Below are 72,089 nucleotides of genomic sequence, written 5' to 3' on the forward strand. Positions count from 1 at the left end.
AAAATTTTGTATAATAAATATTAAATTTTGTAGTGTAAATTGACTTAAAAATATTTAAATATTAAAAAAAATTATTATTTTAATATTTTTATGGATTTATTTTTTAAAACCCAATAAAACTTAATTTTATATTAAATTAATTTAGAAACCAATAGAAAATCAAAATATCTAAACATTTAGAGATTATAATCTTTTTTTTCATTTAGGATGAGATTTAGAAAACTTGAAAGGGCATGGCACCTCCCCATTCCATGTGTAGTGCCACGTGTAAAAAATACTTATATATTAATAATATATATTAAAATTTTGTATAATAAATATTAATTTTTTATTATAAATTAATTTTAAAACATCTAAATAAAAAAAATACAAATTATTATTCTAATATTTAAAATACACAAATTATTATTCTAATATTTAAAATACAAATTATTATTCTAATGTTTTTAGAGATTTATTTTTCAAAACCCCGTAAAACTTAATTTTAGATAAATTAATTTAAAAATCATTGAAAAATCAAAATATCTCAGATTAGAATCTTTCTTTTTCATAGACGATGATGAGTTTTAAATTTTTTTAAAGGACAACACATTGTTTAGCTAATTCCATGAGGGTGTCAAGTGTAAATTTTTATTGTAGTTGTCTATAATGCGACTTTTTGGAAGCCTTTCCTGTGGGTTTTTTCGGTCAAAATCGGGTAGCAATTTATTGGAATCACAAGTTTGATAGCTAGTTTCTGCACAATCAAAGCATCCCAAGGGTTTTTCAGGGTGATGAATCCAAATATGCAGTTAAAAAACCATTTTAACTACAACAAATCAAGATTTAACCTCAATTTCTTCCGCCGGATTCCAGAATCTCCAAAAAATCGCATTATAAACAACTCCATTTTTATTAAGAGACAGTAAAACGAATATACATAAATTTTATTGGTCAAATATGTCCAACCAAACCTATCATAAAAACACTTTCTATATAAATATTTCAACCTATTTAAAAAAATAAAAATTTATATTTCAACCTATTTAAAAAAATAAAAATAAAAACCGGTAACCATAAAAATCTATATCCAAAATTTATTTATTTAGACTGAGTAAAGATAATTTCGAATAATTATAAAATAAAAACATCAAAACACTCGGAATTTTGAATAACTAAGAGATGAAAACATCAAAATACTTGAGATTGAACTTGGGTTGATGGAAAGAAACACTCACTCATTTATAGAGTTGTCTTTAGTGAAATTTTCTGGGAAGGTTTTCTTGTGGGTTTTTTAATCTAATTTTTTTAAAATTCGGTAGGAATTTATTGAAATCATAAGGTTGAACCCTGCACATTCGAAGTGTCTCAACGTTTTTTCACTCTGTTGGATCCATATATGTAATAAAAAACCCAGTTTAAATAACACAAATCTAAGATTTCACCTCAAAATTTTCAGCCAATCTAACACTGAGAAATCCAAAAAATCACCCCAAAAACAACTCCCTACTTTATAAGTAACTTCAATACATCTGACAGAAATGTCACAGAACCATGGAGACGAAGTCCAAACTTCAATACATCTGACAGAAATGTCACAGAACCATGGAGACGAAGTCCAAAAAATCACACTGAGTAACTTCAATAAATCTGACAGAACCATGAAGACGAAGACACGCCATATATATTAGGGTAGATTAATTTACACTCGATATCGTCGTTTAAAAAAAGAATAAGTTAAAGAGATCCGGTAACCGCCTAGTCAAGTGGGCCTCTTTACAACCCAAATCCCAACTATTTTCCTCCTTTAGCCCGATTCACATGGCCACCTCACTACGTATATGCAACTACACCGGACTGCACATTCTCTCCTGCCGACTGATGCTATACAGATCAGCAGTCCAGTTAGAATCCAGATCTGTTATATTCTGACTTGATTTTGTCCATTTATGCTAAGAGATGAAAGTTTCAAGCAGGTGGTTTACTTCTATGCAATACATTCTTGATTTCTGAGGCCTGTGAGACCATGGGGTGCAGAGGACTCATAGCATTCCTATTGAAGATTTTGAATATTTTTCAAACATTTGTGGGAGTAGCAATGATCCTTTGTTCAGTTTGGATGCTAAACCAATGGAATTCTCATGACCATTCACTACATCCTAACTACACACAGACTCTATGGACATTTACTGCTACATTTTCATCTGATTTCCTCATTCATGATCTTCCAGCCCCATGGTGAGTAACTCCACTGATTTCAGCTTTGTGAGTTCTATTGATTACTTGTCAAGAACTGTTGGTATCATGTTTGGTATTTATTGATGTACATGGATTTTACTTAATGGTATTGTTTCTCTCGAATGAATGGCAGGTTCATCTATACATTCCTAGGAATTGGCATCATTGTGTCTGTGGTTTCTTGCTTTGGCCACATTGCTGCAGAGACTACTAATGGATGCTGTCTATGCTTGGTATCCTGTGATGAATAGTTTCTCTTTATTTAGATTTGAAAACCAAGACTAGCCCTCTAATTATCATGAAAACAACCAGTGATTGAGAACCCAGTTCTATAAATTGTAAGTGTACGTGTGGTAATAGCTCTATGTCGTATGTACTGCCGTGGAAGAGATGCGAATCCCTAGTGTTTTTTTCTTGGAGGGGAGGGGGGTAGAGAGGGGGATCAATTTCGATTTATTTTTAGTTGATTGCAGTCAGTTCAAAAAGGCACCCAAGGCTTGAGAATTCTACAGTAACTGCTCATGAATGTTATGGTTTTGAATCTTGATTACCTAGGGTACTCTCTGCATCATCCTCCCCAAAAGATCCAACAATGTTTACCCAAGACATTTTCAAAATCACCTTCTCCAAAAGAATCTAACAAAGGCACTAGAAAAGGTTTTGGGGAAGGGTGACTAGTAAAAATCTACCTTTGTGTGCCTTGAATAAAAGGCAGGTCATACCTGTACCTTGAATTACCTGTACCTTGAATTACCAAAACAGCTAATAACATCAATTAAACCAATGTCAGGTGCTAGCGCTGAAGTTGAGATAGGAAGCAACCTATAATCAGTGAATTCTGCAGATATCACTCTAATGGGCTTGCATCAGATGATTATTTCATATTCAGTTGTGTTTGAAACACAGAAATTATTTTTTGATCAAAATTTTATATAGGTCTCTGAAAATGAGAGGAATATAAAGAAATTTGCTTATTACTGTTGGGTATCAACATCGAAAATATATATTATAATTGCACTGCAATGACTATGAAAACATACAAAGGATCAAATGGTGCATAAATAATGTGAATCTGAGTTATAAAGAATTTGGAGGTCAACTGTGGCTTTCCAGTTTGGTGAAAGGAGGTAACTAATATAGTCCCCACCAGGGTTCAAAGCTTACTAAGTGATATGCTAGGGTTTGTGCTTATACTTGTGGATGTGCATAGGCACATGCAATTGTGATTGAGGACAGGTGCAAGATTTGAGTGACTTGGGTGGAACAGAAACTTCCCACTCATGGCTGCTTAGCCAAAGGCAGTCAAATCGAAAGGTGCTAATCTTTTCCTATAACTCTAAATCTGATCATTCCCTATAATTCTAATTCTGAGCGTGTTAGCTTCATCATGCTAAGAAGATGCTATCTAAAAAATAATAGTAAAATTAGAGAAGTTGGACAACGTGGAAATCGATCTCAAAGTATAGAAATGTCCATGTGTAAGTCATAGTAATAATTTTAACCTCAAGGGTTACACAACACGTCTAGAAAAATCTATGATTACAACTTACCTGTCTATGCTGTTGAAATGTTCTATATGGCTTATTTGAGTAATACCGAAATAATCTGTGCAGGGTTTTACAACATTGTTGTTCTTGTATTGGCACAGGGATTTTGCATCAGGTCCATGTTGTTTTAACGGTAATTAAGTAGAGATTTTAACCAATCAATTCAGCGTTGTGTATACTTCTAATGGCCCAAAAATTAATTATTTGCAAGAAATAACTTAGCATGTTCAACGATAAAGCAGTCATAGCACCACAGAGATGGAAGACACTGACAAACATATCCCCGAGGACATGCACACCAAAGCTCCTTTCCAGCTTAGCAAAGCTTTAGGCTATATTGTGCTTAAGTTGATATATTTGGGCGCACATAAAATGTGTTTAGAAAATAGTGCAAGTTATAATTAAATCTAAGAAATTACATGCTTCATTATTCTTTAACCTCTAGCCTCTTCCTTGTTTACCTTTTAGTCTATATATCAAATAACTGTTTGTTAGCCATATAGCCAGAACTAGTTCAGTGCGACTTCTGAAATATTTCTTTATTGCAAACATTTTCTGTCTCTTGGTATAAAATACTATCCATCCGTAAATCCTTAACAAATTTAATCAGTACACAACTCTTGTAACTTTTCTTATATTAATTGAAGCAGCTATGGTGGGAGACATATTCTTAAATCACCACTGGGAAAAGGTGGGTTATTTTTGACAATTTGCATTATTTTGAAGGACGTGATCCATAAGATTCTCAAGCTAAATCTCACTGGTACTTTTGTGGAACAGGACTTTCCAGAGGACCCTACTGGAGAGTTTGAAACTATTAAAGCGTTCATTAAAGACAACATGGACACTTGCAAATGGGTTGGCCTAGGAATAGTAGTTATACAGGTAAGAAACTTCCCAGAGGCATTTGCTATGCTGATGATTTTGCAGTACACCAAAATATGTGGTGCATAGGCTTAAGGCAAATGACTGTTTTAGTCCAAAAACGATGTGTTTTATTAAAACATTTCAAATATGATCTTAAATCTCCTTAAATTAATTTCCACCGATTTTAGGACCAATGATTTTGACATTTATAACTTGATAATTTTTTCCATTGCACAATGATTCAGGATGCTTTTGATAATTGGGGATCCTTCTTTCCTTGGCAAAAACCCAGTTCAAATTTTTGTGCTTCACTAATGTTTATGAAAAGTGAAGAAAGATTAGGCTTTTCTTTTCAAGGTGATGAGACCGATGTTCTCTTTTCTTGGCTAAATACATTGATGGCTTTAGGCTTCGATTGTTCATGCAAATAATACTAGCTCATCTACAAAAAAATTCCTTCTCTGGCCAAGTTGGTTAAAGGTCCCTGGCTACTTGGTGTTGTGTCATGAGTTCATGAGCTCTCTCTCTCCCTCGCTCACACAACACACATGATTATACACCAAACTGGATAGTCATTATCAAAAAATGTTTAAATACTTTTGGGGTCTCTGACTTGAGGTTGTCTCTAAAGTGGTGGAATTCCCTACGTATGCTACTTTATTTGAGAGTCGAGACTATTGGGCATTACTGCAGTCTAGAAGAATGCATGTTTACTGTGATGATCTTAGGTCAGTTCTGTGCAAGGAAGAGAATTATTCTGATATTATTTAAGTAATTATACTAGAAAAAATAACACTGCAATTAGGCTTTCCTCTATAGATAGAAGACTCACAAACTTCCAATTTTAGGTATTGATCAGATGACATCCAGTGCATTATTCCTCTCGATGTGTCAGCTGTTAAGATTTTAAGCATATTTTATCTTCAATATACCAACTTCAAGAGTGGTTTTATATTATTTGAAGAATGGAGACGGCTAATATGTACCTGGACTCTGAACTTTCATTTGTTATACATTAATATTGAACCCGGTAGAGGTAAGCTAAAACATAGTCTATTTTCCAGAGAGTACATTTCATGCATCTGGACTTTATTTGATTTTCAGGATTATCAACTTGAAGTATCGGTCTTTGTAAAGGACTATTATTTTGGTAGCAAATTTGCATTTATTGCAAAAAATAAATCTTTATGTCAAAATGTCATGAACAGTAATGTTATAGAGCAGGAAAAACAAAATGACTCTGAAATTATCCTCGGGAAATGGAAATCCATCCAATCCAGTTAAAAGGCTTGTCATGCCCATGGAGCCTTGGCTCATTGGTGAGGTCAACAGAATATGAATCAAGCCACCAGGGTTCTGTACTTGCTTCAGTTTTCCCACCCAAATGGCATCTCTCAAAGAGGGATGAGGCCAGGTGCAAGTCCCGTTCTATTTTTGCATAATAGTTAAACCTTCAGATCTGGCACCTTAGCTGAAGGAAGTCCTTGTTATGCAGTGTGGCCCTCAACCTCAGTTTTTGTTTTGCAAAGCAATTCCAGAAAGGAAACATGCCATATTCTGCTGGAAGTCAAGACTCAAAAGAACCACCAAAACTACTTGGATGACTAGGAAGCCAATTAAGGGTCTGTCAGCCCAAGTGGAGGGCATTGTAGAAGCTATTAGGTTGGCCCTGTACAAGACATGATCTAATGGAGAAGATCTAGTTGGATAGAAAGCTAAAACATGTTCCCAAAGAGCCCAACGAAAAAATAAAAAACAGACAACTAGATGATAATGAAAACTTTGAGGTAGCTTATTTACATACAATTGCTGCTCTGTCACTTTCGAATAATACTGGTGCATTTCTTGTTGATTATTGCTCTTTCTGGAGGTTGAGTTTTGTCATTATGGGCCAAGTTGCCAAGTGTTGTTTTTTTGGACTAATTCTTGGGCTAGAAGTATGACGGACTCTTTCTAAGAGTGAAATTATCATTTTTATAGAAAATTAATCATAATAAAACAATAATTAAACTTCATTTATTTCTAAAGAAGATGATTTGGCTAGGAGCTTAGCTGTCACTAGAAGGAAACTCCAAGATTTGTTGAAACTGTCATCTCCATAGGAAGTTCATCAGTCAATTTTTTTAGATTATGAGTATACCTTTTTCTTTCTCCATGGAAAAAAAGATCATAATTTCATTAATAAAAATAAAAATATATTCTTCATATGCTGAGTAGCATGTCAAAATTCCTTCATCAGGATCTCCAAATTCATAAAACAGAGTAATCCCACTGGAATTAGCCCTCCCAAAAAGTCATAACAGAATACAGTCCCAAAAGTCATCACCATACAGTCCTCAGTAAATATCCCTACAGATCCGAAATTATCACCCAAACAGTCCCAAAGACAGTCTAATAGCAGCTCATCCATCAAAGGATCTCATAAGGGAGCACAATATTCATTTCATACAATAACCATCATATACCCATTAAAGGGATCGAGAAAATATTTACAATAGATCCCAGAAAAGTATGACTCCTCACGATAGAAATCATAGAATGGAAGAATGATCATAATTTGAGGATTGTCCATCCTCAATCTTCCAGATGTGCCAGTGACCTGCATCCAATGGAAAACCAGGCTTCGAAAGCCTATCTGCCAGTTCATTCCTTTTCCTGAAGACATGATGAAAAGAAATTTGGTTAAAAACAGCTGCAAATGATTGGATCTACTCCAAAATGGGCCTTAAACAGAGGTTTTCTAGAGAGAAGAGCCCCTCGCATCCAATTAATAGCCACCAAAGAATCCCCAAATATTTGAAATTTTGGAAAATCTTTTTCAATGGCAAGCAAAACAGTTAACTTCAGAGCTATCAGTTCTGCATAATTATTAGTTCCTCTGCCTAACCCAGTTTTAAACTTCAACACATGAGTGTCCCTCAAGTACTAAATTCCACCTGCCTCAGTAATCTGAGGATCACCTTGAGCATCACCATCAAAAAAAGCCCAAGAACCCGATCTATCCACCTCTTGCTCTACAATTTGTCTTGGAGGCTTGGGGATTTATTGTTTGCTTAAAAAATCTGAGAATATTTAGACCTTGGAAGGCCCACTAGATGGATGGTATAGTCTCATCCTCAAATAAGCTGGCATTCCTCGTGAGTCAAATTCCCCATGCAATAATTATTGGCAAAGCCCTCAAGTTTTTGAGATTTGAATTTTCACACCAAGATCTCAAACAATGCTCCAATGAAGGACCCTCCCATACAACTTTAAGCCTAGTAAGGCTCTCCACCTCTTTCCAAACTTGCATAGAGTAAGGGCATAGTAAAAGAAAATGGTAAATAGTCTCCTCATCCTCTTTTCAAAGCGAGCGCCTGCTAGGACCACATCTACATCTCTTCTGCAAATTATCCAAGTGAGAACCTTATTCCCAAGTGCCAACCACGTGAAAATTCTAGACTTGAGAGGGCATTTGAATTTCCATAATGGTTTTACCACCATACCTGATTTCCAAACTTGTCACCTTCACATGGAACCTTTTAGCCAAGCTTTGGAGTATAGTAACGTCCTGCTAGATTCTTTGGCCATAATAGTTCATCCTTTATATCTTTAATTCGAGCATGACTAGACCTTAAGGAAGCAATGTAACCTTCCCATGCTTAAGCCTCCTTTTCAAATAAACCTATATTTTCTACTGATTTCCACTTTTGACTCCGTATTGAGGGAGATCATAATCTTCCACTTGACTAAGATTAAAATAGCCCTTCTCATGCAAAGTGTTAACTGATATTCCATTAAGTCTAAAATTTTCACCACTACCTACCTGTGGATCTTCGCCTAATCTGAATCTACTCTTCTCACCCACCTTTCAAACAAGTCATCTCCCAATCACTAGAAAAATCAGTATCACTGCCTTCCATATAATGGGTGCATTATGAAATGATTTTATAGGATTCTTAAGCTAGACTTCATGACTGTCAACTGCCACATATTTTTGTATAAGCACCTGTCTCCAAAAACCTTGTCCTGTGATCAATGTCCATCCATATTTTACAGCTAAAGCTTTTGTAAATTTCTGCAATTTTACCAATGCAATACCTTGCTTTTCCTTATCACCAGACCATAGAAAACTGAAACTAATCCTCCCTATTCTGTCAAGTGCTCCTTTCAGAATGAAGACTAAGGACATCCAATATACTGAGATGGATTCTAAGACACACTTGGCTGAGACAAGCCTTCCCCTTCTTAATAACCATTTATTACACCATAGAGAAAAGTGTTTTCTCTACCTACCACAAGCCAATCCTGGTCTCTCTTAACAAGTCAACAGTGATTATCATCACACCCTTTGTAATTTTTATCGCAACTCAATGATATTTGTGATTTTCATCACACATGTCAGAGACTTGCAGGATGGTACATGATGGACACAAGGGAATTATTAATGGTGCACATAATTTCCTCAACAGCTCCCTTATGAAATTGTTGACCATTACCACCGGTGGGTATGAGGTGTCTAGAGGAGAGTTTCTCTTGCACACTTATTTCTTTGTTGTCCCCACAGCAGATCAAAATTATCAGTGGGTTATTACTGATTTATCTTGGGTTGATCTTAGAGTGCCCTACATTACATGCTATATCTCAGTGTCATGGTTTCATTCTTGCTGTACTTTCTTGTCACTTGGATAGAATGCTCCACTTATGCAGGTGTTTCTAGGCGATTCTGGCCCTCCCAATGGCTAGTTTAGGTTGATTTGACTTGATTAGAGGCCTACTATTTGAGCACCCTTGCTTATGAGAATGTTTTTGAGTCCCGACACTTGGAGTTATTTTTGATGCCATGGAGCACCATCCTTAGTGGGCAACTCCTCGTGGGCACACATGTGGAGGCATTTCATAAATTATGATATTTTACTATTTGAGTGATGTGGCTGTCCACTTTCTCAATGGAGTTATTAAAGCATTTTGATGACTTTTCATGTGGATTGATGCCATTATCTAGTTGGTCTACTCACCTTTCCTTTGACCTAGTTGTTTGCACATTTAGGAGGTATGTTAGACCTTGAAAACTGAGCCATTGAGGTTGTTGAGGAGACACCCTAGCTTTAGGGGACTATTTTTAGCATATGGTGAACCTTTATGAGACTCCACCTTATATCTTAGTGGTCCAACCATCAATTAAGACTTTCATGCACATGTATTGATGGGACATCTCATCTAGAGGAGCCACACATGCCACTTGGGGGCTTCCACTATACATATGTTGAGGTTGGTTAGTTGATCGATTCCCTTTGAGAGACTTGAGGAAGGATGTTGAAGCTAATTGACATGGTCCACCACCTATCTTGAGGAGACATCCTTGCTCCATGGACTCATATTATTAGAGATTGACACGTAGCAGAGCCACCATTTGTCCATGACTCCATTATATTTTATGCATTGTTTGACTTGGCACTTGAGTTAATTAAGAGATATTAGTCCTCAATGCATTTCTAGGATAGATCTAGAGTCTTTACCTTGGATATTATAATTTTATTGGAAGAGGTTTTGAGCTCTTCATCTATGTAAGATGAGTTCCTCCTATTGTAACGATTGTTGATGGCTTGAGAAGACACTTATGTAATTGGTTTTGGGCTTGTATTGAACAGTTATTACGGTAATATGATTGGTGAATTCTTTTATCAATGTGTGACTATCCATCTTCCATTTATTCTTGATTTATATGTGTTGGAATTAAATCTGCTGCAATAAAGTTCTCAAGTAAAGCAGTTCACTGTTGGGAAAGGAGGCTTAAAATAAGGTTATGCCAATTTATCTTCTTGCTGTTTTCACTTTCAGATTTAAAGTATTGTGGTTTGTCATTCATTGAAGGTTCCATAATATCTTTAAAAGTGAAACGAAATCACTCTTTATTGGCCTAGCATGTGTATGAATAGTGCACCTGTAGAGGACCTACATTGGCATTATTTTCAGCCATTAAAAATATGCTGGCATAGTGATTTTCTGCATGCTATTGCAACAGTCCTTGTTTCCATATATCATCCACTTTCATCCTTTATAGTGACCCCATTGACCCAATATGCCCTATCAGATTGTTGGAACTAGTCTTACCTAATCAAACACTTTATGATCAACCTAAAAAATCATATAAAAATATCTTTTGCTAAGACATCTCTTCATATCACACTGAGCCCTATTTTTTTAGTCTTAGTGATCCTAATCCTAGCGATACCCTCCTTTTACAGGAGAAGAGCCAATATTAAGAGAGAAGGTTTTGTGTACAAGATTATCTGGCAACTCCAAATAAATAAGTTGTGACAAATAAGTACTCTACAAGGGGTTCTTCACAAGATATTCTTCGCCCTATCTCAAAAACAAAAAGATATTATAGAAGACAAATGAACCTGCAATCCTGTGAATCAAAAAGCACAACCAACTTAGGGTGTAATTTTGTTGAAGATCTTACATACCTTTTCTAGAGTGATTTAGGGCATTCTAACCTTCAAATCAATATGGCCACACCGAGCCCCAAGCCTTGGTTGGATGAGAATTGCAAACCCTTGAATTTCTCAAACATTGCAAGATCCCCTCTTGACTTGCCAAAAAGAGTGATAGATAGGTTGCCCACATTTGAAGGAAATAATATGCTAGAGATCATTGGAATGCTTTCATGACCATGATAAAGAAATCCAAGGTTGGAGATTTAGATGTGCTTATGAAACTATTTTCTTTATCATTAGAAGTGGATGCCCTAGATTAGTTCATAAGCATGTCAAACAATTGTATCAGCACAAAAGATCAATTGGAAAGCACTTTCATAGAAAGATGGGAGGAAAAAAAGGACAATGGGTGCTTATTTCCTTCCTTGAGTGGTGCTAAAAGGAACGAGAATGAAAATGTGGAAGAGTTCAACAAAAGATTCAATCAAATGATGCAAAAATCGCATGCTGATATCAGGCATCCTCCGACAACTATTATGATATACAACTTGGATGTTTTCGATGGGAACTTCGGTTTCCTTTTGAGAGAAAATGAGCCAAATAATCTAAAATAATCTCAAGAGATGGTTCTCAATGTTGAAAATAATTGAATAGCCTTAGGAAAAGGGGACCTGCATGTGTTAGTAAGAGCAAGTTCCACGAGAAGTAAGCCAAAAGAAAGGGTTGTGAACATAGCTGATCCTACACCAGATCCTATTACTATAATAATTGAGGGATTGAAGGAATTGTAAGCATCATTTACAAATATTCAGTCTTTTCTATCTAGGATGCAAAATAGTATGGTTCAAATGGAGAGAATATCACAGATTCAAATTAAACCAAAATAAAATTTGAAAGGTATAGGGGTCCAAATGAACCAAGTTCTTGCGCCCATAAATGTTGCAAATATGGTAATCAAGAGGACCATCTATGGCATCAATGTTGCCAATATTTTCATGATGAAGCTTAATCTCTAGAATATCAAGCATGTTCTGCGTAGGGCATTGTCTGGTTGTAAATATCACAACAATCCTCCAATTCAAATTTTGTTGATAATGATCTATTTATTTATATGTCTAAAGGGAAGATGTTCAATGTGTCAAATCAATATTTCCAATAGATTAAGCAAGCCACTGTGGATTTAAATAATATTACGAAGATGTTTGGACCAAAGGCCACTTGCAAGGATATTTTGGATAAGGGTTGGCAGATGTATAAATGCAAAATGCTAGGTACAAAACATGGTAATAGCATAAACCCACGAGTATTTAAAAGGACTCAGGGCCAAGAAAATATAAATCCTACATTTAGCGCTGCCAAGTATTCTCCTTCTCAGACGATACATCAACGTTTAGAGATTGATCTAAATATTGATGTATCAAGTGAGTTGGCTAAAGTAAAGGTTTTGGTTTCTCTTCTTGAGTTAATAAAGGTACCAACATAGCAAGAAAATGTTAAAATATTTTGGGACTTGAAGATGCAAGGGATGTAAATGAGGATTTCCCCATGGTGCTTCAGTCAATGAATCAAGGGAGGAAGAATGGAAAACACAACCCTTTCTTCATCACCTTGATGATTATTGACTTGTTGTTGCATAGTTAGATTTAGGAGCCTTTACAAATTTCATGTCATCCAAAACTGATGAATCAGTTGGTCCTTAAGACCACCTGCCCTTACAAGAATATATGTGCAATGTATTCAAGGGAAATCAAGTTGCATGGTCTAATCATCACGTTATTCGTAATGTTGCAAACATCAGCATCGGGATAAAATCAGCAAGGGTTTGGAAATCCAAAAAATCGTACAAATTGAGAAAATATCGATAAAATCGGCAAACATTGTCTAGGCCAAAAAATTGCAATTTTGTGATTTTATTGTGATAAAAGTGGGATGTTTGAAACACTAGTTATTAGCAGCTTACTCAAAACATATTTGTTTTAATGGATGTAGTCATTATAAATGTTTTAAATGCATGGGGAATGTTACCATCAAGATGTGCACTGCTAGTTTGGGAGGTAGTATATAGATAGATTTGTGATACACCACCATCCCAACATGTGAAGGTACCTTTGTCACATAATATAGAGAACATCCAAGGAGGTATCATGTAGAAGATCTAGATGAGCCCATGGATGAGTTGATCTACACTATTGACAAGTTTGGGAATTATGCTATTATGGTCAATTTCAAGTATAGAAGATCTTACTTAATCAAAAGAAATATGAATGCATGTGGAAGATACACTTTGATGGTTCTCACGCTAGGATGGGCTCAATAGCTGGGATGGTATTTACATTTTCGCAGAGTGAGTCCACATTCTTTTTATAGAGGTTGGAATTTGATTGCACGAATAACAATGCCAGATATGAAGTGTTGTCGCTCATATTGTACAAGCATGGTGAGACAACGACTCAGGGTGGGGGATGTCACTCTGATCCTTGCCCTCTCCATTCTAGCTGTCTCCTAGCAACAGACTATGGGGGGTAGTCCCTATGGAATGTGAAAATGCAAGACTCATTGGCAACCAACAAATCCGGGAGACACAACTGAATGGCCTAGCCAATTGGTTGATATAGCAATTTTTTAAAGATTAGATTATATTATTATGTGAGACAAGTGCCTTATGGAGTTAATTACTTGCTTTATGTCAATTATATACCAAATGATCGGATGAACAGTTGCTTCTTGGAGATGCTTCACTATCCTAAATGAGATACAAGCCCTACAAGCCCTACTAACTAGGTGAGATGCAAAATCTTGGTTTATTTTAGTTAGATGCCTACTCTAAATGTATCATTCCTCTTAGCTATTTTGAAGCTTGTCTCTAGAGTAGGTTGTGAGAGAAAATCCAAGGGGAAGAAGGCTAGGGCCGGTTAATGATACCTACCCTTAGGTTCTAACTACCTGATGCCTCCAGCGCTGTAGAGACTATGGCTCTGATGACTACAAGGTCACTGTGTTAACCACTAAAGAGGTGCTAGGCTCCTCAAGCTAGATGAGAAAGGTGGGCCTATGTCTCTATCGACTAAGCTTAAGCTTGGAAGTAAACTGATTAATGCAAAGTATTAATCCTAGTATGCAAGTGTATGAGGTGAGTGAGTGCTATTAAGGTGAGATTACTTAATCACTTAAGTATTTAATTATAATGATCTTTCAATTATGAAATACTTAAAAAATAAACAACCTCAACCACAAGAGAAAGTGCTCAATATTCAACGATGCCAAAAAATGTAACAAGTGATATTATGTAATGTCCCGAATGAAAAGAACTTGGAACAAACTCTTCAAATCAAATTATCTAGCACTTAACAGGAAATTGCCATGGAAACCCAAACACCAGAAATTTGACTAAAACCATAAACTCACAAATTGCATAAAATCTCATTAAAAATTACAACACGAGGAAAATGAGAAATGCAATAACCAAAATCCAGCTTTATTATATATAGATAGATGCCAATACAATAGCCGGAAATGACTCTCCGGTCTCCAAATTGAAACAGAAAAACAATCACTACACCTGTGGATTCTGAATGAATCCACCAAGGGGAGATGGGTGCTCGCCCAATCTCTCTAAATCACCCGAGGGTTTCTGTCTTGGGGCTACCAATGGAGTAGAGAACCACATTCTCAACCTCTCATACAAGAAACAATATCAACTCCAAGATGTCCTCCAATGGCCTCCTCCTCTTTTTTAAATCTGATGGAACCCTCTAGAATCTTCTATTTTATTATTATTTTAATCATGGAGCACTTTCCCTCTTTTATTTTAATTTAAATATTCTTTTTAATGTGGGAAGAGGGTAAATTGGCCACCATGTCTCCTCAAGTCACTGAAACTCCCATCCAAAAGACCCATCATCTAGATCTTCTCGTTCCGGTTCCAACGAGCTATTACACTGAGGTGTTCCATCAATTAATCTCCCCGGAATGCCACCTCGAGCATGATTAATTAAGCTATGTCCAATAATAATGCTGATTTTTGAAAGTTGTCGGAATGTAATGGAACGAAAGACACGTTGTGTTGATGATGGAATATGTTAATCGAATGCCATCAAATCCCATAAAAACTCCTCAAAACTCCATTGGGACCCTTGATGACATAAACTTGCTCCAATGACCTGGCCATCCCCTGTCCTAGAAATCCACCCTGGCTGTAGGATGAAGAAGAATAAAAATGGGGACATGACATATTAATGGACAATTGCTTAAAAGACAAGATCAATGCTACTTTGATACAATTAGCAACTTCAAGATTATAGTCAATGAATAATCAATATGCCTATATACACAATTAGATTTTCTCATCACACCTATGATTAAACTCGATTATGAGATCCACAAGAAATATCCAATTTCCCAATGAGAAATGTATCTAAATAACAATGAGAGCACAATGTTACTTAGAACAATAAGGGACTTATCAATCAATTAGAGCGCTTATGGGAGATAATGCAAGAGTGAAAATAGATGCCAATGGTGTAAAACAAAACTATAGATCAGTCAATAAACATGAGATTGCAGTAGTAGAAAAATGACCCAATCACACAATTAAATGCTTATCCAAGTTTCATAAAATGTAAGGAACATAAACCAAGTGAAATTAGATAAGCTTCAACACTTTTAGCACTGCTGCAAAATTTTATATCAGACCTTAGACTAATGCTACAACTCTTAGAAATGATGAACTATGCCCAAGAATATAAGCCCAATGAACACAAGTGACAGTATAAATGCAAAGTATGATTGTTAATGAGTTATTATGTCATTGTTATGAGCTTAATCATTGTTTTAGCTCAAATGTAGATGGTTGTAGCATATGGATCAGATCTGAAAACTCATTAAACAACTCACAAAATCCACTTGCATGCAATCAATATGATCCAAGATTTAATTTTTAGTGACTTAAGAGTATTCTTTCAATGACTTGTATGATTAATTAGTGATTAGGCTTAGATTTAGAGTGTTTTAGTACTGTTAATTTTAGATAACAATCGTATGTTCTATGCTTAAGAGAAATTTCACTTCAATTTTCTTATTAGCCCAATATCAATATCCAGTTTAGCAATCACATCAACATGATAGTAAAATGAAGATAGAACATAAACCATAACAATAGAAGACAGACCAAGACAAGAGTACACAAGATATGGCACCAGCCAGGGACAAACCCTAATGTGGGTAAACCCTTGATCAATTCTTCTTATAATTCTTCAAAAGTTCAGCAAAGAGAGAGAGTACAATATACAATTTTCACTTGCCCAATCAAAGTGAAGTCTGACCAGTCAAACAGCAGTAATAGAAAGCCCTAACCAGAAAGTTAACGCTGGTCAACAGGGTAGATTTTTGACCTCCAAAACAGCTTAGTCAAACTCGGTCAACTCACCCTCCAACAACTAGTCAAATCAGCTCAAAAACAGTCTGAAAAAGTCTAGTCAAATCTGGTCAACGAAAGTCAATGCTGCAGCGAACCCTTCTACAGTCAACGCTGGTCAAACAACCTCGGTTTTTGTTAAGTTATGGTATGTTCTATGCTTGGATCAATTTACTTCAATTTCTTCTTATTAGCCCAATGTCAATTCATAGTTTAGCAATCACATTAACATAAAGTAAAATGCTAATAGAACATAAATAAATCGACAGAAGACAAGCCAAGACAAGAGACACCAGATGTGGCAGCTAGCTAGGGACAAACCCCAATGTGGGGAAACCTTTTGATCAATTCTTCTATATTCTTCAATAATTCAATAGAGAGAGAGAGATAGTACAATATCACAAATCTATGATTTTATATCAGCAACCAGCAAAGTCAAAGCTAGTGAAACAGCTCCAATTTGATCTCTAGTCAACCTTGAAGAACTCGGTCTTCAACAACAAACATCAGCAGCCCAAAATAGTCCTCGGTCAATGGGAAAAACAACAGTCAACAAATCAACAACATGCGGTCAGCCCTAACCAGTCAACGCAACACCCAAACAGCAATGCAAAGGTCAACGCATTCCCAATAGCCCCGCACCTTGGTCAACGCAGCCAAAAAAGTCAACGTTGCTCAGAAAGTCAATGTTGCCCTAAACAAAAATTTTGTCCTCCTTCTTGCACGTGTGAGAGAGACTGCTCCTACGTTGGCCCAATAAGATTAGGAGAGAGAAGATGTGTGTTGAGATGATGTGAAATAATGCCACAAGGTATCTTCCTTTTATATGAATCGTTGAGGTTAAGCTGGGGGTGTGCCACACACTTTATCTTGCTGGCCGACCTTGACAAATTGTCAAGTATTTACAAATAAATTCATATCTCCATAAATACATGTTGGAATCAGATGATCTTTAGATCAATCCTACACCTCTCGACGAGAGGAATCCAAGAAAAATATCAGCTGCCATAAATAAGATGACCCACATGGAGTTTGGCCCTAGTTGCCAATTTTAACACTCCCTCTCAACTAGGGAGAACTCCATCTGCCAATCCATCTGTCCGTCAGTACTATCTCTGCCATCAAATGCACTGCCCTACACTGCTCGGCTTTGCTCTACTGAACTATGAAGAAGAAGAAATGATCGAGGATGTATCATACCATCCTCTACTGACCCGAAGTCAGTCCTAGATAAAAGAGAGTGCTCAATAGCGCTCTTACTGACCCGAAGTCAGTTCCAGAGAGTGTGTCATACCACTCTTACTGATCCTAGATCAGTTCCAAGAGAGAGTGAGCTATATCACTCTTATTGACCCGAAGTCAGTTCCAATTGATCCCAAATCAATGTCGGTCATCCTAGCATAGGGAGTACAGTAGATGCACTATGTGTCCATCGGTACTACTATGGTCCCTATCCTCATTTCCTTACTCATTGGCCAAATGAGAGGTACTTCCCATGAGTCCTAGACTGCATGGGTAGGATGCCTCGGCAGGAGAAGGATGAACCACTCATCCTGCCTACAAGTCGCCACGGTGTATCACAGGGGAAGGCTAAACCATTCTACTTGTACACAACACACCACTAGGGGAGGGTGAGTCGCTCCTCGCTCCAAGAAGTACCCCAAGCCCCCCCGAGCTCCTAGAGCTCAATGCATGCATCATACAGGACCCTCATAAGAGGGTCTCTCAACGACTCCTAATCGTTCTTGGAAATTCAAGAATTTGACCTTTCCCAGGGGCTTCGTCAGAATGTTGGCGACCTGCTCATCTGTACAGATATGATGGAGCCTTATTGCTCCTCGTTGTACCATATCCCAGATAAAGTGGTACTTGATATCGATATGCTTGGAGCGATCATGAAATATGGGATTCTCGGATAAACGATTCCCACTCTGGTTGTCGCAAAGGATCATGGTAGTATCCAATGTATGTCCAAACAGCTCACTAAAGATCTTCTTCAATCATACAGCCTCACAAGAGGCCATACTCGCAGCAATGTACTCTGCCTCAGCGGTGCTCAAAGCCACTGACTTTTGCTTCCTGCTCATCCAGGATATCAAGGCAGAACCCAAAGAGAAACAGCACCTGGAAGTGCTCTTGCGATCCTCCACACTGCCTGCCCAGTCAACATCGGTATATGCATGTGGGCAGTGTATCTCAACCCATGAGTGATTGTGCCCCGAAGATATCTCAGAAGATTCTTGGCACCAATGCAATGTGCGTGATGAGGCTCAACCATATATTGGCTCAATGTGTTGACTACAAAACATATATCCGGACGGGAGTTCACCAAGAACATCAATGCTCCTATGAGTTGACGATACTCAGTAGCATTTCCCAAAGCAGGTCCGGCAGCACTACCGCATAACTTCTTGAAGTTAAGCTCCATCGAGGTAGTCACGGGCTTGCAGTCCACCATACCGAATCTCTCCAATATCTTCACCACATATTTTCCTTGAGATAGGAAAATCTCTCCTGGCTTCTACCAGACCTCCAGCCCTAGGAAATAGTGCATCAGTCCTAGGTCCTTCATCTCAAATTCGAAAGCCAACTCCCTCTTACATTTGTGAATGAGAGGGTCTACACCTGTCAGAAAGAGGTCGTCAACATACAGTACCAATATGAGAGGCTTATCATCCTCAACCTTAAAGTAAAGGGCTGGATGGGCTTCACTCCTAGTGAATCCCAACTTCTTCAAGTAGCTATCGATCCTCTCATACCAAGCTCGGGGTGCTTGCTTCAGCCCATAGAGGGCTTTCTTCAACCTGCATACGTGAGATTCCCAATTATGAATCTCAAACCCCTCGGGTTGTTCCACATAGACTTCCTCTTTAATCGAACCATGCAAGAACGTGGTCTTGACATCCATCTGATGTAGGTTCCATCCTTGCAGCGCAGCAAGGGCTATGATCGAGCGGATGGTGGCGTATCAGGCAACAGGTGCAAATATCTCGTCATAATCTATACCTTCCTTTTGAGAGAATCCATGAGTGACAAAGCGAGCCTTATACTTTTCAACACTCCCATCAGCTGCATGCTTTATTTTGTAAAGCCACTTCGAGGTGACAATTATTTTGTCCTGGGGTCTAGGGACCACATCCCAGACATCGTTCTTCATGATGGACTCATATTCTTCATTCATAGCATCCTTCCACACTTGATGCTTCATGACTTCTTTGAACGATGAAGGCTCATTTTGAATAATGGTGCTCATAATGGTCAAGTATCCCTGAAACCTGGTCGTCTTCTTACTTTCATGGAAAGTCCCTCTAGGTGCAATATGTCCTTCGGTATCATCAAGTGTCCCCCTAAGCCATGAGGGCCTCTTCCTAGAAGAGGAAGGATCTTGCAGAGGAGGATCAATAGGATCCATAGGTTCTTCCACATCGAGCATCGTCTCATCTTCCTTCTCATCCGGCTTCCTGATGTTAGCTTCTTTATCTTTTCTCAGAATAGGAAGATTGTCAACCTTGCTAAGAGCGATATCTTCGTCAAAGGTGACATCATGACTTATCTCGACTTCCCTTTGACCAACCACATAGATTCTATAGCCATTAGAAGTTTCGCTATAGCCTGCTATCACTCTGATATTTCTTTCGAAGTTAATGAAGGAAGAAAAGTCAAAGGTAACCACAAACCACTTTTGGAGATCAGGACCTAGCCTTCCTGATGCTCAGAGAGGGCTCTCTCTTTATAATTTAACTTTGTTTTAGTTAAGATGATTTTAGGCTAGTTATTGTTTGCACTTGGGTTTTGGTTTGAATTTGGGTGGTGGGATCACTTTACTTAGATGAACAGAGGTTTGCTTTTACCATTGGGCTATGGAGTCGAATGTCAGACAAACAAGACTGGATTCAGTTCTAAAAACAGTGTCTACAGGGCAAGATAGATGAGTTACTATAGATCTCAAAGGCTAAATGGTGAAATGGTTTCAAATTGGATCCAGGGAGAAATTAAGGGTTCCCTAGGCCGGACTCTGGAAGGAATGAAAGAAGTCAACCGGGATGAGAGAGCAATTAAGGGTTCTCAAATTCGGGTATCAGAGGAAATCATGTAAATGACTAACTATGCAAAACAGAGTGTACTTAAACAAATTCTGAGTGATATCTCCAGTTAATTCATTCAAATTTAGAACACATTTAAGATTATAAAACACAGAAGAAGGTAACAAAATCAAACAAAGAAGATACTTCACTACAAATGGACCATCTCATGAATCCTGTAGCGAAATGCTTTTATTACTTGCTCTAGTCTGTTGACTTGAAAATGGTACAACCACCCTTAGGTTTAAGATCAAAATAACTCTACAAATGTAAAATAATCCACCATAATACTTCAAATTATGAAGTATTTATACAAAGGGAATTACAAAATATCTCAAATTGCATTGAGAACTAATCTAGGAAAAAGAAATATCTTCATGCAAGAAGATAGAGACAACTATTGAACTACTGTTTGTTGTCCCTTTTATTTAGGTTCTGCTAGCTTTGCTCTTTGATCCTTTGCCCTTTAAGTTGGCTGGTTGTTTGGTCTTCACGTTGGATTTTCTGTTTTACTTTAACCTTTCATCTGATACTCTTTCATCTAATACACTTTAACCTTGCTGACCTGGCAATATCCTTTTACTTTGCTGTTTCACTTTTTACTGTACATTTATATTTTTACTGTGTATTTACTACAGTAAATCATTGAGTTTTTCCCATCTTTCCTCATCTGATAATTAGATATTGAGCATCTTTCTATATATTTCATCTACCTCTGTATACTTGGCAAAAGTTGGCTTATTAATAAACAAGTGTTTTACCTCATGCTGGAGGTAAAACAAGTTTTCAAAAGTTTGGTATAGTACTTTGCCTGTTGGTATACCCTTCATGGATGAAGTGTTTACCTATTCTCTGGCCACTTCCCTGATCTTCTTATTGTAATCCTCATGTGTCATTAACTTATCATTTATAACTAAGGGATTAGGTAGTCCCTTTTCCTTCAAAAGTTCAAACTTAGCTATGAACCTATCAACGGCTAGTTGCATGGTTTGACACTTATCTTCTAAGTTCAACATCAAATTCCTCACTTTTCTGACTCACAAAATTGTATCTGTCCTGTCAGGTATCTCAAGTTCTTGTAGCTCATACTTTTTCTTGGAGTTGAGGAAGTGGATGATCCTTGCTGCCTCCTCTGGCATATCTCCAAGTTCTTCTTTGACTTTCTGAATGGCTTCTATAGCCTGCTTTATCAAATCAATCTGTTCAAAAATAACCTGAATGGATGGCCAAATATCATTGACAAAGTCAATGATATTGGCCCACAATTGCTCTTTAGCCTTACCTATAGGTTCACCTAGTGTCAGTTCTTTTTCTAGGCTTTTGATTCTTTCAGTCATCCTTGTAGCCTTTTGCTGTTCTTCTTTATGCATGATCTGGGCAAGTCTGCAATCTGTCTCCAGGCTGGTGACTTTCTCCTTAAGTTTTTTCATCTCATTGGTTTGAATGGACATTTCTTCCATTGCTTTGACCAGCCTATTTGCTTCATCACCTGTGGAACCTATTGTTGTTGATCATGTTGTTGATGTAGTTGGTGTAGATGCTGGTAGTGCAGTGGCCATTGGAGCAGTGGGAGCTAAAGATGCTGCCAATGTAGAAGGTACAATTGTGGTCACTGTTGGAATGACAGTTGCAGGAGCATTATCCAGACTAGCTTGTTTGAGCTGCATCAAGCTATCTAGTTCTTTCTCCATCTCCTTTAACTGGTCATTTAGCTGCAACACTAAGTCCATCATTTCCTCATGATTGGTCTAGCTTTCCAGGACTTCCTTTGTCTGTGGGTGCTATGAAGGAGGCAACTTAAGTTGTTTCTTGAGGGCTGCTATGTCCTCATTCTTCTTCTTGATTAATTTCTCTGTGGCCTTAACATCATTTGGGTCATGGCCCAGTTCAATGATCAAGTCCTCCAAGGATTTTATCCTGGTGTCTTTGGCCTGTGAGCAGGCCTTCTCCAGCTTGAATTGAGCTGTTACATTATCCAATGAATCTTTTAGCTTAAAAGCATCCATGGTCTTTTTTGTGAGGATGGAGTAAACCATTTCTCCAGCCTACTTATGGAACTCTATCTGATCAATGGATGAACATCCCTGGCCAACACCTCAAAATTTGTCTTCTTGTAGTTTGCTGAGGTCTTTGGTTGCTGTATAGTGGGCTACAAAAATGATACCTGCATTTTCCCTGCTTTGATGTCAAAGGCTGGCATTGGTTTGATTTGGTTTGGCGGTGTAAGCTTGAGGTATTGGGCATATGTCTCTGCCTTCAATTTTTCATTCCTCATCTTTATCTCTTTGAATCTATCTTATTCTTTGATATCCTTCTCCTTGTCAGCTGGCCTGACATAGGAAGAGATCTCCATACTTTGTTGTTTCTCTATCATCTATGTGTTGGAGGTTGATGGCTGCTGTGTTTGCTCTAATGTAGCTATTTCAGTTGTTTCTTTACTTCTTTGCTCCATTGCCTCAGTGTCAGTTATTTCCTCTGAAGCAATGTTCTCCTCCTATTCAAAGACAGGATTCAACTTGGGCCTATTGCTTGGCTCTAACAGCTCATTAGTAGTCTCCATGGCCGAGCTAGATGCCTGCTCCCTGTTCCTCTTAGGATTCTTCTCTTCATTGGCTGGGGTCTGTATGACATGAGGAATGTTCATTGGCTCCCCTTGTTTTGGAACCTGCAGGAAAGAGTTGTGATCAAATTGTCTTTCAAGATCAATGAGTGTGTTCTCTACATCCACAACAGTGTTGTCCATATCAATCAAGGTGTTCTCCACCCACTCATCCTGGTTAGCAAACTGTTCAATGTCAGGTCTTGGGTGGTGGATGTATGCTCCCAACTTGACCCTGAGTCTAAGCTTGTTTATGACCCCATGAGGGTCATAGTGCCACATGAAACTGTTTCTGAATTTCATTTGTTGAAGTAACCTATCAGCCTCTGGTCCAGCCTCTCTATTGTTGCAAATGAATGGACCCATTTGGTTTTTTACCTTGAACTGTGTTTTTTTCTTATAAGCTAGGAAGTGGATCTCATTAGAGTTGATGATTTGTCTGAAGTATTCAAGAGAAAATATCCTCATAGGGAGGTATTTGGGCAACTTATAGGGGGCTAGCTCACAGCCATAAATTCTGATCTCAGTGTGGTTTTGGTACAAGTACCAATCTCCCACCTTGCTGTTCTTGGCCAATTGCAGTACTCTCTTGATCTCTGGGCTGATTCTAGGCTGAGTCTTAGAAGTCAGCATGTTCATGACTGGGTACACAAAAGAGTCTATGAAATCTTTGTAGGTGAATGCTGTGGAAAACTTCTGGACCAAGGGTGTCCAATAGATGACTGATCTCTCCTTTCCCTTGGTGTCCAATTTCTGGATCCTCACAGGGAACTTGTCTGTCTAGTAATACAAAAACATATAAAACAACATTGAAGAGTATTTGAAAACTCTTTCAGTGGGCAGTTTGGTGAATTGTTCATGCATTCTGTCTGCAATGAACTGAGCATAATCATACATAATAGCAGGAGGCTTGCCTGGAGTGAAAATGGATAGGAAGGCCATGATGACCTCATCCACATGCTCATTTGATGTGTATCCTAGGATGCATGAGAGCATGGTGATTATGCACCTGCCAGTCTCTGAAAAAATAGTGGCAGCATAGGGTGGAATGTTTGTAGGAGTATGGCGTTCCTCAATGATGAAATTCTGGAAAATTTGTTTGATTTTGACTGGGTCTAGTGTGATGTACAGGTCCAACAGATTTCCAATGGACAGAGGGGTCTGATTAGGGATGGGTTGGATTTGTAGCATCTGGTTGATGGATTCAGCAGTAATGGTGAATAGTAACTCATGGTTTGGTGCCACAATAGCCCTTTGGCTAGGGATATAACAGGCATGACAAAAATGTACAATGTCTGGGAATGGGTGAACTTCTGGGAATGTATACTTGGGCAAATTGGATTCCCAAAGGTGAATGTCATCTACATGGTTTAGAAACCTATCCTTACTCCAGCAGTGGATTTTCAGAAGGTGGCCTGGAGTAGCAGTGTCTTTAATTTGGAAATCCCTGTCTGCTAGGGCCAAATGGTCAATGTCCAGGTGAGGGGTTGATATAGGTCTGACATCCAGAGAGGTTTGGGCAGCCATCTTTGTGATAAAATGTGGGAATTGGGCTTATACAACTTGTGGAAATGAAGTCTTGACAACTCTGGTACAGGGATAGGGTAATGGCAATTTGCAGGATAGGGGTTTTGGTATTTGGGGGGAAATACTCTCAATTCAAGGAAAATTAATTAAATTCAATTACTTTAATGTTTGAATTTACTGTATACTTTTGAATTTGAGAGGGTTGTCTATGGTTTGTTGTCAAATACCTGGAGTTTGAGGTTCAGACTGCAAATTGGTTTTGATGGCAGCTGCAGAGGGTTCTGTGGCTTCAGTCGCGCACTGGAGGGTTGAACTGGGCTTCTGGAGCGTGTTCGGGAGGCAATTGGTGGTCAGAACTGGTTGCAGAAGCTCGGGGGGCGCAGGAAAGCTTAGGACGCTTTCGCAAAGCAAATGAGCGAAAAGGGTGAAACTGGGGGTCTGTGGGCTTTTAACTGGGAACAGTTAGAAATTGGCGTGAGATTAAATTAGTGAATAGTGAGCGGTTTTTGCTTTCGGCAGGGAGGTGGTTTCGGGGGCCATCGCACCGCTTTTGAGTGATGGGTGGTTTTTTCTCGAGAGCACGCGACTTAACGCGATGCCGCCACGTAACCCAAGGGGGCCCGAGCAATACCACCCATATCACGTGCTCTCAGGCCGGTAAAGGTCGGGAGATGAATGGGCGTGATATGGGTGAGGGCCGTAGGATCTGGGGGTGCAAGATCCAACGGCCATCGTGTGGCAGAGTTGCGCGGTGGGAAATGGGGGTGGATATTAGTGGGGCCCAGGGGTTAATTACACTTAAGTGTAATTAATCAATGGATAATTGCGGTGTTAAACTATAATGCAGGTTTATGGAGTAGAACTGGGGTTAAACTGCGGAGGGGTTTACTTAACCACACCAAGGGGGGTGGGTTAAAGGGATTATAATGGGAAAAGTGAATTTGCGGGGTTAGATGGGTTTGGCGGAGGTTTAACTTTATAAAGCGAAGGGGGGAATAATAGTTAGGATAAGAGGTTTTAGTGGGTTTTTTGGGGTTTTTAGGAAAATTAATTAAGGGGAAAGTGATTTTTTAAAGGGGAAAGGGGTTTGACACTAGGGAAAAAGAGTTCTTGGGTAGGGAAATGAATTTGGAGGATATTTTGCTAGGGAATTGTGTGAAACCAAAGGGTATGAGTCAAAATGAAGGAAAAGGGGCTTGCATAAGAAATGGAGGGGTAAAAGGGGAAATTAGTAAGTATGTAGTGAGGGGTGAAATGGAATGGGGGGAAGTTAACCAAATGAACTTATGAGCATTCTTTTTCTTTCATAACTCCTCTTGCACACTGAAACACATGATTAAGCATGACAAATGTTCTTATGCTTCAATCAACTTTGTACTTTCTGCAACCTTTCTTCTACTTACCCTTTTACTTACCCTAACATTTTTTCTTCACTTTGTTGGGTGCATTTAAGCTAGCAGACCCTTTCCTTTCTTTTTTCTTTTGAAAAGTAAACTATCTACTTCTAACCTTATATCTTCCAATGGCTCAGATTAAGCTTGTGAGCACATTTTATTTCTCTACCTATCTACTGATCTGCCAAGATTAAACAGTTTGGCCAGATCTTTATTCTCTAACTATAAACAGGAAATTTAAAGCATGAAGTAGTCAAGATTAAACAATTTGACTATCATGGGTTGTGGCATGTATGACAAGCTGCACACAACCATTATTTTAGACAGTGAAGTAAAGAGTAGTGGCACTTGGACTTGCACACTTTCATGATCTGTTTTTGTTTGGGGTTCATATTTTTTCATTTTTTTGATATTTTCTTATTCTTTTTGTCCTTTGATATTTCTTTTAGGACATACCCTCTTCACATTTTTTAATTTTAATATGGAAAATATTTTCAGAAAGCAAACATATGTATAATATTACAAGACTTAACCATAGTCAATTCAAAATTATGAATCCTATTATTATAGGACTCTAAAATAGACCACGAAGATTCCCTTCTTTCCAGATGCACCCAATTTGTTTCTTTTCTATTTCGGCACATGAAAATATACGAGACTTCCAAAAATTCTAAAATGAGAGACATCAGGTTTCTTACCAGTGAACATCTCTTTGGGAGTCTTGGAATCCAATGCTTGATGAGGGCATCGGTTTTGAACATATACGGCGGTATTCGCAGCTTTGGCCCATAGAAACTTTGGAAGCCTTTGATCATGGAGCATGGAACGAACAGCTTCCAAAATCGTACGGTTCTTCCTTTCCGCCACACCATTCTGCTCAGGAGTGTATGGTGTTGTGGTCTCCCTCTTAATGCCAGCTTCCTTGCAAAAGTCATGGAACTCATTGGATTCATACTTAGTCCCATTATCAGTCCTTAAGATCTTGATCCTCTCTTGTTTTGATTCTCGATCAAGGTTTTGAAGTGACGGAACCAGGAGAACACTTCATCCTTCTTTTTCAAGAAGTATATCCAAGTCTTGCTAGAATAATCATCTGTAAAAGTGAGATAATATAAGTATCCTCCCAAATAGTTCATAGGCATCATACTAGATATGTCAGAGTGAACCAACTGCAAAATGTCAGAGGTATTGCTATAGCTTGAGGGGAATGGTCCCCTTTTGAGTTTTTCTTCGGCACACCCCGGACATACACCTTCTTGCTCTACTTTAAACTCAGGCATCCCGGTCACCATTTGTCTCACACCGGGTAGAGCCTTATAATGAAGGTGGGCAAACCTCCGGTGCCATAATTCAGAGTAAAGAGTTGTGTTGTAAGACATGACTCCCAACGGACTTCCTCCAACTTGATATAAAGAGTCAACTCGAAACCCAAGAGTGAAAGCATCTTTAAAAGTTTTTTTCCACACACGTACTTTGTGTTGGTTTGGGGTTGCATCGGATGTGCTCTAGCCGTGAAAATTGGTGGAGAGGCTAAATCACATGAGATCTCCAAGACCCATAAATGGTTTGGGCAGATTCTAACCAGTTTGGGAGATATTAAAATAATTAATCTTTTTAATGGAGTTCCTAAGTCTAAACTTAAGAAAAATAAAATATTAATGGGTATTAATATAAAACTAGGTTAGAAGGTTCCAAAAGTCATGGATCAAGCCAAATCTAATCTTAGCTATTGAGTAGAGATTTAATCTCGGCTGTTGAAGGACCAACAAGAAAAGTATAAGAAGAGGCTTGAGGGTCAGTTGGAGAACATATTGAGGGAGACCAGTCAGTTTGATTTATGGAGCGGGGTTAGCTGAGAAATTCAAACTAGTGGTCTGGAGAGCAGCAGGAGGCAACAAGTACGGAACAAAGAGTCGGGAACAACACCGGGGGAACAACGCAAAGGTTGGAGATGCAGACGTAGATCCTCTCTGGCAGACGTAGAGGCTGCAGATTGCGCAGTCACTAGAGGGCCTGTGTGGGTGACGTAGAGAGGCCCAGTGCTGACGCAGAGAGGCAGGGACTGACGCAGATGGTCGTGGAGCTACGCAGAGGTCAGTCAGGCTGACACTGAGACTGGGGGAAGTGCTGAAGAATTTTCTCTCTACTGGGTAAGCCAGTTTGGCACCCAGTTGTACTGAATACTTGCTAAATAATAAAATCCTCCCTTGCTGCACTGGTTTTCCCACATTGGGTTTTTCCGAGGACTGATTATCCAAAATATTTGTGTTGATGTGTTAAGTCTTGTGCATGTGTTCGTTTCTGTATTATGATGTGTTATTTGCAGCATAATTTATTTTAATGTTCACTGAAGGATTTTCATAAATAACTTATTGGGAGATAAGTAGGTAAAATAAATTAGTTGTTGCAGTGATAGAATTTTCACATGGTATCAGAGCAAGTAATTAGATACAATCAGAGACAGGAAGGGAAAATCAATTATGGGTCCAGACCATGATACAGAGGCATCTACGTCAGGAGACTTGCACAAATTTTCAGAAAATTGCACGAGAGAAAGTGATTTCAATTTCTCTATGTTGGCTTCTAGGTTGGAAGAAGAAGTGGCTTGTGTGACTAGCTCTGCATCATCAAAGTTATGGGATATAGACAGTGGGGCCTCTTGGCATATGACGAGAACCCAGGAATGTTTCTCAGATTATCGGGAGGAGAAGATGAACTTTTAGATCACCACAGGGAACAAGGCAAAATGTACTCCAGTAGGGAGGGGTACCATAGTTTTTCAAACAAAAACGGGAGAGCGGTTCCGTGTTACCAATGTGTTGCGCGTACTAGGATTGGGGATGAACTTACTTTCCGTGTCGCAACTTCAAGGCAAAGGCATGACATTTTCTTCATCAAGGAGAAAGTATACATCAAAAACCCGAGCTGGAAAAAGAAAGTGCAGATTGGGATAAAAAATATTAGGTTGTACAGACTACAACTAGAATTACCAATGGCACTAATAGGCAGTCATGGAGACAAGGATTTGAACGAGCTATGGCACAAAAGAATGGGACATTTGCACCATGGGGCTCTGAGAATTCTCAGGAGCACTGTAACAGGAGTTCTGGATCTTAGTACGAAACGAGATGATGTATGCAGAGGATGTGCTCTAGGAAAGTATGCCAAGGAAGCATTTCCTAGAAGTAAAAACATGGCCAAGAGTGTACTAGGATTGATACACTCAAATATCTGCGGACCCATGTCCACTAAAGCTCTTAGTGGTGCTGAGTACTTCCTTACCTTCATTGATGACCACTCAAGGAAAACTTGGATTTATTTTCTGAAAACCAGGGACGAGGTTTTCTTTCGATTCAAAGAGTTCAAGGCTCTGGTGGAGAATTTGACTGGGAAGAAAATAAAAGTTTTTCACTCAGATAATGGTGGAGAGTATGTCAATAAGGACTTCACTAATTTTTGCACTAAGGAGGGCATAAGAAGAGAGTGGACAACTCCTTAGAATCCGGAGCAGAATGGAGTAGCAGAAAGAAAGAACAGGATTATTGTAGAAGCAGTTAGGGCTATGATGTATGATCAGGATATGCCAAAGTTCCTGTGGGCAGAAGCATGCAACACAGCAGTCTATGTTCAGAATAGAACTCCTCATCAGGCATTGGGCAAAATTACTCCAGAGAAAGTCTTCACAGGGAAGATGCCTGAAGTCAGTCATTTTAGGATATTTGGGAGCTTAGCATATTGCCACATACCCGAGGAAAAGAGGAAGAAGCTGGATCAAACTGCAGAGAAAGGATATCTAGTGGGATATAGCAAGAATGATGAGTTATACAGAATCTATTTTCCAAGGAGCAGGAAGGTAGTAGTTGGACAAGAAGGTTCATGGAAGACAGGGCTTTCAAAAAATCTCGAGAAATGCCTTCCGAGGAGCAGTCAAAAGAGGAACCGTTGGTCAAACCTCTTTAACCAACGGAAGAAAATAATTCTTCCTCGGGTCAGGAAGAATCACAGGATGAGGAGGAGCTAACAGAAGCACCTGTTGGTAGAGGAAGAACAAGTAGGGAACTTCGTCAGATTCTGCGAGATGCAGAGGACTTCATCGGTGCGCCAAGGAACAATAAGAGGGAGCAAAAACAGCCAGATAGATATTAGGCATTAGTAGCTCAGGATGGGGAGCCTGCCAGTTTTCAGTTGGCAGCTCAACATTAGGTTTGGATGAATGCGATGGTAGAGGAGTACAACTCCATAATGGTGAACGATGTCTGGGAGGTAGTGCCAAGGCCTTAAGACAGATTAGTGGTAGGTTCGAGATGGATCTACAAGATTAAATACGCTGCAGACGTCAATGTTGAGAAATACAAAGCCAGGTTTGTGGCTAAGGGGTATGTTCAAAAGGAAGGAATTTACTACGAAGAGACCTTCTCCCTGGTAGCCAGGTATACATCTATTAGAACTATGATATCTCTTGCAGCACAGATGGGGTGGGAGATTTTGAATGGTGTGATAGAAGAAGAGGTATGCCAAAATTTCTATATGAAAGGAGTATGCCAAAGGTATGATGTTGCAGTGCAGTAGCAATTAGCAGTAGCACGATGCAACATGATGAGAAGAAGTTTGCAGTGCAGATGTAGTGTTGGGAAGAAGGACCAACAACAGCATGAATGCAGAGGGAGTTGCAGTGCAGATGAAGTATTGGGAAGATGGACCAGTAGCTTACAACTGCAGAGGGAGCTGCAGTACAAATGTAGCAGTGGCAGTGATAGAGCCATGGGCATTAGTACAGGATGAAGTAGTGCAGAGGATGTTGGGTGGGGAGGCCTAGTATCAGCACAGGGACCGGTGCCGGATAATCAGGGTGATGCTCAGTGTGGAGTATTACTAGAGCACAGTTTTCACTAAAAGGGAGTCTTGATTTGGGGTAGCATTGGATGTGATCTAGCCATGAAAATTGGTGGAGAGGCTAAAGCACATGAGATCTCCAAGACCCATAAATGGTTTGGGCAGATTCTAATCGGTTTTGGAGATAATAAAATAATTAATATTTTTAATGGAGTTCCTAAGCCTAAACTTAGAAAAAATAAAATATTAATGGGTATTAATATAAAACTGGGTTAGAAGGTTCCAAAAGTCATGGATCAAGCCAAATCTAATCTTAGCCATTTATTAGAGATTTAATTTCGGTTGTTGAAGGACCAACAAGAAAAGTATAAGAAGAGGCCTGAGGGTCAGTTGGAGAACATACTGAGGGAGACCAGTCAGTTCAATTTCTGGAGCGGGGTTAGCTGAGAAATTCGAACTAGTGGTTTGGAGAGCAGCAGGAGGCAACAAGTACGAACAGAGAGTCAGGAACAACACCAGGGGAACAACGTAGAGGTTGGAGAGGCAGATGCAGAGGCTGCAGACTGCGCAGTCACTGGAGGGCCTGTGTGGGTGACGCAGAGAGGCCCAGTGCTGACACAAAGAGGTAGGGGTTGACGCAAAGGGTCAGGGAGCTACGTAGAGGTCAGCCAAGCTGACGCTGAGACTAGGGGAAGTGCTGAAGGATTTTCTCTTTGTTGGGTAAGCCAGTTTGGCACCCAGTTGTATTGAAGAATTGTTGAATAATAAAATCCTTCCTTGCTGCACCGGTTTTCCCACATCGGGTTTTTCGGGATTTATTGTCCAAAATATTTGTGTCGATGTGTTAAATCTTGTGCATGTGTTTGTTTCTGTATTATGATGTGATATCTGTAACAAAATTTAATTTAATGTTTACTGAAGGATTTTCATAAATAACTTATCGGGAAATAAGTAGGTAAAATAAATCAGTTGTTGCAGTGATAGAATTTTCACACCTTGCCATTGATGAAGGCCACCTTGTAGCCTGTCTTCCATTGCCGAAATGGGCACCAGGTTCTTCTTGAGATCAGGTACATATAGCTTGCAAATGAATTGTGTTACCTTGATTTAATTGAAGAGTAACATTCCCTACACCCTTTACGGGATAGGTGGAGTTATCTCCAAGAATAATCTCCAATTCGGTCTCCTTCTCTATCAGATTAGAGAGAGCTTCCATGTAACCAGTGAAGTGCCTTGAGGCACCACTATCAATAAGCCAATTGCCGAACGAGTCTGGAGGAGAGGTAGTGGAGAGGGCCGATATCAGATGATATTCATCTTGCTTATTATTAACAACATTAGATTCATACCTGGACTTCCTTTATTTCTTGGGGGGTTAACCACTTCCTTGATTTCCAGCATTCCTCTTTCCTTTGCCATTGAACTTTCCATTCCTTTGATTATGGTTTGAATTGCCCCGAGAGTGATTTTGATCATTGTCACGAGATGTGTCCTTCCTATTTGGACACTCCCTCACATAGTGGCCAAATTTATTGCAAGTGAAACATCTTCCCTTCCTTCCACCTTTCGATCTGGCCTTTCCTTTGGATTTAGACCCAGAATTATTTCTCCTTTTAGCATGAGAGGAGAAAGCAGTGGGGTTGCCTTTAAATGAAGGCATTTCCTGCTCTTCCATCCTTGTCTCTTCTTGAATGCATCTCGCCATCAATTCCTCAAATCCTGGAATTCGATTATTGTTGAGAAGAGTGGTTCTAAATACATACCATTCGGATGGGAGCCCTCCAAGAGTTGTGATAGTCAGTTCCCTGTCAGGAATGACTTCTCCAATCGATAGGAGGTCATTCTTGATCTCGGTGATCCTTAAAAAGTAGGATTGCATATCCTCATCTTTGCCGTTCTTAATTTCCTTTAGCTTATTTTTGAGGAACGAAACTTGATTTGCATCACTAACTTTAAACAAGCTTACTAGTCTATCGTAGACCTCCTTGGAGGTGTTCAACTCGGAAACGTAGGCTACTAGGCACCTGTCATTGTGTCAATAGAGACCCGGATGATCTTCTTCACTTTGACTTCACCCTCAGTGTACTTGTTCCTTGTAGCAGTTGGTGCATATGATGGAGGGTCTGTAATTTTGCCTCTCACATATTCCAACACTTCTTGCTCTTCCAATGTCAGATCGAGAGACATCTTCCATTCGTGATAGTTAGATTTCTCACAGAGCTTGTCTTTGGCGGGGAAGTGTGATGAGGAATCCATGAAGTCTTAAGACTTTTTTCCAATAGTCTTCGGTGATTGCTCTTGCTCTTGCTCTTGCTTGGGCTTTGTCTTCACCTCAGCTCTGATACCATGTTAAGTTATGGTATGTTCTATGCTTAGAGAAATTTACTTCAATTTCTTCTTATTAGCCCAATGTCAATTCACAGTTTAGCAATCACATTAGCATAAAGTAAAATGCTGATAGAACATAAATAAATTGACAGAAGACAAGCCAAGACAAGAGACACCAGATCATAGATGTGGCGGCGAGCCAGGGACAAACCCCAATGTGGGGAAACCCTTTGATCAATTCTTTTATATTCTTCAATAATTCAGCAGAGAGAGAGAGAGATAGTACAATATCACAAATCTGTTATTTTATATCAGCAATAATATATCAACAACCAGCAAAGTCAAAGCTAGTCAAACAACTCCAATTTGACCTCTAGTCAACCTTGAAGAACTCGGTCTTCAACAACAAACATCAGCAGCCCAAAACAGCCCTCGGTCAATGGTCAAAACAACAGTCAACAAATCAGCAGCCTGCGGTCAGCCCTAACCAGTCAATGCTGGTCAACGCAACACCCAAACAACAATGCGCAAGTCAACGCTTGGTCAACACATTCCCAGCAGCCATGCACCTTGGTCAGTGTAGCCCAGAAAAAGTCAACACTACCCTAGAAACAGTCAACGCTGCCCTAGAAACAGTCAACTTTGCCCTAAACAGAAATTTCGTCCTTCTTGCACGTGTGAGAGAGATTGCTCCTATGGTGGCCCAATAAGATTAGGAGAGAGAAGATGTGTGTTGAGATGTGAAATAATGCCACAAGGTATCTTCCTTTTATATGAATCGTTGAGGTTAGGCTGAGGGTGTGCCACACACTTTATCTTGCTAGCCGCCTTGACATATTGTCAAGTATTTACAAATAAATTCATATCTCCATAAATACATGTCGGAATCGGATGATCTTTAGATCAATCCTATACCTCTCGATGAGAGGAATCCAAGAAAAATATCAGCTGCCATAAATAAGATGACCCACATGGAGTTTGGCCCTAGTTGCCAATTTTAACATTTTTTGTGCCCAGAAATGTGGCCTACCCAAACAGAGATCCTCCTCACAAAACCACAGTCAAAACAGGTCAACACAAGTCAAAATAACCTCCTGCAACTTCGGTCAACGCTGGTCAACCGTTGGAACAGAAAACCCTTCTCTTCTTCGCACGTGTGGAGAGCTGCCTCTGAAATTCATACCCAATAAATGAAGGAGAGAGAAGAATGAGTGTGAGATGAGATGCCAAATTGAGGAGGAGGCTCCTTGTATTTATATGCAAACGTTGAGGATTAATAGATGTGACTATTGGGCTTCTGAGCATACATTAGATTGCTGGCCGACTTTGACAATTTTTCCATAATCAAAATAAATTCATGATTCGATTTGTACATGTCAGAAGAGGATGATCTTCAGATCAATCCTACACCTCTCGGAGAGAGCAATCCAATAAAAATATCAGCTGTGTCATATGAGTTTTCCAAGATGAAGTTTGGCCCTAGTTGCCAAATTTAATACTCCCTCTCAACTAGGGAGGACTTCACCTGCCAAATTGTCTGACAATCTATACCATCAATGTCTCTGCTCTACTCTGCTCTGCTGAACCATGAAGAAAGAAGAAATGATCGAGAATGTATCATACCATTCTCCACTGACCCGAAGTCAGTCTCCAATAATAGAGAGTGTGTCATACCACTCTTAGCTGACCTGAAGTCAATTTCCGTTGATCCCAGATCAATATCAACATTCTAGCATAGGGAGTATGGTATTACATGATGCGTCCATTGGTAGTACTATGGTCCCTATCCTCATTTCCCTACTCATTGGCCAGATGAAAGGTACTTCCCATGAGTCCCGAACTGCATGGGTAGGATGTGTTGACAGGGGAAGGTGAACCACTCAACCTATGCATATGTCACCATGGGGTATCATAGGGGAAGGTGAACCACTCACCCTGTACATCGCACACTATTAGGGGAAGGTGAACCACTCACCCTATGGTCACTCATCGCTCCAAGAAGTACCCCAAGCCCCCTGAAGCTCCCAGAGCTCAACATCCATCTCATACAGGACCCTCATAAGAGGGTCTCTCCACGACTCCAAGTTGTTCAAGGAAGGTTAAGAATTTGACCTTCCCTAGGGGCTTCGTAAGAATATTTGCGACCTGATCATCAGTCCCAATATGTTGGAGCCTTATTGCACCCCGTTGTACCATATCCCAGATAAAGTGGTACCTAATATCAATATGCTTGGAGCGGTCATGAAACACGGGATTCTCAGAAAGATGAATCCCACTCTAGTTGACGTAGAAGATCACGGTGGTATCCATCACAAGTCCAAACATCTCACTACAGAGCTTCCTCAACCAAACAACTTCATAGGAGGCCATACTAGCAACAATGTATTCAATCTCAACGATTCTCAAAGCAACCAACTTTTGCTTCCTGCTCATCCATGATATCGAAGCAGAACCTAGAGAGAAGCAACATCCAGATGTGCTTTTACGATCCACCACACTGCCAGCCTAGTCTGCATCAGAGTAACCATGGAGCCTCACATTCCCGGCAGTGTATCTCAGTCCATAAGTGATTGTGCCCCGAAGATATCTCAAGAGATTCTTGGCAGCAATCCAATGTATGTGATGAGGCTCGACCATAAACTAGCTCAATGTATTCACTACAAAACATATGTACGGACAAGAGTTCACCAAGAACATTAGGGCCCCCACGAGTTGACAATACTCAGAAGGATTTCCAAAATCGGGCCCAACAGCACTTCCGCATAACTTCTTGAAGTGAAGTTCCATCGGAGTAGTCACGAACTTGTAGTCCACCATCCCAAATCTTTCTAGTAGCTTCACGATGTATTTTCCTTGAGAAAGGAAAATCTCACCTGGCTTTTGCCAAACCTCCAACCCTAGGAAGTAATGCATCAGTCCTAGCCTCCTAGGTCCTTCATCTCGAATTCGGAAGCCAACTCCCTCTTACATTGATGAATGAGAGGGTCTGCACCTGTCAGAAAGAGATCGTCCACATAGAGTACCAAGATGAGAGGTCTATCACTCTCAACCTTAAAGTAAAGGTTTAGATCAGTGTCACTTCTTGTAAATCCCAACTTCATTAGATAGCTATCAATCCTCTTATACCAAGCCCGGGGTGCTTTCTTCAACCCATAGAGGGCTTTCTTCAACCTACATACATGTGTCTGGCGATCTTGAACTTCGAACCCCTGAGGTTGTTCTACATAAACTTCCTCCTTAAGTGAACCATGTAATAAGGTAGTCTTGACATCCATCTTGTGTAGATTCCATCCTAGCGAGGCAACAAGGGCTATAATCAAACGGATGGTGGTTTTGCGGGCATAGAGCAAGAGGTTGAGTAAACCACTGTACTGGAACTATGGAGTCGAGATCACTGTGATAAGGATCGATCACTGTATATCATACATTTATGAAATGAGACGAGACCAGTGTTGCAGGAATCGCCCCCCCCCCCCCCCCCGGATCCAAAGGCAGAATCGCGGATCGGAGCGAATCGATCCGGAATCCCCAGTGGAAGCGCGGATCCGTTTTTGAGGTGGCGCGATTCCGGGTTAAAAAAACGATTCCTGCCATTTGAGGTTGCGGCCCCCCGGAATCGCGCATCCCTGGACGCAACCTTGACGCAACCTGGACGCAACCTTGACGCAACCTTGACGCAACCTGGACGCAACCTGGACGCAACCTGGACGCAACCCACCAATATGACATCATTCTCATATAGGATTCCTAATACCATATAACTTGAGCATTGTAGCCTGAATATACGGTCTTACTGCTCTGAATACAATGTCAACTCAATGAATATACATTGAAAAAGGGCGGGTTGCGTGGCGCAACCGGAAGCGCAATCATCTACTGAACTGATGGATGCACTTCTATATATTCATATACTGTACCATCATACATAGGGATGCCATACATATTTGTGAGATTGATACACACACACACACATAAATATATACAACTGTTGAAGTTGAGGTCATGCATATACTGCTGTAATTAGAACATAGCAATACCATACTCAAGCTATTTGAGCAGTGATATCCATACATAATGCTAAGTGCATATAAGAATGAAGAAGTCTCTGCTTATAGGTTTATACCCATCATTGCCAATATTGGGAAGCCATACCAATATTGATCTATATGAGAAACGATAACATATATATGACTGAAGCAAGTGACATGTCCATATTGAATTGATGTCATGAACAAATGTCATAATGCAAAGAATCATACTGAAGCATATGCCAATGATCATATGACACTATTGGTAAATCATACCAGGAGCAAGAGCATAGCCATATAACGAACGTCCAATTATTCCAGAGGTGCAGTATCAAATTATCAATACACTGTGAGAGTAGATCTGAGAGACTTCCTTGTAAAGTCTGCAATTCTTGCTAATGTAGTTTGTTGCCCTTACCTTGCTTCAAATCACTGTGATCTTATGTCCAACTATGCTTCCACCTATGCTGATCTACTAGGTATTCAATGTACTGCTGGTGGGGCTTAAGGTTCCTCCTCAAGCCTCCTACAATTCACGGTTTTGCTACAGCAAGGTCTAGGTCTTCATATACATGAAAATATACTTGGTTATAACTGCACTGATCCTCAGGATGACTGTGGCCTGGGTAGAGGACCTTAACTAGGCCTTCACCCCCTCAAAACAGACCCCCCAAGCTGCTGTAGAAACAACCCTTCTTTGTGGCCTAGAGAAGAATGAGAATCTCCTTCGATGACAAGGAACCACCCCCCTTTACCTGTGCTGTTGCTTGAGATGACTGCAGCTAGGGCAGTAGGTCCCTTCTAGGCCTCTTGGCGCTCTCAAATCCTCCTCCTCATACAGCTGTAGCAGCACCTTCCTGCAGCCTTGTAAACAGAGACAAACCCTCCACAAAATAGCACAGAAAAAGCATCAATACTTCTTGACTTGTGGCCTGATCTAGCAAGTGAGATGCTGCCCTAAATAGTCTTGAATTAGCTCTCCAAGCCTCCTTGCTGGCTGCTTCCATTAAATGCTGAAGGAGGACTTTGCAATCATGGTTTGCATTTTCAAATTTGATTTGTGGCCTTCATGAGCAATTGAGCCCAGCTCTGACATATTCCCAAACTTGAATTCTAACAGTCCCTTGCTTGATAGAAACTTGATAACTTTCCTTGTGATTGCATTCCTTCTCTTGCTTGAGCTTGTCCTATGAAATTTTATAGGCATCAAGCAGTATCAAATTGATACTGATGTATGTTTGTAATAGCTAGAATATAGATGATTGTTGTACATACTAGTAACTACAATGGAATCATGGATGCCATATCTATCTTGATTTATGCAAAAATATGCATGTTTTCATGTCTTCTACAATTAATTTGGTATTTGGGATGTTTTTTTTGAGTATAAATGCAAAAAAATATAAAAAAATATATATATATAGCAGACGCTTCCGCGGACGCTTCGCTTCCTAGATTTTTGGAAAATGACGCTTCCGCGCTCCGCGCTTCCGCTTCGCTCCCGCTTCGTGCAACATTGGACGAGACCACTGCGAGTCATTCATATGAATCTCAAAATATCCATCCATTGCAGTGAGACCATTACAAAATTTGTCCTGTGGCTGAGAAAAAGAGAGTATTAATGTTGTGATGTGAAAAGAGAACCTTGTAGCAATGTGAGCAAAAGACTTGAAGAACCTTAAAGCCACTTGAAAATCTCAGACGAATCTGTGCATTTCGAAATTCTAAAGGTGATATCAGAGTATAACAAGTGAGCCTAGAACTACAATCTATTACTCAAGGTTCTCAGCCTTGAATGAGCTGCAAGATTCGCTCTTCGGTCCCCTAGAACACGCTTATATGCCCCTCAACCAACCTTACTGTGCTTGCGGCCAAAACACTATAACTAGGGCTTGTTATTATGCTCAAGATTATAAAATTCTTCTTTAGGAGATCAGTCTTATATGATTGATCTCCTTTGCTTGTCTAGAATCCCTTTGTGACGTTCTTCCTACCCTTATGCAAGTAAACCTTGCTCTGATACCATGTTGAGAAATCTAGGGCAATCTGGTTAGGGTTTATTTAAATTTGATTTCGCTATTTCAATGACACATTCTTGTGATTATATTATTTCTTCATCATTATTAGAGTGTTCAATTCATCATCAAGACAAGTGCCAATAAGAAGATCACAATGCAAACAAGGGGACACCAGAAATAGGCTCCAAGCCAAGGAAAAACCCCTCAATAGGGGAAAACCTAGAAACTTCTCTTCTTATAGAATTTCAAGGAAGACTTCCAAGACAAAGACACAAACTAGACTAACCAAGATCAAGCCAGCCACCAAGAATATATGTCTCTAATGTTGTAACATCTCCAACCTGTGGAAGCCCTAGATCAAGCCATCCACAGAAAATTTTGCTTCTCTGGAGCAGAAATAAACTCACATAGCTCAGGCATATTTTCTTCCAACTTTGCTTGCCTTCTTCTCTTCTAGCACCCTCGTACTTCCCTTCTGACTGCAGAACAGAAATATGGATGATATATTTCAAGTGAGATTTGAGAGGTTGAAATCCTCTTTATTTATAGCCTTCCCATGAGCTAGAAGGGCCTTTCTAGTCCGACTTGAATGAGGGTGGCCGACTTGATCTTGGGATCTTTTTAGACCTTTTTATACAACAAAAATAATATATCTTTTTCTTAATACAAATTCCCAATGGGTCTTTTTACATTAGTTGAATTTGACTCAATAGTAAACCCTTAGAGAACACAATGGGTGTTGGACCTAGGATCAATGACCATGGGCAAGAAACCCATTCTCAAAATAAATAATTTTCTTTTACAAAAATAATTTTCTTTTGACAAGTACAATAATAATTACATCAATTCATGGTCCAAATATAATTATGAAGACCGAAACTAGTTACAACTTTCAATAGATAAGCTCAAGGGATAAGAGATAATATCACTAGAGTAGGATCAGATAGGAATTCGAGATCTCTATCCATGGTAAATGGTTAAAACCACCTTAGAGCTTTTGGAAGGAGAAGATTCAAAAATATTTTTTATTTTTCTTGAAATTCTAGAATCAGTGCACCTGTAGAATGGAGCAACCTGTGCTGATCAACACAGACTCTCAGTGTTTCAACTTGTATCCAACGCAGGTGGACAGGCATGCAGAGTGCGTTGGGGCTAAAAACATCCTTTTTTAGCAGATAGACCCAGAAACTTAGACTTTTTGGAGAGATGATGCTTAGGATTTGCAAAGGGATTACGACAAAGTGTTTAAGGATGTTGATTGATCTGGTTTTTAGGCCTTTTGGGCTGATGTGACAAAATGGCATGTAAAACTCTTAAAGGCCTCAGTCTCCCTCCAAGGGAGTTGTCCAACCTCTTGGAGGCCTCGTCCCCCTCCTTCAGCCCTTGATGCAACCCATTAAGGGTTGTTCCCTTGTACGACAGCCCTTTAGGGCCTAGCTGCAGCCCCTAAGGGGCATTTCCCCTAAGCTGCAACCCTAGGAGGGCTTGCGGCAGGCCCTAGAGGCCTCTTTTTCTTAGCCGCTAGGCCCTTGGGGCCTTTTCTTGGGAAGATGCAAGCCTTGGAGGCCTTGCATCCCTAGGCCGTGTTGAGAAATTGGGCCTGGTTTCTCAACATGACCTAGGGATGCAAGGCCTCCAAGGCTTGCGTCTTCCCAAGAAAAGGCCCCAAGGGCCTAGCGGCTAAGAAAAAGAGGCCTCTAGGTCCTGTCTCAAGCCCTCCAAGGGTTGTAGCTTAAGGGAAATGCCCCTTAGGGATTGCGGCTAGGCCCTAAAGGGCTGTTGTACAAGGGAACAACCCTTAATGGGCTATGGCAAGGGCTGAAGGAGGGGGACGAGGCCTCCAAGAGGTTGGACAATTTCCTTGCTGGGAGGCCAAGGTCTCTAGGAGTTTTACAGGCCATTTTGTCACATCAGTCCAAAAGGCCTAAAAACCAGATCAATCAACATCCTTAAACACTTTGTCATAATCCCTTTGCAAAGCCTAAGCATCATCTCTCCAAAAAGCTTGAGTTTTTGGGTCTATCTGCTCAAAAAGGATGTTTTTATCTCCAACGCACTCTGCATGCCTGTCCACCTGTGTTGGATACAAGTTGCATCATTGAGAGTCTGCGTTGATGATCGCAGGTTGCTCCATTCTGCAGGTGCATTGATTCTAGAATTTTGGGAAAATTAAAAAATATTTTTGAATCTTCTCCTTCCTGAAGCTTCTAAGGTGGTTTTAACCATTTACCACGGATAGAGATCTCGAATTCCTATCTGATCCTACTCTAGTGATATTATCTCTAATCCATTGAGCTTATCTGTTGAAAGTTGTAACTAGTTTCCGTCTTCATAATTATGTTTGGACCATGACTTGATGCAATTATTATTGTACTTGTCAAAAGAAAATTATTTTTGTAAAAGAAAATTATTTATTTTGAGAATGGGTTTCTTGCCCATGGTCATTGATCCTAGGTCCAACACCCATTGTGTTCTCTAAGGGTTTAGTATTGAGTCAAAGTCAACATAATGATGTAAAAGACCCATTGGGCATTTGTATTAAGAAAAAGATATATTATTTTTGTTGTATAGAAAGGTCTAAAAAGATACCAAGATCAAGTCGGCCGCCCTCCTTCAAGTCGGACTAGAAAGGCCCTTCTAGCTCATGCGAAGGCTATAAATAAAGAGGATTTCGACCTCTCAAATCGCACTTGAAATATATCATCCATATTTTTGTTCTACAGTCAAAAGGGAAGTACGAGGGTGCTAGAAGAGAAGGAGAAGGCAAGCAAAGCTGGAAGAAAATATGCCTGAGCTATGTGAGTTTATTTCTGCTCCAGAGAAGCGAAATTTTTTGTGGATGGCTTGATCTAGGGTTTCCACAGGTTGGAGATGTTACAACATCAGAGGCATATATTCTTGGTGGCTGGCTTGATCTTGGTGAGTCTGGTTTGTGTCTTGGTCTTGGAAGTCTTCCTTGAAATTCTATAAGAAGAGAAGTTTCTAGGTTTTCCCCTGTTGAGGGGTTTTGCCTTGGCTTTGAGCCTATTTCTGGTGTCTCCTTGTTTGCATTGTGATCTTCTTATTGGCACTTGTCTTGATGATGAACTGAACACTCTAATAATGATGAAGCAATAATATAATCACAAGAATGTGTCATTGAAATAGAGAAATCAAATTTAAATAAACCCTAACCAGATTGTCCTAGATTTCTCAACATGGTATCAGAGCAAGGTTTACTTGCATAAGGGCAGGAGGAAGGTCATAAAGGGATTCTTGACAAGCAAAGGAGATCAATCATCTAAGACTAATATCCTAAAGAAGAAGTTTATAATCCTGGGCATAATAACAAGCCCTAGTTATAGTGGTTAGGCCACAAGCACAGTAAGGTTGGTTGAGGGACATATAAGCCTGTTCTAGGGGACCGAAGAGCCAATCTTGCAACTCATTCAAGGCTCAACACCTTGACTAATAGATCGTAGTTTTAGGCTCACTTGTTATACTCTGATATCACCTTCAGAATTTCGGAATGCACAGATTCATCTAACATTTTCGGGTGGCTCTAAGGTTCTTCAAGTCTTTTGCTCACATTGCTACAGGGTTCTCTTTTCACATCACAACATTAATACTCTCTTTTTCTCAGCGACAGGACAAATTCTATAATGGTCTCACTACAATGGGTGGATATTCTGAGATTCGTATGAATGACTCGCAGTGGTCTTGACTCAGTTCATAAATGTATGATATACAGTGATCGATCCTTATCACAATGATATCGACTCCATAGTTCCAGTACAGTTGTTTACTCAGCCTCTCGCTCTATGCCGATTGGTGTGGGGAATTGAACCAGTGACTTCACATCAAGGAGTGCCTTAACAGAGCACCCAATCACTGTCTATCCAAGACCCCATGGACTACATGTTTTTTTTAGGAAATATCTGGATAGATCCTGTTGACACCTAATCCTCAACGGATGGGTGAACTGGACAGTCATCAAGAAGATGAACTGATCCGTCATATTTATGTATATAAATGTTAGTTAGCTAATGAATAAATCAATCTCAGTTTTCTTCCACTCATTCATTCTGGAGTTACCCTGGCCTGACATGGTATCAGAGCACAGGTCCCAGAAATAGTTGTAACTCCTCTGCTCTCTGGCGCACTAGCGCTACATTTGCCTGAGCGTTTGCCTGACATAACGCTCTTTGCTCTCTGGCGCACCAGCGCTGCCTCTGTCTCTGAGAACGTTGTAGATTCTTCCGTTGAGGAGATTTGACGCCGATTTGCAGCACGTCGCTCTCAGAAACATTCAGAGATATTTTTTTTTACAGAATGCATCAATCATTTCTATGGTAGGAATAGTTCTCACTGGCAAGGAGAACTATTCAGAATGGTCTCGAATGGTAAAACACACCCTCATCTACAATGAGTTGTGGAAAGGAGTGTGTATCGGAGAAGAAGACAAAGACCCTGTGCAGCCTACATCAGATAAAGAACTTGTCATTTGGGAAAACAAGAACAGCAAAGCCTATGCATTGATCGAAGCATCTGTAAATGAAGAAGTAAGTCGTCATATTTCATCCTATTCCACTGCCTTTGAAGCTTTACAAAAGCTGAAAGAACTCTATGATACACATTCTGCACTTGAAGTTGTTCAGCTCATGATTAAACTCTTCACTCTTGAACTGAAAAATAATGATCCTCTTGCTCTTGCATCTGAAATAAAGTCCATAATGCATGATATTAAATCCACTAAGGTTGAGCTGGATATCTCTCTTATTGCCTTTCTCAAAGCACTCTATCCTACCTACTCCAATTATCTTGAGTCATTACAAGCAAATGGAAATCTTAAATATATAACCTTTGACTCTCTTGTGAAAAAGTTTGCTGAAAGAGAGAAAGCCTTTGGAAAGAAAACAGTCCCTGAATCTTCTGAAGAGACTGTTTGCCTTGCTCATAAAGAAAAGCATCATGCTCAAGATTCTACAAGAGGAAGAGGTGGACGAAGAGGAAGAGGAAGATACTCCAGAGGCAGGGGGGGCAGACATTTTCAAGAAGAAAAGGCAGATCTGCATTGCATTCGCTGCAAACGAAATGGATCACATGATGCTTCTACATGTAAGCTACCATGGGACAAAATTGAGCAGAGAAGAAATCAGCAGAAAGGTAAAACTGATGACACAGACAAAGGTAAAGCACCTGAATCCGCTCACTATATTGAGGCACAATGTAACATTGGAGTAAGTGAAGATTTGTTTAATGCTTCACTTGCTTCTTCGAAAAATGACTGGTTGCTTGATTCAGGAGCAACCTGTCATATGACTCATAGGAAAGATTTTTTTGAAGATTTCACTGACAATGTTGATGGAGCAGTATACTTTGCAGATCAGTCAAAAATCAAGCCATCAGGGCTTGGCACAATCAGGCTTAAACTGCCTGGTCTTCCAGACTTTCTTCTGGATCATGTTCTATATCTCCCACAACTCAAGAGAAACTTGCTGTCCCTGGTCCACATCCGCCAGCAAGGTCACTCCATTCACATGTTTGATGGCAAGCTTGAGGTAAGAAAGGCATTTGACCACTCACTTGTCATGAGGGGTATAGAAGAAGAAAGACTTCTTAAACTGCAAGGAACTTCTGCTCATGCACAACATTTCTCATATATTTCTCATCATGAAGAAGGTACACTTCCGTCAAGTTTATTATGGCATGCTATATTTGGACATTTAAACTATGATAGTCTCCGCTTGTTGAAGAAAAATGGTGTTGCTGGTTTGCCTACAATTCCTAGAAAACATAAGCAATGTGATGCTTGCATTCTAGGAAAGCATAGCAAACAGTCTTTTCATGATTCACATTCAAGAGCACATAGGAAGCTTGAACTCATTCATTCAGATTTATGTGGTCCAATGCCTGTTTCTTCTGCAAATGGAAATAAATATATCATGACATTTATTGATGATTACACTAGAATGTGTTGGGTTTACTTATTGAAGAACAAATCTGATGCTTTTCATACATTCAAGAATTTTCATAAGTGGATTGAAAATGATGCACAATCTCATATTGGGTCTATTCGCATTGATAATGGAAAAGAATATACATCAAATGAATTTGAACACTATCTTCGCCAACATGGGATTAAACATCAAACAACTGTACCTTATAATCCCCAACATAATGGTGTAGTAGAAAGAATGAATAGAACAATCTTGAATATGGTACGATCCATGCTTTTCTTCAAAAATGTAAAGACAATGTTTTGGGCTGATGCTGTTCTATGTGCTGCATATATAAAGAATAGATGTCCATCTAGTGCTATAAGAAACAAGACTCCTTATGAATTGTGGTATGGACATGTTCCTTCGGTAAAACATCTCAGGATCTTTGGTTCCACCTGTTATGCTTTAATACCAAAGGTACATAGAAACAAACTTGGTGCTAGAAGTCGTAAGTGTATCTTCCTGGGGTATTCAAACACATCTAAAGCATACCGCCTCTATGATGAAGTAAATAAAAAGTTTGTTTTATCTAGAGATGTCATTTTTCTTGAATCATCCAAATCTGACAGTGTTGTTGAGCGGCAACTTGATCGCTTGGATAAATTCACAAAACCGAAATCATTTCAAGAGTTTGATAATCAGATTCCACATCTTGAAGGGGGGATTCCTATACTAGATCAACATGTGGAATCTTCTTCTGAAGAACAATCTCCCTGCATGACACTCCAACAACGGATGATGCTTTAAGTGATGTAATTGATAGAATTGGGAGACTCAATCTTGATTCAGACCCAACTCAATCAACAGAGCAGCCTGGACCATCTCAGAAAGGTCCCCCAAAGTGGCTGACAAAGACACTTGAAAGTGTTCATCCTGATGAAATTGGAAAAACAGGAACCAGAAATACAAACCGACAAGATGGAGGTGATGTAGATAACTCTAATTCACCTGTTGATATGGATGTTACTTATGATTGTGAATTGAACTTGTCTACAGATTTTGAACCAACTTCCTTCAAAGAAGCTGCTTCTCATGATGAATGGAAAGAAGCGATGCAGAAGGAATATGATGCCCTCATGGTTGATCCTCCATTTGGAACCAAACCAATTGGCTGCAAGTGGGTCTACAAGAACAAATACAAAGCTGATGGCTCACTTGACAAGCACAAAGCTAGGCTTGTGGCAAAAGGTTTTGCACAGAAGGAAGGGGTCGATTATGAGGAAACTTTTGCCCGCACAGCAAAATGGGCCACCATCTGGACACTCTTTGCACTAGTTGCTCAGAACGGTTGGAAAGTCCATCAAATGGATGTAAAAACTGCATTCTTGAATGGAGATCTAAAAGAGAATGTTTTTATGTCCCAGCCTGAAGGATTTGCTGTGAAAGGACATGAACATAAAGTATGCAAACTTGTGAAGTCCTTGTATGGCCTCAAACAAGCACCACGAGCCTGGTATGAAAAACTAACTGAACATCTTCTGAAACTCAACTTCAATCATTTTGATCTTGATGATGCAACTTTATTTGTCAAGAAAGTTGGCAAAACAGTTGTATATCTTGTGGTATATGTAGATGATCTTTTAATGACAGGGAACAATGAAAGCTATATTGCATCCATAAAGAAAGAATTAGGAAATTTTTTTGAAATGACTGATTTGGGCTATGTTCATTACTATCTTGGCATTGAAGTAACCCAACATCCAAAGTCCATATTTCTTTCTCAAAAGAAATACATTGGAGATTTGTTAAACAGATTTGGCATGACAGAGTGTAATCCTCTTTCTACTCCAATGGAACAAAACTTGAAACTCACATCTATTGAAGGAAAGGAATTTGAGGATGCAACAAAGTATAGACAGCTTGTAGGAAGTCTCATCTACCTCACTACTACCAGACCAGACATTTCATTTGCTGTTGGAATCCTCTCCAGGTTTATGCAAAAGCCTTGTGAGGGACATTGGTCTGCTGCAAAAAGAGTTCTAAGGTACTTGAAGGGAACTCAAGACCTTGGAATCAAGTATACACATGTGGACGACTTCAACTTGATTGGATACTCTGATTCAGACTTCGATGGAGACAAATAAATTGGGGTATCTACTTCAGGATATGCTATGAGTCTTGGATCAGGAGCTGTCTCCTGGAGATCACGCAAACAATCAGTACCAGCAGATTCCACAACAGAAGCAGAATATGTGGTAGCAGCTGAAGCAACGAAAGATATTGTGTGGCTCAGGAAAATTCTTGAAGATTTGTAGGTAAAACAAATACAATCAACTCCACTCATGATTGATAACACCTCTGCGATAAAGTTGGCCAAGAACCCAAAGTTCCATGATCGTACTAAGCACATCAATACTAAATATCATCTGATCCGACATCATGTTGAGGCCAAAACAATCCATCTCCGTCATTGTTCCACAAACGAGCAAATTGCAGACATCTTCACCAAAGCGCTTGGAAGAGAAAAGCTTGAAAGATTCAGAACGATGCTTGGACTCACCAACATCCCTTCAGATTAAGGGGGGGAATGTTGACACCTAATCCTCAACGGATGGGTGAACTGGACAGTCATCAAGAAGATGAACTGATTCGTCATATTTATGTATATAAATGTTAGTTAGCTAATGAATAAATCAATCTCAGTTTTCTTCCGCTCATTCATTTTGGAGTTACCCTGGCCTGACAGATCCACACGAAGGGATCACATCCTGTCAGCTTATTAGCAAAGCATAACTCCAAGAGCATCGAGGAGAATTGACCACATGACCTCTCATTAGCGAGATGCTTTAGCAATAGGAACTTGATCAATTAGGCTAACCCTTGGGGCTTCCACCATAGAAATTTTAATTTTAGGGAAAAATTCGAATTTTTCTTAAAAACCACTTTTAATTAATCTGAAAATTAATATTTTGGATTAATTTCCTTAAAAAATTGACTTTGACTTAACCATCAAGGTCCAAGGGCTTAATTTTTCTCAAAATGTCCATTTTTGCCTCTGTGGGGGGTCTCCAAAATTTGACTTTTTTTCGACCCACAAAATTTCGACTTGGAGAGAAATTAATTTCTCCATAATTATTTTAGACTCAAAATTAATTAATTTTCTGGCTTAGGGTTTTTATTTAATTTAGCCAGAAAATTTAATTAATTGACACTAGAGGGGATTAATATTTTTTCCACACTTGAATATTTTAGCCATGGTGTCTAAGTATGTGGGACCATGTACTAAATTTTTTTTTACATCAGATGTTACAATTAATTCAACCCTAAAAGGAGGAATACACATTCACATATAGATCCTCATGACTCTATCCAATTCTGTGACTTAATATGATATAGTATAAATCAAGTGATTTGTAATAAAATACTTTATCAAATATGCTTAAATTATGCACAAACCACTTTTACAAAGACTCGATATAACACTAGGACTCACCTCAGACTTCGTCAATAAATTCCACCCTAGTTTTGGGGCTTAAGCTAGAAGAAAAACTTTGTCAATTATTCATGTTTAGAAACACACATAATTCGGCGAGGTTAAAATAACCTCCTAGGATGAAATTCGTCGACAAAATGAGAAGCTTACCTAGGTGTTGTTACATAATTAAACTGTCATACAAGCATCATTTACAATACAATTTGCAGAAATTGGGTTTACAATAATAACATAATATTGGCTGATGACTAAATTCTTTGCATTCTGCTTCCTTGAACTGTTGAAAAAATGTGGTTGGTCAATTTATGGCAATCGATCATCAAATGATAAGTTGAGAAACTATAGACATGCACTTTGGGATTTAATTGAGTTGTTTGGTGCACTTGGTATTAGAGTTGTGGAAAGGGAAGATAATACTCAAGCAGATGCATTGAACATCTGCATCTAGGCCATTGTTGATTTAGATCTAGTAGCGTTGCAAGAGATGGATCAATTTACGGCAATCAATCATCAATGATAAGTTGAGAAACTATAGACATGCAATTTGGGATTTAATTGAGTTGTTTGGTGGACTTGGTATTAAAGCTGTGGAAAGGGAAGATAATACTCATGAAGTCACTCATCAGCCATGTGAGGAAGAAATGGGCAGCAATTAGAAAATAGTAGTAGTGTAAATTTAACCAAAAATCATCGTAATTTCAGGCTAACCATATTCTTGAGGGAATTTTCTCTCAGGTGTGTTACTCTTTATGACCATGTTTATTGAGAGAAAAAAAATCAGAAATCCTTTTTTGTTGTTCTTCTTCAGGGGATTTACTATGGCTCAATCTGAAAAACATTTTATGAACTTGATATTAACTGGCCCAATACTGAAAGTGATGTAGTGATTTGCAGGTCCTCTCTTTGCTGCTAGCAACAATCCTTCGAGCCATGGTGTCACCTACAAAAAGTGATTATGATAGTGATGATGACTACTTCTTACCAAGAGCTGGCAACTGTCAACATCTTTTGAGGGTTGACAGTTCCTATGCCCCTGTTCCAAATGAGAAAAGGTTCCACCCGTACAGATGCATGGAGCAAAAAAAGGCGAGAGATGGTAAGTCGTGTGTTATTTGAAAGAAAATCTACAGTTCAATTGCATAAAAGAGACTTTGCTTAACTATTGTTCTGTGCTATGCAGTGATTGTCGGACACTGTTAAACTCACATAAGATTCAAACGATTCTAGAACCTTCGCTCCAAGTGCAATTCATACGATAACAAAAGCAACTCCACCTGTTCACTGAATAAGCTAATAATTCCGAGATACAGTTGGAAACTTGTACTCTTTGCAGCAATATGCCATTTGCTTGGGTTTAGCATAGCTTGGTATTGAGTGTAAGGCCAAATGACTGTTATGTACTTATAATTGTTTGTATATGTCATTGTCTATGTTCGATTGTATAAAATTGGTGCATATTAGATGGTATTTGTAAGTTTATTTCCTTCTTAATATGTAGTTTAGGAATATTATTAAATGTATATATTATTTTCTTTATGCTTTTAGGTGGTGTTTTTTTGTTACTTTCTCTGATCTGTTTTAATACATGCAAGTGTCCTCTAGAATTTGGAGTTTTAAATGGAAACTGTTATCATTTTTAGTATGTATGAATTAAATGTGTTTTTGATAGTTTTAAAGGATATCACATCTCTCTTAAAAAAATATGTCATTTACATAATCATGGATGAATACTTAATTTAAGTATTAGCTATTCTTATGTTTGAATGTCAATAAAGCATCATTACCTTATAATATACTTTGCTCACAATGTTTTCTTTTCTGTTTTGTCTCGACGTTGCATGCCAACAACGTATTTTAATGTATTAATAATTAACTTATAATGTAATCTTCTCACTATGTTTTATTTTCTGTCTTGCCGCTTGCATACCAACAACTTATTTTAATGCACATGCATATGTTCAAGTGGCAAGGGGTTGGAATCATTGGATCTATATTATACGTTAGATTCACATGTGTCTCAATATGTTGGGCAGTAGTAAAAACCAAATTGACTACAGTTAGAATCTCATGGTGCATCTATATGTGCTTGAATTTAGCTTTATTATACGGTTAGAATCTCATAGTGCATCTACATTTGCTTGAATTTAGCTTTATTATACGGTTAGAATCTCATTCTCCTATCTTCACGTACTTGAATCTCTTACTAGAAAAGTTGCACCAAAAGGTGCCAGAGTGATGAAGAAAGTGTATATTTATTAAAAAATAGTGCCTATAGGGTTGGGAATCAATAGTGAAGGTTGTGGCATTTCAAGACGCCCACCAGGGTTCATATCTGTCTGAGGGCATGTGCAGAAATGTTGCCTTTAGTGTTCTGGTTCACCGACATAAGCATTTGACTTTTATTATATAGTTTAATTTCGGGGCTTGAATCTTTTGCTACTCTAATTGAAATCTATTAAAACAATGTGATTGAAAAATTACACTTTAGAGTCTTTGGATGTGCCATATTGCAGTTTAAAGCCTTGAATGTGCCATATTGCAGTTTAAAGCCTTGAATGTGCCAGTGGGGTTGTGATTCAACATTGAGGATTGTGGCATATTAAGTTGCCCACCGAGGTCCTTATCTTTTGGAGGTCATGTTCTCAAGTGTTTCTCTTTGTAACACACCAACCCCCTAATGTCATATTAAGGTTGTGGAGCATAATTAGACTTGAATTTTAAGTTACATTATGAAGGTGGGGTTATTAAAAATTATCTTTCTTGTGTCTCCTCAAACCACAACTTTGACACCACCATCATCTTTTGCTCATCAAGAGATTTCTAGTGATATAAATTTCATCTCATTTTGAGCTCCAGGCACAAAGTTATGCCCATTTGAAGTTTTTCCCCTTAGGACGACATCATCTTCCGCACATGTCCACATGGCTAACATGTGGCTTTTTTTGCCACATGGTGCCCCCACACTGGTCCACACCCCTAGCCCACATGTCATCCCAGTTCCTTGTGTATTGGTGTGTTTTATGAACTATGCATTGTCCAAACCTTCGAATATCCTAAGGGACTGATATGCTAATATGGCCAATATGGCACAACTGCTGTAATTTTCCGATATGTTGATATAGTCAGTGGCTAGGGCATCATGCCACATCATTTTTTAACATCCAATTAGAGCTTTCCACGCAACATAGGTTAACATGCCAAACACATGGCACTTTGGATGTGTATATCGGGATAGAGGGATATCAAAGTTTTTCCAAGCACAACCCTTAGAAGTCCTGATATGTCGATGTGTCTATATTATAACTTAGTTTTCCATGTTGTCCTCCAACATCCAATCATCGCATGACACGTGGCAAAGGATGATGTGTCCTCTACCACATGGCACCCGCCAACATTTGCCATATGCCACTTGTATTTGCACAATTGGCATTCCCAAAAGGACCAAATCTAGGTGGCATGTGTCATACACGTGGCATAGTCACATCATCATCCATGATGTCATCGTGACATCATTCCAACTCTTTTTGTTACTCCAATGCTCCAAGGTTGTTAGTTGACCAACCTAGTTAACAAATATGGTTATCGTCAAGTGTCATCCATCCACCAAAGTTGTGCCATATTAGGGTTTCCCCAAATGCAGTTCTTTTCATTCTCCTAGGGGGCAATATCTTGATAAGCCCCCTTCAACACAGGCTCTTGGTCACAACCTTTGTGTTGTCCATGTGATCAGGGGCTAGGTTTGAGACCTCCAAAACTCCAAATTTCTAAGGAAACTCAGGGACTTTGCGTAATGTCGCCTATGTTAATACAATGGTCTTCAACTACCTTCAAAAAAACAACCCACCACCTTTGATTAGGGGGTTTCAAGCCTCCTTATCTCGATTTCTTGTACTATAGGGAAGCCTAGAAACTAACTCATCTCTAGAGACAGGCAAAACCTTAAGTTCTCATCATCATACAAGGTTAACTCCATCATCAGTATAACAATAATACAACATGGCAACATTTATGAGACAACATTGAGTGTAGCCATTACAATTAAGTCTAACATCTCAATTTATGTACATACAATGTATGGAGATCTCAATTAACATATTGGAAATGCTTCCATTGCATGCAAAATTTACTCATAAAATGATGCATATCAACATTCAAGCAACTACACTAGATCTCAACTCTCTATTCTTGCTCATTTCAGCATAACATTCAATATGAATATATATACATATAATATTTTTTAGCCCACTAATACATACATACACAACAAATCCAATTGGACATATAAATATGAAACATTGAACAACATTTACAATTCATTTACAATATAGAAATACACTTACCTATTCCACTATTTTTTGCTAGAAATTGAAAAAGGGGTTGTCACTCTCCACCCAACCATAGGCACATTGACACTACATTTTTTTTTGAGTTGGCCACCCTCAAGTTAGATACAATGTCTGAAGGATGCTTAATTTAGGGTATTACACCAAAGGGGTTAATTTAGGGGATAGAGAATGAAGGCCAATCTCCTTCATTAATTGGGAAACATGAATGTTGCTTCTCAAGCACTGAGTTTGGGATGAATACATAGAAAAATATGGTCATTGAGGGCTACAAATCACTTTGGGAGACCCCTTCACCACTTCCTACGATTCCCTTAATGATCCTCCCCATCATGTGCACACACACAACGAAAATAGTAGAGTTATTATTTGTCTACATGACTCAAGCAAAAGGATCTCTCACTAGTTTCCTCAACTATCACAATTCAAGCCTAGACTCTACAGTGCATTTTCTAAACAAAGGTTTGCATGGTTATAGGGTTACCAGTTCACAATGGTTCTGGGTTCACACACATAGTTTAGGTCTCTTTTCTATGTTGGTCTCAAATCACTACCATCCTCCAATTCTACTCAGAATGACTAATTCAAAAACTAGTTATTTTCTCCCCATGAGAGCTTCTTCCTAAAAAAGAGGTTTGTGGTCCCTTTCTTGAGAGTCAACTAGGACTTTATCATGAGGTACATATCCTATGCTTGGTCAACTCCCATACCTCCTACACCATCCTCTCATAACTACTTGGGAAGTTGGTAGTTTAACAAGAACATTAGAGGTCAAAATGTTAAATTCAGGGAAGATAGGAAACTTCCCAATCTCACTTATAGGCTTCCTAAGCAAGTTATCCTTCTAGACATCAAGATCTATATGGGCTTGTCCTTCTTCTTCAACTTTAGCAGTTTATATTTAAATCAAAATAATTATATTATATAGTCTTGGTAATATATCCATGCTAACCCTCAAGCATTATCATCTTTTAATTGCATTACAAAACATGGGGATTAGAAAAAGGGATGTAACAACCTCTGTATGCCTATTTACTAACTATTAATAAGGATAAATGACCCAACAACAGTTACACGGGGTTCTCCTTCGTAGGAGGTCCCAATTAGACTTCACGCCATTTGGAATGGGAGACCCACCTAGATAATGGCCCGAAAACCTTGATTTTTGGGTGTTGTGAGATATTGAAGGATTTTCATAAGATAAAATATGAGAATTAACCTAAAAACTATCTCCTTGCAAAAATAAAACTATTGTAGACTAACTATATACTGAAAGAGAAGTGAGGACAAGCAGAGATGAGAAAATAAACACAATAATCACTTAATTAAGAAAAGAGTTAGTTGATTTCTAGACAGTAATTGTTTAACTTATTAGAGCAAATAAAGAGTATCCAGTTTTTTTCTAATCAGTACTCATTGAAGAAAGATATAACAAGGAAATAGTGACAATGCAAAATAAATGATCTAGTTCACGGAAGAGCCAGTCAACCAATAGTAATCAATCTTGTAGAATGCATATAGAAATAAATGTACTTTAGTCTCAAGAAAAATCACAATATGTTCCACGTCAAAAATTCTTGTAGTGGCCTTCTCAAGCTTCTCAATATTATTTTTCAATAGGCTCCAAAATACACCAACTTTCTAGATCCTATCTTTTAAAATTTGCAAAATTTTCCAAAAGTTCAAAAGTCCTTTTCACTAGGAATTTCAAATCATTTATATGCTACATCAATCAATGCATCTTGGGACCCCTGGGTTTCGCTAAGGTGGTTATAATGTTTTCATATTTCCATTGTTTTCAGATATAAAAAAAATATAATTTGTTAAACTCCTAGAAAATGAATCCAATAGGTGCTACAAGATGATTAGATCCCCAGTTGGAACATCCATGACTTCATGAAGATACACTACCCAAATTTGGTAATATGGTGATATCATTTTGATTCTATTAGGTAACAACCCTTTCATGGTGACATGGTACTCGGATGTTTGTTGGGAGAGGGTTTGTACATATTTCTTCGATGAAACAATGAATGAATTGAGGATCATTTGTTGTTTGATAGGGTCCACAAGGTGTTGTTTGAGGTTGTCCACAGTGAGCTTGTTGGTGAAGACATTAAAAGATAGCTCCCTAACATTTAGCATTTCTTCCAGTTCTCTCTCAACTTCTTCATATGGACGTGCTTATCCTTGGGCCCCAATAGTTAGCAACCTATTAACCCTAATTAATCTTTAGGTAAGGAGTAATTCTATTGATATTGAGCCATATATATGGATATGCCTCTCTTTATCTTTTCTTGAACCTTTAGGGCTCTATTGACATCAATGGAGTCATATATGACTTCTTCTACACTGATTTTGGGCACTTGCTATGGGGGTTAGGAGTAATCCTTATGACATCGTTCTAACTTATTTACAAAATTTAGTACCCCTTGCGGTTGAGGACCTATTTCGTTGGCTAATTCCTAGAGTGGCAACAACTTGCTGGATATTTTATGAAGTTGCTAGAGTTGCGGGAAAACCAATTTAATCATATCATTATAGGGATCATGCACTTCAAAAATGCATGCCTGACAATCCTCCATTCTGGTGCCCTCTTGCTTTAAATTCATGTTCTTAGATTTCGACAATTTGACCTATTGTTCCAATTATGCTATGAGGTCATCCTTCAACTTCAATTGTTCTAGGTCATATTTCTCTCGATGGTTTGCGAAAAGATTGTTCCTATTGAGGCCATGGCCATCGAATCTATTCAGGTGTCTGGTATAATGGGCCTTTCCAAGGTGACTAACACTAGAGGTAGATAAGGAGTTGATAATGTCTTCTCCTCATGTTCCACTATCATGTTTTGAGCAAGATTGTATTGAATCTACCCAAGCTAACCACTTTTCTTGTCTTGGCTAGTGTGATGCCCATCTCTATAACTAGTAAGTGGCCTCTTGTGATGATGTGAGTTGCTGACTAAAGTGTGTCAATGTCCATTGAACTTGTGCCATGGTGGGTATGTTTCTCTTGGCTATTGTGTTGGGCTTTAAGGACCTATTCTTTAGCTTTGGCTTCAACTTCTTCTTGTTATTTCTCTTCCTCTTCTTGCTTTTTCCTTTCTTCTTCCTCCTTTCTCATGTGTTCTTCTTTCATCTATATCCTCTCCTCTTCTTTCCTTTTGAGCTTAGCTACTACCTTGGTTGCTTCCTGCTCTTGCTCAATCCAAGCTACTTCTTTCTTGGAATATTTATTTTTGGCTAGGGCCTTCCTCTCTAACTGAGCTTTCTCCTTTTCTTCTTGGGAAGAATCATAGCCCATTTTAAAAACTACTTTTGAAAAATTCAAATAATTTTTTAGCTTTTCTTCTTCAAGCCATGTTTTGATTAGTACTCTAATATGTACTTGCATTCTTTGAAATGATTTTTCACTGTGGAATTGGGATCATACCTATGGCATGTCATCTCCCTAAATTGGAAAGAGGGTCATAGCATCAAATTCGTCTTTGACTTCTTTGATATATTTAAGTTGGTATGAATACATGTAGAATGGCATGTTGGAAATATTGAGAAGGGGGATGGGGGGTGTGAATCAATATTTCTTTCAATTGTTAGATTACGTCAGTTAAGATCTTTTCACAAATTACATTAGAACACAAGATATAGAATAAATAAAAAAATTATATTAATAAAATAGTGATGACTTCAATTCTCTACACAATTCACGCTCCAACCAATACAACAAAATTTTGGCTTCTTCAAGGCTCCAACCTTAAATGAGGACTCCAATCCTCAAATATCAATCCAGGTTCTAACCTAGTCTTAATGGGGTTCCAACCTCTTATGAGGACTCCAATCTCAAAGACAATCTAGGCTCCAACCTGGTTTCCTACAAGGCTCCAACCTTGTATGAGGACTCCAACCCTCTCTACTTGATTCAATTTTTTAAGGTGGATTCAATATCGCTTCAATTCTTCCAGAAGCTTCTTCAACAAGACTTGAAATATCTCTTCAACAAAATTACAAGAATGCTTCAAGGATGTCTCCAAAACTGCTCCAATAATGCTTCAGATACTAATCCAAGATCTACTTCAACAAAAGATTCTAGAGTTGCTACAAATGGTTTCCAAGATACTTCAAAGTCTAGTTCAAATCAAATTCAACTTCAACAAGGTATTGAAAGTGTCTCCAAAGGCTCTTCATGTTTGCTCAAGGAATACTTCAAAATTTCTTCAGTAATGTTGCAACATTAATCCAAAAGTGCTTTAATAGTGCTTCCAAAACAACTTTCAATAGTGCTCCAAGTTGCTTCCACGATTAACTCTGATAACACTTTCAAGGTTGCCTCCAATAGTGCTCCAGGTGTAGAAAAAAATGCTTTCTCTATATCAACTCAAAAAATCTTCAATGAGGTTGATCATATCTCCACACAAGTTTGCTTTAACATAATCTTCAAGTCAACACAAAAGATCTTAAATGAGGATGATCCATTGACAACTTCAAAATTTTGAAATCTGTTTAAAGGATACAATAAGGGTTTCTCCAAAAACTGAGTGTATGTTTGGCTTCAAGATCTCCATAATGGGTCCTTCATAGTCTTCTCCAATAGGAATTTAAAAATGTCTTCAATAGTGATATACATCTTCAAGGAGGTGATAACAAGTTTGCAAAATTGATGTTTGCTTCAAGACCTAATAGGTCTACTCAATAAGTCCAAAACTCTGCTTCTTCACAAGCCAAGGACTTCCCCTAATAAACCTAAGGTCTGCTTCTTTCAAAGTCAAGATTTGCTACATAAATTTGATGTTGGGATGAGCTCTTTTCAGGGTAAATTGGCATTGGAATGTCAAGAAAAGGGCCAAAATCAAGGTTGAGCCACAAAGGGCTAAAATATGACAAAGGTCAAACAATAAAAGATCTTGAGGTCTGGTCACAGACTCAAGCCACAGAGGGGCCTGAACTACAAAGGTTTGCTCCTGGCCTTATGGCAAAAAATATAATCCAAAATAAGGGTCGGATTTTGTTTCTTAGGAGAGCTACAATTTCTTTACAAGGAGGTAATGAATCCAACAAATACTAACTCCAAGAACTGAGCAATATACCTTAATAAAAAAAGAAATAGTATCAATAAATATTCCTCCAAATTGTGCATTTTTCCTCTTCCTTAGGCCCGAAAATATTCTCAATTCTTCACCAAACTCTTTGCCTCAGATTTCCCAATGTCTAGTGTATATATAGGAGTTGGTAAAGTCTATAGTTGGGCCGACCTTTTAAGCGACATGTCTATTGGTAAAGCCAACTTGTCTATATATTAGAGCTGACATGTATATGAAAATTAGTATTCATTGAATTTTTTTTAGGGGTCATGTAAGGTCAAATTGTGTATGGAAGTAATGTCAGGGACTTTTCTAAAAGCGTCATATGTAATAATATCATCTCTTGTAGCTTGATGCCCAATTATAAATGCTTTTGAAAGAAGATATTCATCAAGATAATTGAGACCGACCTCTTTGTCAGATTGGGGATGTCAAATAAATAATCTCCACTACAAGTCATTGTGCAGTCTCTTTGAAACTAAGCTTCCTTCATCATTATATTTTAGTAGACATTTTCTCCTCAATAAGGAGAATACATATGATTCCTTAACCCATTGAATATGCAATAGTGACTGTAGTAATGAAGACTTAGTGCAACTTTAGGCAATGCTCATTTTCACTTCAAGTCTCACTTCAAGTTGGTGCCTTAGGTGTAGTCTTTTATCATAGAATCCATGAACTAGCCCTTTCTTTGACATCAATGGAAATATCTCAACACGACATGTGTGGCCGTGGAGATTTCTTGTCCCATGAAAATGCTCCACCTACCAGTGTGTACACCTGATGTGTTATTCCCTGTAGTAGTACCCTATCAGTGAAAATTTTGGCTAGTAAGTGAGGAGGTTTAGTTGCTCCAAATATTATTAGTTACATGTCATATATCCACAAAACAGTATCCAACTATGGGAAATACTTGCCTAGCCTTTTCTGATATGCATGGGGAAAATACTTTAAATATGATTTCATAGAGGACAATCAATACATTTTGAAATATCTTTGTGTAAGATTGAATATAGTAGGACTCCATAGAAATCTGGAAATATATATGAATTGGCTCCTCATGCATTCTCCATTTCCAACCCATTGTTGGGAATGCATTCTTTGTACATATGACATTGAAGAGGTAGGATGCCATGAAGAATTGAGGTTGTTGACCTTTCCCTATATTTTGGGCTTGCCTAATGTTGTCTTTCAAAGAAAGTGAAAGGATATCAACCTAGTTAAAACATTTCATTTGACTATTGTAGAGTACATCAATGGGACCCATCCTTTGTGGAATGTTTCTACATTTAGTTGACCATATAACATGCGTAACATGGAAATCACAAAATGAAAGGGGGTTATCACTGGACTTGTAGGATATTCTTTATTCAGTCTAGACCTGAAGCCTCCCTTATTGATCCACCATGTCTTCAACAATTCTTTGGGAAAACCTTGAAATCCTTTAGATTGTCCTCATCCAAAGTTATTTCTTCCTTAGGGAGCTTGTAATACATATCAATATTAGAAGCACTGAAAGAAGCAAAAAGGTCACTCTTGACTATCCTTGATCATGGCTTCTTCAAGGTCAATTTGGTTTATAATCCATTCACTTCCTCTGCACATGGGAGGATAGGGGGATGAACAAGCACCTTATATTGCCAAGATCTTATAATAACCTTGCACACTTCTAGGTCTGGGTCATCTTCAAGTAGGTTGTCTCTTTAGAACAACTAGTATACATTTGGCCTTGAGTATGTTATATACCAATTAATAAAACATGGAGTGTTGATGAACATAGGGAAAAGCGAGCTAGTGGGTGGCTCATAATCTGGAATATCAATCATGGTGGCTTTGCAAGCCCTTTTCCATGACATGCACATGGCTTTCCCTGCATGACCCATTAAAACAAACATCACACATTATAAATATTAACTAACAAACATTCAATCCAATAAGCTCTGAGGTCTTGTGTTCGAGTGATTGGTACTTTTCAATTGGTAGTATCAGTGATAAATTAAGGCTCACAATGCACATATATCTCACTGTAGTCGTTTCATTAGGGTTTAGCCAATGAAAGTTTCACTAATTTTATGGGAAGGGATATTGTGCATTTTGAGGCTAAAGCTAGCCTAGATTCAATTTTTCCTTGAGAGTTGATATTCTCATAGTGAGGCCAAGGCTCAACTAGCAGCATCCTGGGTGAGTGAGCCTAGGATTGAGCTTTAATGGTGGAAATTGACTAGGGGCACAATGGAGGTGCTTGGGGGAGAAAACATTGGTTTCTAGGTGAGTTTTGGTTCAAAGAAAAAGTAAGGAAGGGTGCAAAGATAGTGAGGTATGAAGAAGATTATTTTGGGGTTTTGATAGCAGAGAGAAATCAAACAAGAATTATAAACATACTCATGGAAGCAAACGGTCAAAATTTGGAGCCGAAATGTGAAAAATCATGACGTGAGGAATCGATTGGGGGAATATGTCCCTTTTGTTGTTGAGGGACTGTGTTGAGATGAATCATGGGATATATGAGACTCTTTGAGTGCGTGGGGGTAAAGAGAAGCTATGATCAATGGATAAGAGAAATAGTGTAGCTATTGGCTTGAAGAGACTACTGCTATTTACCTACTAGAAAGAGAGAAGGAAGTGAGAGACTTGATAGAGTGTGAGGAAAATAAAAAAATATTGGGCCTTCAACCCAACTTTATCTTATGGGATGAGGAAGTGAAGATGAAATTTCATTTACAAAATAAATAAAAGAGATGAAAATAAAAACTTGACTGGGAATGAATCCACCCATACCTAAGTTGGAGATGTAAATGATGAGTTTTTTGAGACCTAGTGCTAATGAGTGAGGAAGTTCTCTCTTCAATCGAGGTTTCAATCTCACAAGAGAGAGGAAGATCTGAGCGATGTGAGGAATGGTAAGCGATATGGTCCCTTTATAAAAAAAAAAAATCTTCAGCCTTAGCATGAAAAATGAGGTCATAAATGCCTCATAATACTTTGATTTCACTAGTTGTCATCTTAGTGATATACAAGAGAGAAGATGGTTTATGGTACGATATAGTGAAGAAGGCAAGAGAGAGTTTATGGTTGAGATGAGAAAGTTCCTACTGTTGTATCATTGGACTAGTTATCATCAAGGTGTTATATCGTTGGAGACAACATCTTCCTGACTCTATATCACCGGAAGGAAGGAGTTTGCAAGGAGAGTTGGTGCAATTAGTCACTTCTTGGAAGGTTATATCACTAACCAACTCAATATTATGGCATTGTATTGGTAGTTTGAATAATATCAGGGAGCTATATCACTGAGATGAGGAAGATGAGGGCACTATATTGCTAGAGAAAGTAAGTTGTGAGGTTAGTTGTTAGATTAGGTCACCTCTTGGAATGTTATATCACTGAATAAATTAGTTTCTATAGCACTTTATCACCAAAATGAGAGAGTTATCAACATTGTATTGCTATATTGTGAAAGTTGAGGGCGTTTCATTGCCGAGTTGGGGAACTTTTGAGCCTTTTATCACTGGAGGAAGTAAATTCCCAAAACTTGCTTGAATTTCATCTAAAGTGGTGGCTAAGCCTAAGGAGGCGTGAATCCAACTCATGAAAGGGACAAAGAAGTGTTGTATGGGTGTGAAGAAAATTGAAAGAGGTGGGACCCTTATTTTCCTCTAGGAATTGGTGACACTGAGAGAAAAATAAAAGGGGTGTTGTAGTTGCTACAATAATTGATGATGCATTAGTAGAACCTTAGAATATCTAAGTGTTACCAAGGTATAAGTTACGCATTACCTATGATAAATGTGCTTATAGGGTGTACTGATATTTCCACAATATTATCATTTCTTAGGATTGTAGAATATCAAGCTCCATATCCTTCCCTTTACATATTTTGGTTGAATCCTAAGGAAGGACCAGAAGACTATAAGTTACAAAACAAGGATGCCTCTTCGTCTTTGACTTTTGATGCTATTGATATTGTGATATTTTAGGAGATAGATGTGTCAAACATTTAGTCTGAGGCTTTGGTGTTGCTCCACCTCATGTGATCATCCACAACCTTAATGGAGATGCCTCAGAATCATAGGCCTTGCTTCACTTCCAATGAGCGTCCATAGCCCCAGAGAAGATACTTGCATGTCCCAACTATTTAGGAAGCCTTTCTAAAGGCTTTAATCTTCTGTGTATTCACAACTATTGTAATTTTTTTATTGGGCTCAATTTGGCCATAAGGTGGATGAGGGATCTTTTTTTGTTTTTACAAGATCGTTAGGATGATTCCTTTGCTTGAAAATTTATAGATTGCTTGTAATAGATACGTCTCCTTGGTATCACTTCTCGATCCTTTTAGCCTTTATATTGGAATGAGACTTGAGATAATAATTTACAAGGTGTTTCAAGGCCTACTAACTAACTCAATAACTAAGTTAAATTCCATTCACCTTTCTCATTATTCTCAATGTTCCCTACATGGTATTGACTATATTATCCATAGGAAAAATTGGCATTGAGATTATTGTGAACTAGTCCTTGATTTCACACACATATTCATGGTACTGCTTTTGCTATGCCAAAAAGGAGCAACCTGGTGAGGAGAGCCTCTATTAGAGAAAACTATTGGAAATCCAAGGTCAGAGGGAAATTGATTTATATACAAAATGAAAACTAGGCTAACTAAAAACTGAAAAGGAAGCGGGAAAGAAACTAACGAAACATGATAGGAAAGAAAATCTACTTATGAATAGATCATGTTAACTAAGGTCCTTACGTGAAGTATTTATTCTAAATTTGGCCATTACTAGGAGAGATGAAATCACTCCCTCTAAGTATTCGAGTCAATATGTTCATAGGTCAATTTTTTTTGTAACCAAGTAGGGACCAAGCCATAAGAGTTGAAATTGCATCTGTTTACCCTTATCTTTTTGTGGCTTATCCCATTCAAGAACTAGGTCTCCTACTTGGAAGTCCTTCTCAAATTTATTTTCAAACCATTTCTTGGTAGTTTCTGGGTGAGTGCCAAAATTTTGTAGTGCCTTAGATCTCTCCTCTTCAAGTTTCAATAAGGTATTTATCCTCCTTTGCATTATTATGTATGACTTGCCTCAAGAATCTTGTGATAACCACAAGGGAGGTAGGAAGAAGATGGGAGGTAGTGTAGATGCTTTTCCATATAACAACAAATAATGGGAGGTTCCTAAAGGATCTTTTGGGGGTGACTTTGTCGGTTGACAATGTGTTGGACAAGCATTGTGCCAATTCCTCTACTGATCCACTATGGTTCACTCTAGGATATGGATCAGGTTTTTGTTGCTAGAATTAGTCAATCCATTGACCTAGAAGTAGGTTTGAATTTGAAATCATATTCCTAGAGAAAGGTCATCCAATTGCTTCTCCACTCCCCCATCTCCTTCTACATAAAAATGATCTCACAATGGGGTCGGGAACTATCACTCTGACGTGGCTCTTCAAGATATATGGTAAAAACTAATTAACCACCTTATACACCATACATGCTTGCTTGTCTATGTCAATATAGTTTAACTCAAAACCTTGTGAACACATGCTCATAAGGGATATTGGTCTGTCATCTCCTAAGTCATGTTTCTAAGGGAGTATTGTTGTTGAGTGCTGGAAACCAGGATAATACTCGTTGGGGGTGGGGGTGGGGTTGGTGAATCAATATTATATTATTTTTAACAATTTTTTATCTAATCAATCTCATCCATTCACAAAGTAATGCAACAATCACATAGACCATTAAAAACATGCTTTTTTATGCAGAAAACCATATGGGAGAAAACCAAAAATCTTCTTTTCAATTTTAATGTCCTTAATTTGAGGGAGAGGATAAGAGACCAATTCCTTGTGATTACAAACTTGTGTAGGAAATGAAAATGTAGATTGAGTGGAACCCCAAGAAATAATGTATTTAGCATATGGAACAAAACTATGTATAGACCACCTTCAATAAAAAATTCTCTCCAACATTTCCCCCCTTAAACCTTGACTTGAGGTTTCCCTTGACAAACTAGAACAAGCCAGCGAAGTAAGCCTTCACTACTTACATCCCTCGATCTCCTTCTTCTTTATTTTTGTAACCTCCACACTGCTTCCATTCTCTACATGGCCTTCACCTAGCTACATGAGGTTTAGGATTGCATAACAACATATTTTCCTATAGCTACTCATTCTGGGAATGCCCCTTGATGCCATTCACTCACACCATGCTACCTATTTTCATATCTGCGAACAATGTCAATCTATCCATCCACTAGGCCAAATAAACCCTTGGAAATGACTGCGTCCCCCTAAAGCCGACACTTGGATCTAGTACCAATTGTAGAAATTTTACCGAAGAGACAAATTATTTATCGAGGTTCAAAACAATAAACAACAAACAACAACAAAACACATAAAAATGCAAACATAACACCACTTTTATCCTAAGAAAACCACAACTTTGAGGAAAAGCCTAGCTAACAGAATTCCATGAAATCCTTGACCAAATCCACAGCCAAGCATGCCAAGTGAGCCTTTATAACTCACATCTTTTGGCCCATTACAATCGAGTTACTCCTAACGTTTTGAAGGCTCCATTACATGCAATCCATCGGCAAAAAACCATTGGCAACTAAAAATCGATGGGTCCAAAACCACTACAATTGACCTGATAAACTTTGACTCTTTCCCCGACTAAAGTTTACCTAACATAATGTAAATGCAGGCACCAACTTCAATTTACTTCAAATTTTGTAGGAACCAACCTATGAGAGGAACCAACATGTTTTTTCTTTGCAAGCACCCACTTTCTAGATGCACTAACCTCCACTTGGTTGTAGGCACCAACCTACTGGAGGTACTAATCCCCTGATCTTGACAGGCACTAACCTGAAGAAGACTGCAATTCCCTGATATACAAGCACCAATTTGATTCAACCTCTTAGATCCCTTTTTCATTCATTTTAAAACTCATATCTATGGAACTTTGATTAAAATATCACTCTTACAATAATCTTTCCTCTGAGAACTACTCCCTTTCTCTGATCTTTTCTCAAGTAATTCCTCAACAATTCAGGAATGCAATATTTCTTTGAAATAGTAGCTTCAAATATTAATTATTCTACCCTCACAAACTTTATATTGCACACCTCTGCATTCTCTATCTCATATATGCAATGATTAGCACTCAACACTAGTTTTCTGCAGTAGCATTGCTCTCTTCCACAATTTAACTCTCTATTTTCTCATTCTTTTTCAAATACCTATGCCTCTTCTTGTCTACTACACTTTCTCTGATCGTTATGCATGGAGCTGTACTTTAAAATAAAATCATTTTGATTCATTTATATACCAATTGAGCTCACAAATTTCTCCCCATTTGGGCCTCCTTTTAATTTAATTTGTTAACTAATTTTGGTGATCGAAAGGCCAAATTCTCATCCCTTGAGTTTTAACCACCTCGAACTAAGGGATCGAGAGCTAGAACTAGGGTTTAAGCTAAAAAATTGTTAAGCAAAAGATATTGTGCCATCCAATCCTTTCTCATTATAATGAAATTTCCCCAACATCCAACCTTTTTCCCAAGCCACATTTGGTAGCACACTTCCTGAAACAATCAAAGTATGGATATTCTCACATCTAAATTAATTTGGGTATCCAAGATCCATTCCCCACTTCCTTTTTCTCTTTATAACACAACTAGATGCTCCACGTCCTAGGTAACACTTAAAAATGAAGGGGGGCCCACTTCTCCTAGAGAATGGAACTAAAGCCAATGTTTGAAAGAATTGGCATTTGTCCCTTTCTTAAATGACCAAAAATATGTGCCCTACTCAAACTCCAGATGCCTGGATATCTAGAGCAGTTTCCACACCTTAGAACCATGACACGTGTAAGCATGGCTAGTCATATTGCCTCTTTTGAATTTAGATATGGGTCACGTGTTAGCAGCTTAACTTGCTGCATTCTTGGGGGTGTAAATACCCAAATACCTCCTCTTTCCCGGAACCTTGACCATACATAACTTTGACTGAGCCCTTTGACTCCCTTTCAAATTCACTCAACTTCAATTCAATTCGAAATCTAGGCTTGAACTAAAATGCTTGCTACCTACACCTTCGGATAACCATATGCCTATATAAATCTTCCAATTAGGCCCTACTACCTTACCACGTTAACCTGTCAACTATACCTACCAGGTCATCGACATCGATCAATTGAAACCTGCCACATGTCTAGAGCTATTCTGCACCTACCACGTGTCAACTGCCATCTATCACTTTGGCCCATCAAATTTTTTTAATTCACCTACCACATGCCATCCTCACATTTTGCCACATCATCAATGCACCATGTGCGCTCCATGTCAACCATGCCACATGTCCGACAACATGTGTTGGCTTCTCAGGTTGTCCAATCGGTTCAATTCCTTGTGAAACAAGGCTAATGGCCTAGTGAGCCGACATGATTTTATCCCGAGGCACCTAACCTGTTGGCCCTCCATGACCAAGGGTTGTGACTAAGTATTTTACTTCCATTTCCCTCAACATTCTTTGTTTTTTTGATTGCAACAATATCCCTCCTAAGCTTTGATGCCATGGTCTGATGTGTTTGAGGCCCAATAGACAATCTATCTATTGATGCTACGAAGATTTCCTATCAATGAAGGGGAAGAGATTTCCTTCTCAATTCGTCAGCTAGTTGGCCCTTTACAACATTCTCATTATGCCCTTATCCCTTCATATCCTTCAAGGCTTTAGGTATATGACTCAAGTTATGACCATGCCTAAGCTTTCCTTCCAATGATCCAATAATTGATGGAATTTTAGCTAGGTTGGAGCCTTTCTTGAACAACTTATACTCAACAAGCCATGACAACATACATTCAACACAACAACAATGACAACAATGATAACATATTTAACAAGCTCCCCTTGATCTTGACATTAATGACAACACATTCAACAATCTGCCCCTTTAGCATTGATGGAAATAACACCAGACATTGCTTGTCATTTGGGGATTTGGGCTTGACTCCCATTCTTAGGCTGCTAAAACTCCTCCTAGCATAAGTTCCAAAGTTTTTTCATCCTCCCCCTTTGACATCAATGGAAAAGAGTTTGTGCCACCAATTGATTAAGATGTGATTATTCTGTTGTACCACTATACCAAGAAACACCAAATACAGTTCCACGAACCAAATTACTTCCCTTAAACACATGTGAATCCTACTAATATTGCAGCTCCCTCTAAGTTTATTCTATTTTATTCTCTCTAACCTCCTAGCATACAAATGTACCTAAAAAAATTTAACAACTGCCTTCTTTCTTGTGGAAGGAGTCCATGGAAGAGATGAGGGAGACATCACTCCCAACTTCCGCCTTAAATATTCAAAGGGCTCTCTTGCAAGAGACTTGGTGAAGATATTAACAAATTGTTCGTTTGTTGATATATATTCTAAGCTCACAATATGATCAACTAATTGTTCTTTATGGAAATGATACTTGATAGGTATATGATTGATTTTTGGGTGAAGAACACGATTCTTGGACATACTTATGGCACATGTAATATCACAAACAATAGGAATTGGTTAATCATACATTACCTTCATATCTTGCAAGTTCTGATTCATCCATAAAATTTGAGTGCAACACACAACAACTGCTAAGTTCTCGACTTCAGCTGTGGACACTGAGATTGAAGTCAGTTATTTACTGAACCAAGCCACCATGTAGTTTCCTAGAAAGAAGGCACCACCACTTGTGCTCTTCCTATCATCTACACTACCAGCCCAATCTGCATCTATGTATGTAGTTAAGGAAAAATTATAACCTTTGGGATACCATAGAAAAAAGTCCAATGTGGATTTTAAAAATCTGAAAATTCTTTTTGCAGCTAAGAAATGGCTCTCTCTAGGGTTTGGTTGATACCTTGCTACTAAACCAACAACTTGCATTATGTTTGGCCTTGCGGTTGTTAAGTACAATATGTTGCCAATCATTGAACTAAACATGGTTTGATTGACCTTTAGTGATTCATCATCTTTCCTTAGATTACATCCAATGACCATAGGAGTGGTAATAGGTGAAAACTCGTCCATTCCAAACTTCTTCAACATATCCTTGAGGTATTTTCTTTGGGAGATAAACATTCCTCTTGTTGATAAAGCAATCTGCAAGCCAAAAAAAAGGGATATTTCTCCTATCATTGACATTTCAAACTCAAGTTGCATTTCAACTGTAATTTTTTTTCTTAGCATATCTACATCACTTCCAAAGATTATGTCATCAACATAAACAATAATGACTAAAAGTTTTTCATCTTTAGATTTAATATATAAATTACTATCAATAGTCCCTTGTTTGAAGCCTTGTTCTTGTAGGTATTTATCTAATCTAGAATATTGTGCTCTTGGTGCTTGCTTTATGATCTGATTTAGAATATTATATTGTTGTGCTAAGATCCTCCTCAAATTATAAATAAAATGACTTCATTGTGCTTAAGGATTCATGAATTTTTGCAAGTGAAATGATGAGTTTTAATGTCAATCTTATGAGAAATTTGACATAAATAAGAGACTGAACAATAGCATAAAAAAGTACATAACATCATCAAAAACATATTACAACAATAACATGATAAAGGATTTGTCCCCTCGTGGGCTACATCTCCTTGTTCCAACTTCCATGGCTTGGACCTCTCAATTATGATCAAAAGTGTAAAAATATGTGTTTACAATGCTCAAATGCTTCTGAAACCTGCTCCAATGAGTCCAGAATACTAAAAAAATGGTACCCTAGCCTCTTTTTTCACCTCATTTGGTCGAAAACTGCCTTAGTTATGAATTCTGCCAGTCTTTCCACAATTTCATCCTCCAAATTTGGCTAACTTCCAGTTAAATTCATTATCTAGAGTAAATTCTGGTAGTTCCACCGAAATTATAGATCCCACCAACTTCCCCGCCTATCTCACGGTTAAGGCTAAGTGGTCACACGGTGGTTAGGTCTGACGGTTAAGGCAACAGTTTCGACAGCTCCATCGCAAATCACAAGCGGTGGAGAACTAATGGTCTTATGGTCTGTAAACGCGGTGGGGCGATGTGCGATTGCGATACAGCGGACCCAACAAAACTATTAACTGGAACCCATAATCTTAACGCATTTGGGATCCATCACAATTCGCAATTAGCAGAGTCAGAGGGGTAACAGTTATGCGGGACTCTACACTTCTGCGATGTGCAATTGTGATTATCATATCACAACCCGGGTATGCTGGGTCCAATTCATCGCATCGCACCCTTGCTTGTTATGGGGTAGATTTTTTAACGTCAACCCGCTTGTGATATGTTAGTTAAGAACTAACCTGCGGGCATGGCGGTAAAGCTTGGTGTTGTTGTGGGTGAGGTCGTGGGATTGAACCCGACCTCCCCCACATAAAATTTTATTCAACCCTTGAGAGGGCACGTGGCGGCCTCTGGGTTTTCCATGCATCACCCTCTTGTTGGTCCACCTATATAGCCTTCAACCAGTAGCATCCTGCCAACTCATGCCTGTATGAACGTGCCACATGGAATTCAACCATTCACTAATGAGATTACGGTGCCACCTCAGCTACACAATCAGCACCAATTAGGCAACCTATTCAGCAGTACAGACTGCTGACTGGGCTCCCCCCATTTTTCTCCAAAGATTTACCTATTTTACAAAGTGAACAAAACGTGTTTCTGAAGCCACACATTGTCCCTTTCACGCGAAACGAGTTGCACCGGATTCAGGATGACGAGAACTACACGGTTGTTCAGGTTCAACACCATTTCGACGACTTTGATTTTTGAGCACTTGATCACTCCTCCCCACTGGAAGCCTTTTGGACCCCAAAAGATCACATTCAGTTTTCTAAGAGGTGAGGGGACAATTCCCTCACCTTTCCAATCTCGATCCATTTATCACTGACTTGGAACTTGTGATCTACACGATGCTTTTCGTGCCTTGCTTTGTACTTGCCTTTGCCCTTTTCAAGTTGATCTTGCATTGTTTGATGTACCATTTGGAGTCGTTCAATGAACTCTTTGGCTTTGTCCATGTTACTATCAGTAGCAACATCCTTATTACCAAGATGATAGAACACATTATGATGCAAATTGTAAACAAATTCCTCTACTTGATTCCTTTGACTCAAGCTTGAATATACATCTTGAAAGTATGTATTTTTCTGAACATAACTTTCATGTAAAACAACATGATGCTTGAGGAAAGTAGTTATACAAACTATAGGCCTAGAAAGTACATCAAAAAACTTGTCACTTATACCTTTCTTATACCTTTTGACCAAGTGGAATAGTAGAAGAAAACCCATCCAATGGAAGTGCCTTTGTCGCTGCAACTTAAACACTTCACCATTGAAATTTTCTGAATGAAAAGAAATGGGCTTACCACATTACATAAAGACTACGCCCATGGCATAGTTGCATTCATAAACCTGAAACTCAAATGACTTTTTCAAGTTTAGAAGAAAAAGTATAAAGACTGAATTGATCTTTTGTTTTAAAGCATCAAATGCCTCTTGTTGATTGCCTCCCCACTGGAAGACCTTTTGCACAACTGCCAAAGAATGCAAATGAGCTACAATAGAAGAAAAATTAACAAAATCTCTCCTCCAACATTGGGATGCTCCAAAAAAACCTCTTATCCAAATGACTATCTTGAGCATTGACCAATCCATAATGGCATCAATCTTGGTGTTGAAAATAATACTAAGAGGGGGGGGGAGGGGTGAATCAGTATTATCAAATTCTTTTTCAACTTATATAAAGATTAGCAGATCTGACTAATGAAACTTGTGTATACCTTCCAGACTTATAATTTAATTTATTCTTCAGATGTTGATCATTAATCTGTGTGTCAGAACCATATAACAGTAAGCAGGAACAGAAAAGTAGAGCAGACAGACACACAAAAGAACACAAGATATAAGGTGGAAACCCAATGTGGGTGAAAACCACTTGCTGCAATATGTCTCTATCTTCTTTCAATTAGAAACTTCTTTTTACAATGATTCTGTACTGGTGCAGTCTTATACCAGTATGCAGGCTTCAACCTGCAGAAGGCTACAACCTTCTCTCGTTCTCCATACTCTTCTAGAAGGGAGCTACAACCCCCTTAGTTCTTGTACTAGTTGAGGTACTAGTACGTAGGTGCTAACCTACAGAAGACTTCTCTTTTCTTCCAGGGACCACTTTTCATAAATTTTCAAACTGGATCCATGAATATCAATCAAAAATCAAATAGATCTACAATCAACCAACTTCCTTGTACAAATATTGAATCAATAACTTCTCAGAACACAGTACCAGTAACCAGACACCAATTCAGAACCCTGAACACTACAGTAATAGACGAAAGCAGCTAAAACATATTTCAAGTAAAAGTCCGCAACTTCACCAATAGAAATCCGCGTACGTCCGCAGTATTCAGTTCTTTGACTTGCGAGTATCCGCACCTCCTCTGTGTCGAACCTGCGGGTATCTTCACCTCCTCTGTGTCGAACCTGCGGGTATCCGCACCTGCGCTGTGTCGAGCCTGCGGGTATCCGCGCCTGCGCTTTGTCACACCTGCGGGTATCCGCGCTTGCATTGTGTTACACCTGCGGGTATAGATAATTTATCAGACTTCACTTATACCCCAGATTATCAGATTTACAGATCTGATCATGCGCCAAAGAGATGTCGACCCATTAGTAGATCCGTCTTGTAATGCTCAGGTTTCTCCTTGATTCAGGTCTAGGTATAACTCACCAACCGATCACTAGTATTTCAGATCTTTCTCATCTCAAGCTATTCAACACATCAGTTACCCTAGCCAAATGATCTCCTTTCCTTTTTATAGTCTAGGCCTTACTCAAACCATGGTCCAAAACCATAGAGATCCAATACTAGGGACCCAAAACCTGGGTTCAATACTTTAGATGCAAAACCACGGACCAAAACCATAGGAT

The 72,089-nt window shown here is 38.8% G+C and overlaps 1 protein-coding gene across 1 annotated transcript; it reads left to right on the top strand.

Annotated features, from left to right (window-relative positions):
- Positions 1–1,792: 1,792 nt before the first annotated feature.
- Positions 1,793–50,168, top strand: LOC149166407 (tetraspanin-20-like). The gene is made up of 6 exons (XM_089431338.1): positions 1,793–2,217; positions 2,351–2,450; positions 4,375–4,455; positions 4,545–4,649; positions 49,584–49,785; positions 49,870–50,168. The coding sequence occupies exons 1-6, from the start codon at positions 2,006–2,008 to the stop codon at positions 49,887–49,889; spliced, it is 720 nt and encodes a 239-aa protein (XP_089287464.1). The 5' UTR covers positions 1,793–2,005; the 3' UTR covers positions 49,890–50,168.
- Positions 50,169–72,089: the final 21,921 nt, after the last annotated feature.

This window comes from Pinus tabuliformis, chromosome 5_1 (genome assembly GCF_031772625.1).
Source record: "Pinus tabuliformis cultivar Carrire ecotype Pingquan chromosome 5_1, CPIR1, whole genome shotgun sequence".
In the NCBI taxonomy this organism is placed as follows: domain Eukaryota; kingdom Viridiplantae; phylum Streptophyta; class Pinopsida; order Pinales; family Pinaceae; genus Pinus; species Pinus tabuliformis.

Excerpts from the sequence above, each read along its gene's own strand:
- LOC149166407 (XM_089431338.1), top strand. The coding sequence starts at position 2,006 with ATGGGGTGCAGAGGACTCATAGCATTCCTATTGAAGATTTTGAATATT. Across the intron at positions 4,456-4,544 it reads TAAATCACCACTGGGAAAAG|GACTTTCCAGAGGACCCTAC; the intron begins GTGGGTTATTTT and ends TTTGTGGAACAG. Across the intron at positions 4,650-49,583 it reads TAGGAATAGTAGTTATACAG|GTCCTCTCTTTGCTGCTAGC; the intron begins GTAAGAAACTTC and ends AGTGATTTGCAG.